The 68444-nt window shown below is 40.6% G+C and overlaps 2 protein-coding genes and 2 pseudogenes across 2 annotated transcripts; all 4 read left to right on the top strand.

Annotated features, from left to right (window-relative positions):
- The first annotated feature begins 11861 nt into the window (after nucleotides 1–11861).
- LOC139445246 (tripartite motif-containing protein 2-like) lies at nucleotides 11862–16742 on the top strand. The gene is made up of 3 exons (XM_071226387.1): nucleotides 11862–11912; nucleotides 13113–13404; nucleotides 14729–16742. The coding sequence occupies exons 1-3, from the start codon at nucleotides 11862–11864 to the stop codon at nucleotides 16360–16362; spliced, it is 1977 nt and encodes a 658-aa protein (XP_071082488.1). The 3' UTR covers nucleotides 16363–16742.
- A 16481-nt stretch (nucleotides 16743–33223) lies between these two features.
- LOC139445349 (tripartite motif-containing protein 2-like) lies at nucleotides 33224–50224 on the top strand (annotated as a pseudogene).
- LOC139445233 (uncharacterized) lies at nucleotides 37506–48075 on the top strand (annotated as a pseudogene).
- An 11656-nt stretch (nucleotides 50225–61880) lies between the features above and the next one.
- On the top strand, nucleotides 61881–67274 carry LOC139445536 (tripartite motif-containing protein 2-like). The gene is made up of 2 exons (XM_071226678.1): nucleotides 61881–62174; nucleotides 65638–67274. Exons 1-2 carry the CDS (start codon nucleotides 61883–61885, stop codon nucleotides 67272–67274), a joined length of 1929 nt encoding a protein of 642 aa, XP_071082779.1. The 5' UTR covers nucleotides 61881–61882.
- Nucleotides 67275–68444: the final 1170 nt, after the last annotated feature.

Genomic DNA, 68444 nt, shown 5'->3' with positions numbered 1-68444 from the left:
AAGTTACTAGCTTTTTGTGATATTTGCTTCAGTTGTAATTTCTGAATTGTAATTTCTCACTAAGGAATTTCATAATGTTCTTACAAAGAGTTTGTTCCATGAGTGAGAACAGTTGTATATTTTGTCGTTGTCATTAAGGGTTTTAGGAAGTAAAATGAAATGTATTGTAGTTTGTGTGAAACTGTGTACTCTTGAATATATTTACACTTTCTTGTTTATTGTTATAGTTATGCAAATTATTGTTCTCCAGTGAAAATTAAAAAGAAATGTACAAGGTTGGTGTTGTTTTGTATTGTTTGAGTATTTTTCAATACTATCTCAAATGGTCCTTCACACGTGCGATGTCTCCTTGATATTCAGGAAGTTGTAAAGTTTACACTGTTTGCCTTTTCAAAGCTGTAAGTCGACCCATGTGGACAATTCGGTTCAATTCCGGAGTATAACTCATAATCTTTTCAATATCAAACAAGGAAGGAACATGTGATGTTTCCTTTACAGAAATGATCGTTTCCAAGGCAACACTTCGGATATAAGTTCAAATGAGAGTATGGTATATTTCTCAGCTGTTCACAATATTTTACATCTAAAACGTGGCATAAAAATGAAGACAAGTTCTGAACTTTGCTATTTATGATATTTTATTTCCTATAGTTTTCGATTCCAAGGCAAAAACTTGTAACTCATAACGGTTCCATATTTTCAGAAAGCGTTGTACACCAGGCAACTGGTAGAGTGGTGCGTTTTGCTATTCGGGAAATTATAGAGTGTGCATTGTGTATACATGAAACTGTAGTGTGGTGCTGTGTATACATGAAACTGTAGTGTGGTGTTGTGTATACATGAAACTGTAGTGTGGTGCTGTGTATACATGAAACTGTAGTGTGGTGTTGTGTATGCATGAAACTGTAGTGTGGTGGTGTGTATGCATGAAACTACAGAGTGGTGTTGTGTATGCATGAAACTGTAGTGTGGTGTTGTGTATGCATGAAACTGTAGTGTGGTGTTGTGTATGCATGAAACTGTAGTGTGGTGTTGTGTATACACGAAACTGTAGTGTGGTGTTGTGTATACATGAAACTACAGAGTGGTGTTGTGTATGCATGAAACTGTAGTGTGGTGTTGTGTATGCATGAAACTGTAGTGTGGTGTTGTGTATACATGAAACTGTAGTGTGGTGTTGTGTATACACGAAACTGTAGTGTGGTGTTGTGTATACATGAAACTGTAGTGTGGTGTTGTGTATACATGAAACTGTAGTGTGGTGTTGTGTATGCATGAAACTGTAGTGTGGTGTTGTGTATACATGAAACTGTAGTGTGGTGTTGTGTATACATGAAACTGTAGTGTGGTGTTGTGTATGCATGAAACTGTAGTGTGGTGTTGTGTATGCATGAAACTGTAGTGTGGTGTTGTGTATGCATGAAACTGTAGTGTGGTGTTGTGTATGCATGAAACTGTAGTGTGGTGTTGTGTATACACGAAACTGTAGAGTGGTGTTGTGTATACACGAAACTGTAGTGTGGTGTTGTGTATACATGAAACTGTAGTGTGGTGTTGTGTATGCATGAAACTGTAGTGTGGTGTTGTGTATGCATGAAACTGTAGTGTGGTGTTGTGTATACACGAAACTGTAGTGTGGTGTTGTGTATACATGAAACTACAGAGTGGTGTTGTGTATGCATGAAACTGTAGTGTGGTGTTGTGTATGCATGAAACTGTAGTGTGGTGTTGTGTATACACGAAACTGTAGTGTGGTGTTGTGTATACACGAAACTGTAGTGTGGTGTTGTGTATACATGAAACTACAGAGTGGTGTTGTGTATGCATGAAACTGTAGTGTGGTGTTGTGTATACATGAAACTGTAGTGTGGTGTTGTGTATACATGAAACTACAGAGTGGTGTTGTGTATGCATGAAACTGTAGTGTGGTGTTGTGTATACATGAAACTGTAGTGTGGTGCTGTGTATACATGAAACTGTAGTGTGTTGTTGTGTATACATGAAACTGTAGTGTGGTGTTGTGTATACATGAAACTGTGGTGCTGTGTTGTGTATACACGAAACTGTAGTGTGGTGTTGTATATACATGAAACTGTAGTGCGGTGTTGTGTATACACGAAACTGTAGTGTGGTGTTGTGTATACATGAAACTGTAGTGCGGTGTTGTGTATACACGAAACTGTAGTGTGGTGTTGTGTATACACGAAACTGTAGTGTGGTGTTGTGTATGCATGAAACTGTAGTGTGGTGTTGTGTATACACGAAACTGTAGTGTGGTGTTGTGTATACATGAAACTGTAGTGTGGTGTTGTGTATACACGAAACTGTAGTGTGGTGTTGTGTATACATGAAACTGTAGTGTGGTGTTGTGTATGCATGAAACTGTAGTGTGGTGTTGTGTATACACGAAACTGTAGTGTGGTGTTGTGTATACATGAAACTGTAGTGTGGTGTTGTGTATACATGAAACTGTAGTGTTGTGTTGTGTATACATGAAACTGTAGTGTGGTGCTGTGTATACATGAAACTGTAGTGTGGTGTTGTGTATGCATGAAACTGTAGTGTGGTGCTGTGTATACATGAAACTGTAGTGCTGTGTTGTGTATACATGAAACTGTAGTGTTGTGTTGTGTATACATGAAACTGTAGTGTGGTGCTGTGTATACATGAAACTGTAGTGTGGTGTTGTGTATACATGAAACTGTGGTGTGGTGTTGTGTATACATGAAACTGTAGTGCTGTGTTGTGTATACATGAAACTGTAGTGTGGTGTTGTGTATACATGAAACTGTAGTGCTGTGTTGTGTATACATGAAACTGTAGTGTGGTGTTGTGTATACATGAAACTGTAGTGCTGTGTTGTGTATACATGAAACTATAGTGTGGTGTTGTGTATACATGAAACTGTAGTGCGGTGTTGTGTATACATGAAACTGTAGTGCTGTGTTGTGTATACACGAAACTGTAGTGCTGTGTTGTGTATACACGAAACTGTGGTGTGGTGTTGTGTATACATGAAACTGTAGTGCTGTGTTGTGTATACATGAAACTGTAGTGTGGTGCTGTGTATACATGAAACTGTAGTGCTGTGTTGTGTATACATGAAACTGTAGTGCTGTGTTGTGTATACACGAAACTGTGGTGTGGTGTTGTGTATACACGAAACTGTAGTGTGGTGTTGTGTATACACGAAACTGTAGTGTGGTGCTGTGTATACACGAAACTGTAGTGCTGTGTTGTGTATACACGAAACTGTAGTGTGGTGTTGTGTATACATGAAACTGTAGTGCTGTGTTGTGTATACATGAAACTGTAGTGTGATGCTGTGTATACATGAAACTGTAGTGTGGTGTTGTGTATACACGAAACTGTGGTGTGGTGTTGTGTATACACGAAACTGTAGTGCTGTGTTGTGAATACATGAATAGCTGCACCAGACATTCAGTGACGCTTGTGAATTGGTTGGTTTGTTGTTTAACACCGCACTCATCAATATTCCAGCTATATGACGGTGGACCAGACAATCTAGTGACTGATATCATGAGCATCAATCCACGCATTTGGCATCGATGACATGCATCAACTAAGTCAGTGAGCCTGACCATTCGATCCCGTTAGTCGCCTGTTACGACAAGCATAGTCACCTTTTACGGCAAGCATGGGTTGCTGAAGACCTTTTGTACCCCGGCTATTCACGGGTAGACTCTTGTGAAAATTATAATGATTCCAACAAGTGTAACAAGAGTGAGAATATTTACGATATTAGTTCAGATTTTGCTTGAGGATACTTGTTATACACATCCCATCACTGGTGATCACTAACTATTTAACAACGTACAACAAACTATATATTAATCACGTATCGAGGGCTGCAATTCGCTTTTAAAAATGTGAATATTAACGTTATATAATTTTTTAAGATCTTTCTGAAACGTTAGGTCATTGTAATAAAGTTGATGAAAGTTATCGATACAGTTTATGTTGCGTTGTCATGGGATCATTTCCTCATCTGTAACGCTACATACATCACGCCCGGAGAGTAAGGTTGGCTTATCATTATCGATATGCCGTATTCATTAAAGGGGTTTCAGGGGAACGCTTGACAATACCGCCAGAAAACAAAGTACTATTCACTTTCATACCATATACCATGTCCTCCACGTGGAATACACATGCATTCACGTTTTGTCTGTTTGTTTGTTTGTTTGTTGTTTAACGCCTCACTAGGCAATATTCCAGCTATATTTCTTCATATTCCTATGACCAATCTGTCATGCCATGACTAACTAACTCTAGTAATATGAAAGAATCGGATGTTGTTTTTTTTGTCTGCTTGTTGTTTAACGCAGCAATCAGCAATATACCAGCTTTATGTTGGCGGTCTTTCAATAATCGAGGCTGGAGCAGACAATCCAGGGACTGACATCATGAGCATCGAGCTACGCAATTGGGATACGATGACATGCATCAACCAAGTCAGCGAGCCTGACCACCCGATCCCGATAGTCGCCTCTTACGACAAGCATAGTCGCCACTTCGGCAAGCATGGGTTGCTGAAGACGTATTCTCTACCCGGATCTTCACGGATCTGCATTCACGTACGGAAAGGGAAATTTGTGAATGTACTATTTTCTTTCTAGCCACGAGGATGTTGTTTAGTCCACTGTCCAACGTGCACTTACCTTCAACGTTCCCTTGGACAAGAAATCACGTTGAATGAGGTTTCTCCGTGGATAGCCTTCATAATTCACGTCATGAAACATTTTTTCAACGGAAGTGACCCCTGATTGGTTACATTCGTTATCACGACACCACGTGACAGTGCTGGCGAACACCTGCGTGAAATATACAACACCTGAAATCTGATATGGCATGTCAACCGATCCTGAGGGGCATGTGGTGTTATCTACCCTGTGTGTAAGTCTATGTCCCAGATGAGGGGTTCCTATAGACAACGAATATATCTCATCGACATTCATTCAAACAGACCCGGAATACATGCCCGAAGTTTCACTGTGTTAAAAAAGGCTTTGAATCCGCCATTATGACAGATGGCAGACGACGTAAACGAAACGAGTTACTTCCCTTTACCCAATGCATTCGAATAAAGTTAATAACGGTTCATTTCAGCTCAACGATACTTATGCGAGATATGCTTAGTTACCTATGGTGTGTTCCGATTGATTTCTTAGCTGGGTACATGAGCGGGCAACACACATGGAAAATAATTGCCCGCTCCGTAACCAAACAGAAGCTAGTATTTTGATGTAAGGTGAGATACTTGTTTATGTAAGTATTCTACAACGACGGAGATAGCTTCAAAGATATATTGCCATAAATTAGTGTCTTGTGGGAACTGACCCTGAAATTGAGTGGCCGATAAAGATAAGAATCATACCTCCATGTCAGAATGATGAGATCTGATTGGTCCACGTGATCTTATATACACGGGAAATAATTACTCAGCGGGTTAATTAATCCCTTATACCCCGCAACGAGCAAGTCAGGCTGCATGTGGATTCCTTGGGGGTAGAATAAATCTTTTATATTCCCGAGTCAATGAAAGTCAAGTGACATAGCGCAGGTTAACCTCAGCTCAATCGAAAGCTGTTTTCTATCAATTTTGAATTTGTTTTAATTCTTTAACAATATCATATTAAAACATCATGAGGATAAGATAAATTCGTTGTAGCAGGATCAGTGGGGGTGCATGCCTCGGCTCGTGGTATAAAACCTAACACAGGACGCATAAAACCCTATGTACCCCTCGTGATCCTGCTACAGCTTATATAATTGACTGATATATGTATGTTGGAGATACCTCAGCAAAACCACACATATTTTCTGCTTTCTAAATATTTACTTTCAATACACAAGGCAGAATTCCAATCGGCTGAAAGATGCTGTACAGTGGTGCTTTTCTGTTGGTTTATGTGACATTAAAGCAACGAAATGTTCTCTGATATTTTTTTATCATCTCACAACATAAACGATCCCTGCCTATATCTAGCAATTGATACATGTATCGGCAAGCTCGACAAAGTTATTTTGTCATATGAAATAGCCTTTCCCTTATTGAAACATGTCGGTCACGGGTGGCCTCGTCGTTCTGACCTTCACATTTCACGATGGAGAGTTGCATCCCTTGGTACAGCCAAGGCAATATGATCGTGGGATCGATTCACCGAGTCGCTTAGTTACTATTAATCTTTGTTTGTTAGAACCATTCCCGTGCTCGTGGATTTCATCAAAGTGAAAACAAGTTCTAAGACACACCGTGATATAACTGAAATACTATATAGCGCGGTGTATAACCCAACTCACGCACTCTGTAGACGAGACATATACTCAGCACTGGACCTTCAATCAAATATTATTAAGTTTATCCACGACATACATACCCAGTATTTTTGATTATTGCAACTGCAGCTTCAATAATCATTCATGTATTTAAAGCAAAACTGACTGCGAACTTTGTCACGTGGTGCCTTCCAATAGAAACAGTTTAATTTCACTGTGACTGTGTGTGAGGCTAAAGAGGAAATGTTTCTCGGGCATCGGCGCGTCACTTTAAGTACTGCGCGTCAGTTTAATGCCAAATTAGAAAATATTTTCAAATTTCCCGCCACATATGAATCACATACTCTGTTGCCCATAGAATAACATGCTTGACAACAGACGTTGCATTAAAGTTAGCTGGCCTGTGTATGTGAAACAGAAGGCTTTCTGTTTGCTGCTCAGGACCAGACACTTCCCACTCGAAACCGTCAATGTGTGATTTTGCATCAAAATGTAAATATGAAATGTAGATTATATAATGAATTTAATGAGACTGTCCATTGTCGGTGGATGCCCAGCCTTGGCACAAACGCAGTATCTTAAGCGACATGATGGAGTTACTCGATCATTTTATTACCGTCTTCGCAATGCTTGTGGTTGTGACACTGGGGTCTATCCATGGTACGACCCAGAATATGAAGAGGGCGTGAACAAAGTGAACCATATACACATTCGTATAACATGTTTTTAACTTTTGATACCCAATTTTGTTTCCCAGAAGCATCATATCCTAACATGTTCTAGGGTATCTTGAAGATGGCATATCTAATAACTTGGCCCATAAGTAACTATAGATATAAACTGAAAGGCAAAAGAAACGATAAATAAAATAATGATAAAACTTAACAGATACTGGCAGTTACATGTTCTGTGGTCAATAAACTCATTTAACGTTCTACTGCTTCTTTTTGTTTCCTTAAAGTCCATTTAACAATTGAGTTTAAAATGGAGTGCTTTGCCCAAACGCAGCCTACAAATTAGTGCAATGGGACTCAGTTGCGGAAAAGTCTTGTCAAAAACATGATGCACGTGCATATCGTGGATGGTATGGGTATATATAAAAGACACCCAAAACTGTTAAGCTGGCTTTCGTTATTTCGATTGATCAGCCATGCCAAGATTATCAGGAAATGAGAGACAACAAGCCATCGGAAGACTGCAAGCAGGCCAGAGTGCAGAGGTCGTTGCAAATGCACTCAATGTCAACGTCAGAACGATATATCGTTTGCAACATCGCCACAACACCACCAACACCACCGACGACCGACCGTGTAGTGGTCGTCCTAGAGTCACTACTTCCAAACAAGATCGGTTCATGATACGCCAACATCCGCAGAACCGATTCCGAATGGCCACTGAAAGAGCTTGGCAAACCATTGGCAACCACCAGCGTGCCTTGAGTGATCGTACAGTCCGACGTCGCCTAACTGCCAACAATATCCCGTGCCACCGTCCTGCTCGTGTACCCATCCTGAGAGATCGTCACCGACAGCCCCGACTGCAATGTGCCAGGCAGCATCAAAATTGGCGTCAACAGCAATGGAGAAGAATCATCTTCACTGATGAAAGTCGCTACTGTGTTTCAACGGCGGATGGCACGGTCAGGGTCTGGCGAAGGAGGGGCGAACGTTATGCTGATGCTTGTGTTATTGAACGAGACCAGTGAGGCGGCCCAAGCATCATGCTTTGGGGTGGAATCGGACTGAACCAGAGAGTGGGACCTGTGGTCCTGCCGAATATTGGTCCAGGCAGGGGTAATGGCATCACAGCTGTCTGCTACATTGACCAAGTCCTCAGACCCCATATTGTGTCTTTTTTTGCCCGTCATCAAAACCACACCTTTCAGAAAGACAACGCCCGTTCACACACTGCCAGAGTCACCGGGGACTTCCTCCAGCATCACAACATCCAAATCATACCTTGGCCTGTCCTCAGTCCGGATTTGAATCCCATTGAACACTTGTGAGATGAGATCCAACGCCGACCAAGGCCGACAACTGCAGCAAAACTGCGTGTAGCGTTCCTGAGGATATGGGCCCATATCCCAATGGCCTTCATCAACAGGCTAGTCCACTCCATGTACAGGAGATGTGTGGCTGTAGTCAACGCCCGTGGTGGCCACACCAGGTACTGATTTTGAACCCCCCAGCTGTGATGTCTTCTGGTGCCTCCCCAAATTCACATTTCGCAAAAACATTCCCCAGACTGTTAATTTCATGTGGGTCAAACACTGACTTTCTCCGATGTCTTTACTTACATATATAAGCATTTGAAAATATAGATATTTATATGATACATCCACATGACGTTTCTTTTGCCTTTCAGTGTACATGGGAAACCTTCCGCATTCACCATATGCCCTTAAGTTTTCTGTGCTAGATTTTACACCCAAGAACTTTTTACATGCATATAATTGTACTTTTTCAATAACATCCAAATGTTCTAGGCCCCACATTTCTGATCCATACAATAGAATGGGGCTTATTTTTGTATCAAATATTTTAAAGTAAACATCATATGTAATATTGTCCAGAACCTTTTAATATGCATACACAAATTCTTTTGGCTTGCAATGAAATGTTATGTGCATTCCTTGACCAAGTTATTCTAAGTGGTAAGTATTCATAAAATGGAACAACTTCTACAGGCTTCCCTCTATAAAGCCATTTTTCTTTTCTGGATACTTACCACCATTTTTAAAAACTACAACTTTGATTTTATCCATATTTACAGTAAGTTTTGTCCCGTCACAATAACTCTCCAATACATGTGTTTTCTTTTGCAAGCCAGGTATTGTGCTCGTTTAATAGTTTCGGGATGTAGTTGTATTCTATCACTGCAATTATTTGGATTTGATATGCTAATTCATTTCTGAAAAGGAAAACAGGAAGGGACTTAATATACACCCTTGTCGGACACCCCTGCTACTTACAAAAGTATCCGATATAGCGCCATTGTTCCGGACACACACCTTCACATCTTTATATAGAGAACACAATAACTTTCCAATTCATCTACCAAAGTTGGATATCTTTTCAGCTTCTTTGATCCAAAGCTTGAATCCTTGAAATATCAAACTAATATGTCTACACCTTTCATCCGTGTTTCTGTTATGCCGATGAAGTCAAATGAGTTTAAATCATCGGTCAAGTCCTGATCAGTTAATTTAGAATTAAGTCCTGATACATTCCAGGAAACAAATGTTCTATTCTCAAATTTTACAATAATCGGCATCATCTGTCGTATCTACATGAGGCGTCCTGCAATCACGCTCGGTCTCGTCGCATCCCTAGTGGGTTGCTGTCCTGTCACAGGCCTTAGAGCGAGAACTCAGAAGTCGTGGTCCTGTGTGTGAACCTCCCCGTATATGTCCTTGTGAGGGTGATGTTCTGATGTTCTAGCTATCCCTTCTCTCCCGTCTGTGTCTCTGGAGTCTCTTGACTATCTCTCATCTAACTATCCTTCTTCACATCCTCCACAGATATCCCTCCTTTATAAAAGAACCCCTCTTATCTGGATTTTCACGACGTAACCTGCCTAGCTCTTGTCGATGGGAATATGTTAGGTCATTAGCCACACCATATCCCCTTTCTCTCAGGGTATCCCTACATCCAAGTGTTTGGATTTTATCATCCAAATGGGCAATTTTCACGATAAGTGGGCGGGATTTATTTGTTGTTTTGATCGATATCCTGTGTGCACGTTCTAAGTCTCTATCAGCAAGTTCCTCATATGCAGGATTCTGTTGTCTGGCTCTATTAAATATGTCTAGTATCTTTTCCTTGCACACTTTATAAGTTTCCTCTATTCCCTCTGGTACCCCATATACAATCAAATTATTAAGTCTGCTCTGTCTTTCCTGGTGCTCTACTCTAGACTCTAGGTCACTAATACTGTCAGACCAGTAATAAAGTTCATCTACTTTGTTGGATACTTCAACATCTAGTCTGAGAATAACCTGTTCTTCTCTTTTCACACTGACTTCTGACTTCTGTTCTTAGTTCACCTCTGCCTTGATTAAATGAAGTTCTTCTCTCAAAGATCGTATGTCTCTTGATAATCTGAAGTCCCCACTAGTATGTCTCGGGTTCGAATCTATGACACCGGCAACCAATAGCAGTGAAACAAACGGGTGTCTCCTAACTTCGTGGATACTGTCCAGTTTGTGGTATGTTAACAAGGTTGCTCTGACCTGTACATTCATACATATCTCACCTTTGAAACATGTTGGCGGCATAGAATCCAGTGTGGACATCGCTTGTTCCATAGATGATGCAGTGATCGATCCCGTGGTCCATGTTGTGATATGAACAGTTGTACACAACACAATCCTGTAAGCCATCGTTGTGTCCCCCGTTAAGGCAGACACAGAGATATGGGTGAAATCTGTCCACTTGCCTGTGAACCGATCAGAGCTCTCCATACTTCAACACTTTCCCCATAGTGCTGGATGTTCTTCTTGATGTATATCTACACCACTAAGTTGATTTTTTTCAAATTAATTTCCTCTCTGTATTGTACTCTCAAACATCAATGATCACTAGTTTATCTGTACCAGGGTTATTTATATTTAAAGTCCGCCGTTAACTGCCGGGCTAAAGAAAGTACACACACGTGTGAGGGTGGCTACAAATAAAAAAAACAAGGAACGGTTATTCCATGATGATGTATTTGATACGATAATCAAAGGCAATATCACATGCATCATATCAATGAGTAGGTGACGTGCACACGACGTCTCAAAGAACACGGGGCTCACAATTTCAAATCCATTTATCATAGTGTATACTTTCTTTTCCCATCGCCCATTACCATAGTCCATAACTTAATGGATTTAACACAACTTATAGTCTCAAAGACAAAATCATCGGACACGAGTTGAGAACAAATATAATTTGTTCCAGTTTATTCTAAGGGACGCAACTCTTCTTCTGTCGTTACGGGTTGTACCCCGACAGATTGTATTCCGTATGATACAACTATGATATATTGCCATGTATAACTACGGTGGCCCATAAGGGACATGGAGTCTGTTTTTCAATGTTTTGATATTTCACTTACTTTTATTGTAACCTTTTCCAAATTAACACAATTTGTGATACAAATATAATCATACTCCATGTCCCTTATGGGCCACCGTATATAACAGTTGTGCTTTTCATATGTTATCGCAAATATACTCTGGTTCACTAGATAAATGAGAAACTATGTATGTCCATTTTAGCACGATGTATTCTGAGTGGTCACAAACACATGTGTAAACTATTATAAGGTTGTCAACGGACGTCAATGGATCACGTGGTTTAAGTTATTTCACTTGACACGAGCCAGCAGCCAGGACGTGAGACGCCTTCAGAGAGAAGACGCGCCCATCGTAATATCGGTATGTCACGTAGTTAGATAACATTTCATCCACAAATATAGATTTTACATTCGCTAACAGTACATTGCTGCGTTACCTGTGTTATAATGTAAACCTGCAAGCACCTCGGTTTCAGCTGAACACAGAAAGCTTTATATCGATGCATGCGACAGGAGTCAACAATGATTACATCCATATATTTCTGTATCATGTAAGTTAGCAGCTGAATCTGAATCGCGGATTAATGATAATATTTATTGTTATAAACGTAAACTAACACCTGGAAGAGCTTCTGCGTCAAGCAAGATGTTGGTGTGATGTCCAAGTTTTGATCAGAGTTATGTCCCCTTGAACAACATCCACACAATGTCGCGTGTATAATATATCCTCATGTCTATGTGTATATAGGAGTGCGGTGGATCAATAGCAAGTACGTGTGTGCGTGAGTGAGGAAACAAACAATATTGAAATATTAGAAAATACATACATACAATAAATACATGTTGAGGAGTTAAGTGAAGTCAGTTTGATGTTCATGTTTTCACGTGGATTTTACCAAATAAATACATTCCATTCAAAATAATCTAAACACTGCCAGAGTTGCCAGTGACCTTGAAAGACAAAGAATCAACCGCCACTTGATATCTTACAATATTCAGATCCATGCAACTCCCATTTTGTTGGGGAACCTACATTCCTTAACTTAACCTGTGATGTTTTTGTCAATGTCAGAATATAAATAATACACATTCAGCAATGTTCAAGCCTGGCGATCTGTAAATAGTCATGTCTCGGCCCGGAATGAGCAGTAATTCAGACAGAAAGAGCGATACAAAGCTGTGTTCACGCCATCCAATCCTCGATATAGTTGCTTCTTACCAAGCACAGAATCATAGTGGTTAATTATGTTGTAGAACCTCCATAGACAGAATACAAAATGAAAGATCTATAAATGTTTATGGAAGTTCATATGAGAATGTATCTTATTAAATATGATAGTGAAATAAAGAGTCACTGTGCTATAACGAAATATTGAACTTATCCTCCACTGACCCTACTATGACAAAGAGTGTGATACTATTGATATTTCACTAACATAAATAATGCCTTTGTGTTTGTGGAAATTGGTCCATAACAGAAACGACAGTTGATCATGTTTTCAAAACATGGTATTCATTCATCATGTTCACTGCGCAGGGTAGAGTATGACAACAAGAGTTACCCACCTTTACCCACAGACAGCAGCACAGATATACAATGCAGTGGGTCGTCTCCTTTTCTCTCCATGTCTCACTGCTTGTAAAGATGTTACGTCTCTGGACGTCGGGGTTAATGCGATCATGTACATGTTTTATGATTATGTCTACAACACATGCATCTTTACTTCATTTAGCTGTTCACTTTGCTTAAGATGGCGACCGCTAAGAAGCTAACAGAGAACCACCTCACCTGCGTCATCTGTTCTGAGGTGTTCACAGACCCAGCCACACTTCAGTGTCATCATACATTCTGTAAGTCCTGTCTGCTGAAATACACCTACACACAGCCGGAAGCAGTACAAGCCAAGTCCATCCCATGTCCCTCATGTAGACAACTGACGAGGGTGACCAACCCTGACAGTCCAGTAGAGAAGTGGGTCAGTCAGCTGAAACCAAGCCATGTCGTACAGGGGCTGATGGACGACTTTGGACCCGGCACAAGGGGTAATCAGCTTATTATTGTACTGCCTGACTAATATACCTTGGTTTGAGATATATAAACACACTCACACGCGGACATAAACGAGCATTCGCTCATAGAATGGCTTATTATGACTTCATGTCAATAGATTTAATGCAGGGTAAGTATCTCACAAAGACAAACAAATTACCGATGAAATCTAATGTAACTCAAACATATAGTGCCATAACTAAGTATAATTACATACAATGTATTCACCTACTCCTTGGTACTCCTCACTCCTTGTAAATGTTGTTTACAAGCTAGTAAATAATCGTTATGATTTTTATATGTGGAGTTGATCTTAGTTGCGCGTATTTCAGAAGCACAATTAGTTTTTGTCAAGAATTTTCTGGGACAATTTATTTTTTTCAATAAAATCCAAGGTGTTGAGGTGGATAATTATTTCAAAGTGTTCAAAACAAATACCAAGACAAAAGAGCACATTCTTTGTCTAATGGATATTAGATCGGTTCTGTGGAATACCAGAATGTCGGCATTGTCGTCCTAACAAAAACAAGCAAAAGTGTCAAAATTATCAAAAGCGCGACAATGCCACATAGACCATTTGTCGTCGCGCTTTGAATACTCTTTTACCAAAGGGCAACAATGCAACAACCCGACATTTTTCAAGGTCAAAGAATGTCGCATCGTAGCCCCATCAAAAATATGTAAAAAAGGTGTTAATTGAAATAATCCCATGCGCCGGAAAGGTTATACTTCTTTTCAAACTCTGGTGGTCTTTTGTTAGCTCCATTGGTTCTAAAGCCAAAGGAGCAATGGCTGTGTGGGTTGTTCTCGAACCTAAAACAGAAGTTAGCTCATATATCGTTATTGTCTGTGTCGGATTTCATAAACCAAACGTGTTATAACAGCAAGAAAAAACACTTTGCGTTTCTATTTAATATAAATCTGGTCTCTGACATCTTTTCAAATCGATGAGGACACACGGTTGGCCCTGTCATTAAAACGGTGCAATTTGCAGAGCTGACCCTCCACTGTGACAAAGCACCTCTAACGTTAACATTTATAAACATCTTATTGTTGACTCTCCTGTCATTTTGGACTCCCAACTCCCAACGCTATACACACGTTCTGGTTATGATAAACAGTAGCTCAGATACTGACCAGGGATTCCTAAAGCAATAATATCTAATTACAACTTGTGTTATGTGATATATTCACCTACATAATGGGCGTGTACCTCTATGACAAAAGTAACGTGTTTAATGTTATTGTATCTTTAGATAATATCCGATTCTCATCATGTTTTATGACAAATGAAATCAAGAACATTTGCCTTTTCAGCTGTGGAGGAACATGTGTGCATCGTTTGTACAAAACAAGGAAAGACAACTCCCGCCACTTCTTGGTGCTCTGTCTGCGATGTTGTGTACTGTGAAGGATGTCTCCAGTTGCACAACATGATGCCAGGGTTGTGTGACCATGAAGTCGCTCACTTGTCTGATCACACCAAGACAAAAGTCAAGCGTCGCTTCATGTGTCAAGTCCACAGCGGCGAAAAGGTGAAGTTGTTCTGTAAGGACTGCAAGCAGGCAATATGCACGATATGCAGCAGTATAAAACACAGGGCATGTAAGGATGTTGATACAATAGAGAGTATGACCCCTCTTGTGAAGGAACAACTGACAAGCAAAATAGAGAAACTCAGAATCAACATGACAGCTACTAATAATAACATAACCTGGAGAAAATCTACAATTCAAGATGTAAAGAGTAATTCACAAACCCTCCAAGATCAAGTCATGAAGACACGGGAAACAGTGATCTGTGCTATTTTAAGAAAAGAGAAGCAACTCCTTCATGACATCGACAAAGCTACTGATGAACAATTACATGAGTTACAAGCAGATCTACAATCCCAGGAGATCGAGCTACAGATGTACCAGCAGCAGTATGAGTTCACAGCCAATGCTGTGACGTCCGACTGCGAGATGGACATGTATGCCGTCTATGAGTCGATGGGTGAGGCGTCTACACACAACAGAGACACGGACAACAGGCCAGCAGCAGGAAGGGTTGTATTCACACACGACCTGGACAAGCTGAGTAAAGCAGTTGATGAGCTACAGCTGGGGGAGGTTGAAGTCGCCCATGATGTGAGTGACCCCGGGTCTTACCCTGTTCTACATCACACCATTGATTGCAAGGAAGATGGGGACGGGAAGGATCCTTCGTTGCGTGACGTCACAGTGTTGACTGTTGATGGCATCAAAGTAACGGTAGTTGCAGATTACAATAACAAGATACTCAAAACATATTACACATCAAACTTCAAATCCTTTCATAATCAGCTCCTGCTTTCTAATTATCCTTGGCAAATAGCCAAGTTATGTGAGATTCAGATAGCTGTCAGTGTTCCAAGCAGAATGGAAATAGTTACAGTGAATGTTACCCCAGATCCTGTATTACTGTCAACTATCAAAACAAGCAAGCAGTACTACGCTCTAGCTTCTCTGAGTCCTTCACAGCTGGCGGCAGGTACAGATGAACAGTCTCACTGTGTGGACATATTGGACATGACAGGGAGGATACTGAGGTCTATCAACACGGGGGTGATAGGGAATCAAGACCACATCCACGTCACCAGGAACAACAACTTGATAGTCAGTGAAAGAGACGTAAAATCCCTTGTATCTGTGACCAGTGAAGGAGACGCTGTTTTCACCTACACTCCCACAGGAGACAGAGCTCTGACATATCCTTGGGGTATCACAACAACCAGCACAGGAGATATCCTGCTTGTAGACTATGGCTCCCACAAGGTGATTCAGCTGACACAATCGGGGCAGTTTGTCAGAGATGTCCTCACACGCCAGGATGGTCTGGAACATCCTGTTGGTGTCTGTCTTGATGGTGACGGTCTGCTGTATGTTACGTCTGCAAGATATGTAAAAGTATTCAAATTCTGCCGGCGCTGAATTTTAAAATAGAGATAATTTTTATCTCCATGCACAGTTAAAGATATACAAAATTGACAACCGACAATGTCCAGATCGGCTCTTGTAAACGTAATCCCCATGTCAGTGATTAAACAGAGGACGATCTTTCACGTGGAGAAATGTGACCTGGTTTGTAAAGGAAATTTGTTAAAGGAACGCATAGTGACAGGGTTCGTCCCGATTATGTTTCTAGGTTTGTCAGCACCATACCCGTGCTCCTTGGTTTCACCAATAGGGGGATACCGTCTGAGACCTGCATCACTTCGGCTTTCCTTCCACATTAAGCTGACATGCCGTGATATAACTGGAATACTGTTCAAAGCAGCATAAAACCCAACTCACTCACTCACAGTGACAGAACTAAATGAGAAACCTGTTCACATAGTTGGGTATGGTTCAAGCCTTTAGACATCAGTTAATCAACCGAGCTCGTCAAGGCTTCAACGTGTGCTGAACAAATATATACCACAAGGAGCGTTCAGCTGTTTGTGGAGGCTATAACAGTGCATGGATGCTTTGAGAATTGGTTTAGATGTGTCCTCATTGGTATCAGTTATTTGTACTGATGTATAGTATTTCTGATTGGTTGAAGTAACAGTAAATATCCCTATAACATTACACAACTCTATCTGGATACAAATAAGGATATAATACATGTTTTGACGTTTGAATAGTTTAAATGAGGAAGATGTCTTTTTGTGATCTCGTCCGCTTCCAGAAACACCAGACGGAGATTTGAACTCTGACAACAAGTCTAACACACGTCCTTGTGTTGCATTTCAAACTTTCACTAGTTCATTAAAACGAGGGTTGACTGTAAAGTTCAAAGCCTTAGTGGGATATCTCAATCGGATTGAAACAAACTTTTGCCACCAACAAGTACAATCATTTAATGAATCACAGACGTAAGATCTGCAACTGTAGTGTTATTATTTTCTTTGTACCAGACCATCTTGTGAACCTACACATTGAAATCACCAGCAATGGACAAAACTGGCTATATGACAGTCATCGAGTACCTGCAACTGAAAAGGCTAAATCCAACACAGATACATGCTGACATGGTCTCCACTTTAGGGGATGATGCCCCTCCCTTTTCCACTGTAAAGAAGTGGGTTGCAGAATTCAAACGTGGCAGAGACAACCTTGATGACCCGCGTCCAGGAAGGCCTTCAACAGCAACCATTCCGGAAAAAATTACCCAGGTACATCACATTGAGATGGCTGATCGACGATTGACCACTCGACATATTGCCAGTGTTGTGGGCATCTCTCATGAGAGGGTTGAGCACATTATCACCAACGAGTTGGGGATGACAAAAGTTTCTGCAAGATGGGTGCCAAACCTCTTGACAGCGGATCAGACACGTGTCAGATTGCTGACGTCCCGTGACAATTTATGCCGTTTTGAAGCAGATCCCGATGATGTTTTGGTCCGATTTGTAACCATGGATGAGACCTGGATTCATCATTTTCAACCAGAAACCAAAATTCAGTCTACATAATGAAAGCATCCGGAATCACCAGCCCCCCTAAAAGCCAAGTCGGTTCCTTCCGCTGGCTTCAGTCTCTTTGGGATTCCAGGGGTATTCTGCTGATTCTTCTTGAAAAAGGCCAGCCTATCAATGGAAGTGTTATGCTGTTCTATGGAGACAGATGCATGCAGCTATCAAAGCCAAGCGACGGGAAATGCTCACTAAAGGAGTCCTGTTCCACCAAGACAATGCTCCTGTTCACAAATCGGTATATCAGCGATTCATGATTGTGGTTTCCAACCCATTGACCATCCACCTTATTCACCCGATTTGGCCCCGTCGGACTTCCACCTGTTTCCCAAGAACTAGCCGGTCGCCCTTTCCCCAGTAATGATGACGTCATTTCTGCTGAGAATGACTTGTTTAGGGTGGCTGAAGAAGATTTCTGCTTGACCGGCATCCAGGCCTTGCAGCATCGCTGGCATAAGTGTGTAAACCTGGAAGAGGACTATGTGGAGAAATAAATGAAAACCATAGACTTGGTACGGGTCTTTCACAGTTAGGCTTAGAACTTTTCAGCCAGCCCTCGTATTTGTTACATGCCCTTTAAAAACCTCTATGCGTTATCACTGTGTGTAATTTCTGGAGCATCATTCATAAACTTTTCAATATCCAATTTAAACTTTGTATACACGTCAGACAAGGGTGGAACAGGTGGTGTTTGCTTTACAGGAATTTGTAGACAATTTATATGAACACATGTACATATGAGAGTAGGGTTCCTTTTTCAGCTGTTCACAATGGTTCACATCTGAAACATGGCATAAAAATCAAGACAAGTTCTGAACTTTGCTATTTATGATATTTTTATTTCTTATAATTTTCGATTCACTGGCAAAAATTAGGACTTCGTTCAGATGTAGTTTTAAAGCATAACTCAAAAACGATTCAATATTTTCACGAAGAGCTGCTTGTACATGAGGCAACTGCTGGAATGGCGCCTTTTGTTATTAAGGAAACTACAGAGTGGTGTTGTGTATGTAGGAAACTACAGAGTGGTGTTGTGTATATAGGAAACTACAGAGTGGTGTTGTGTATGTGGGAAACAACAGAGTGGTGTTGTGTATATAGGAAACTACAGAGTGGTGTTGTGCACACATAAAACTATTAATGACATTTTGTATATACGTGAAACTATATTGTGACATTTTGTATATACGTGAAACTATATAGTGACATTTTGTATATACGTTAAACTATATAGTGACATTTTGTATATACGTGAAACTATATAGTGACATTTTGTATATACATGAAACTATATAATGACATTTTGTATATACGTGAAACTATATAGTGACATTTTGTATATACATGAAACTATATAGTGACATTTTGTATATACGTAAAACTATATTGTGTCATTTTGTATATAACTGAAACTATATAGTGACATTTTGTATATACGTGAAACAATATAGTGACATTTTGTATATATGTGAAACTATATTGTGACATTTTGTATATACGTGAAACTATATAGTGACATTTTGTATATACTTGAAACTATATAGTGACATTTTGTATATACATGAAACTATATAGTGACATTTTGTATGTATGTGAAACTATATAGTGACATTTTGTATATTCTTGAAACTATATAGTGACATTTTGTATATACGTGAAACTATATAGTGACATGTTATATATACGTGAAACTATATAGTGACATGTTGTATATACGTGAAACTATATAGTGACATTTTGTATATACGTGAAACTATATAGTGACATGTTGTATATATGTGAAACTATATAGTGACATGTTGTATATACGTGAAACTATATAGTGACATTTTGTATATACGTGAAACTATATAGTGACATTTTGTATATACGTGAAACTATATAGTGACATGTTGTATATACGTGAAACTATATAGTGACATGTTGTATATACGTGAAACAATATAGTGACATTTTGTATAAACGTGAAACTATATTGTGACATTTTGTATATGCGTGAAACTATATAGTGACATTTTGTATATAACTGAAACTATATTGTATCATTTTGTATATACTTGAAACTATATAGTGACATTTTGTATATACATGAAACTATATAGTGACATTTTGTATATACGTGAAACTATATAGCAACATTTTGTATGTACGTGAAACTATATAGTGACATTTTCTATATACTTGAAACTATATAGAGACATTTTGTATGTACGTGAAACTATATAGTGACATGTTATATATACGTGAAACTATATAGTGACATTTTGTATATACGTGAAACTATATAGTGACATTTTGTATATACGTGAAACTATATAGTGACATGTTGTATATATGTGAAACTATATTGTATCATTTTGTATATACTTGAAACTATATAGTGACATTTTGTATATACATGAAACTATATAGTGACATTTTGTATATACGTGAAACTATATAGCAACATTTTGTATGTACGTGAAACTATATAGTGACATTTTCTATATACTTGAAACTATATAGAGACATTTTGTATGTACGTGAAACTATATAGTGACATGTTATATATACGTGAAACTATATAGTGACATGTTGTATATACGTGAAACTATATAGTGACATTTTGTATATACGTGAAACTATATAGTGACATGTTGTATATATGTGAAACTATATAGTGACATATTGTATATACGTGAAACTATATATTGACATTTTGTATATACGTGAAACTATATAGTGACATGTTGTATATACGTGAAACTATATAGTGACATGTTGTATATACGTGAAACTATATAGTGACATTTTGTATATACGTGAAACTATATAGTGACATGTTGTATATATGTGAAACTATATCGTGACATGTTGTATATACGTGAAACTACATAGTGACATTTTGTATATACTTGAAACTATATAGTGACATGTTGTATATATGTGAAACTATATAGTGACATGTTGTATATACGTGAAACTATATAGTGACATGTTGTATATACGTGAAACTGTATAGTGACATGTTGTATATATGTGAAACTATATTGTGACATTTTGTATATACGTGAAACTATATAGTGACATGTTGTATATACGTGAAACTATATTGTGACATTTTGTATATACGTGAAGCTATATAGTGACATTTTGTATATACGTGAAACTATATAGTGACATTTTGTATATACGTGAAACTATATAGCGACATTTTGTATGTACGTGAAACTATATAGTGACATTTTGTATATACGTGAAACTATATAGTGACATTTTGTATGTACGTGAAACTATATAGTGACATTTTGTATATACGTGAAACTATATAGCAACATTTTGTATGTACGTGAAACTATATAGTGACATTTTGTATATACGTGAAACTATATAGTGACATTTTGTATATACGTGAAACTATATAGTGACATTTTGTATGTATGTGAAACTATATAGTGACATGTTGTATATACGTGAAACTATATAGCGACATTTTGTATATACGTGAAACTATATAGTGACATTTTGTATATACGTGAAACTATATAGTGACATGTTGTATATATGTGAAACTATATAGTGACATATTGTATATACGTGAAACTATATATTGACATTTTGTATATACGTGAAACTATATAGTGACATGTTGTATATACGTGAAACTATATAGTGACATGTTGTATATACGTGAAACTATATAGTGACATTTTGTATATACGTGAAACTATATAGTGACATTTTGTATATACGTGAAACTATATAGTGACATGTTGTATATACGTGAAACTATATAGTGACATGTTGTATATACGTGAAACAATATAGTGACATTTTGTATAAACGTGAAACTATATTGTGACATTTTGTATATGCGTGAAACTATATAGTGACATTTTGTATATAACTGAAACTATATTGTATCATTTTGTATATACTTGAAACTATATAGTGACATTTTGTATATACATGAAACTATATAGTGACATTTTGTATATACGTGAAACTATATAGCAACATTTTGTATGTACGTGAAACTATATAGTGACATTTTCTATATACTTGAAACTATATAGAGACATTTTGTATGTACGTGAAACTATATAGTGACATGTTATATATACGTGAAACTATATAGTGACATTTTGTATATACGTGAAACTATATAGTGACATTTTGTATATACGTGAAACTATATAGTGACATGTTGTATATATGTGAAACTATATTGTATCATTTTGTATATACTTGAAACTATATAGTGACATTTTGTATATACATGAAACTATATAGTGACATTTTGTATATACGTGAAACTATGTAGCAACATTTTGTATGTACGTGAAACTATATAGTGACATTTTCTATATACTTGAAACTATATAGAGACATTTTGTATGTACGTGAAACTATATAGTGACATGTTATATATACGTGAAACTATATAGTGACATGTTGTATATACGTGAAACTATATAGTGACATTTTGTATATACGTGAAACTATATAGTGACATGTTGTATATATGTGAAACTATATAGTGACATATTGTATATACGTGAAACTATATATTGACATTTTGTATATACGTGAAACTATATAGTGACATGTTGTATATACGTGAAACTATATAGTGACATGTTGTATATACGTGAAACTATATAGTGACATTTTGTATATACGTGAAACTATATAGTGACATGTTGTATATATGTGAAACTATATCGTGACATGTTGTATATACGTGAAACTACATAGTGACATTTTGTATATACTTGAAACTATATAGTGACATGTTGTATATATGTGAAACTATATAGTGACATGTTGTATATACGTGAAACTATATAGTGACATGTTGTATATACGTGAAACTGTATAGTGACATGTTGTATATATGTGAAACTATATTGTGACATTTTGTATATACGTGAAACTATATAGTGACATGTTGTATATACGTGAAACTATATTGTGACATTTTGTATATACGTGAAGCTATATAGTGACATTTTGTATATACGTGAAACTATATAGTGACATTTTGTATATACGTGAAACTATATAGCGACATTTTGTATGTACGTGAAACTATATAGTGACATTTTGTATATACGTGAAACTATATAGTGACATTTTGTATGTACGTGAAACTATATAGTGACATTTTGTATATACGTGAAACTATATAGCAACATTTTGTATGTACGTGAAACTATATAGTGACATTTTGTATATACGTGAAACTATATAGTGACATTTTGTATATACGTGAAACTATATAGTGACATTTTGTATGTATGTGAAACTATATAGTGACATGTTGTATATACGTGAAACTATATAGCGACATTTTGTATATACGTGAAACTATATAGTGACATGTTGTATATACGTGAAACTATATAGTGACATGTTGTATATATGTGAAACTATATAGTGACATATTGTATATACGTGAAACTATATATTGACATTTTGTATATACGTGAAACTATATAGTGACATGTTGTATATACGTGAAACTATATAGTGACATGTTGTATATACGTGAAACTATATAGTGACATTTTGTATATACGTGAAACTATATAGTGACATGTTGTATATATGTGAAACTATATCGTGACATGTTGTATATACGTGAAACTACATAGTGACATTTTGTATATACTTGAAACTATATAGTGACATGTTGTATATATGTGAAACTATATAGTGACATGTTGTATATACGTGAAACTATATAGTGACATGTTGTATATACGTGAAACTGTATAGTGACATGTTGTATATATGTGAAACTATATTGTGACATTTTGTATATACGTGAAACTATATAGTGACATGTTGTATATACGTGAAACTATATTGTGACATTTTGTATATACGTGAAGCTATATAGTGACATTTTGTATATACGTGAAACTATATAGTGACATTTTGTATATACGTGAAACTATATAGCGACATTTTGTATGTACGTGAAACTATATAGTGACATTTTGTATATACGTGAAACTATATAGTGACATTTTGTATGTACGTGAAACTATATAGTGACATTTTGTATATACGTGAAACTATATAGCAACATTTTGTATGTACGTGAAACTATATAGTGACATTTTGTATATACGTGAAACTATATAGTGACATTTTGTATATACGTGAAACTATATAGTGACATTTTGTATGTATGTGAAACTATATAGTGACATGTTGTATATACGTGAAACTATATAGCGACATTTTGTATATACGTGAAACTATATAGTGACATTTTGTATATATGTGAAACTATATAGCGACATTTTGTATATACGTGAAACTATATAGTGACATGTTGTATATACGTGAAACTATATAGTGACATTTTGTATATACGTGAAACTATATAGTGACATTTTGTATGTACGTGAAGCTACATATGCCTTTTATCTATACACGAAGCCATTGTGTCCTTTTGTGAGTGAAATTTTACTCATTCACTGCACCTTTACTTCCCACTGACTTATTACAGCGTAGTCCAAAATGAAGGCACTGATTCGGTTTGTCACTGCGTTCCAATCATTTAACATCCTCATAATAACACTGATGCCTGGGTGCGGCTGGATTTGGATGATCAGCTTCACTGCTATCTTGGTTTTTTTTTTTTATTTATTTAATTAATATATTCCAATATTTTGTCTATGATTAGTGAAAACGTTAAATGGTGATGTTTTTTACATATATTACTCATATATTACTCAACTTTAAAACCTACACATACCTGAACGGTCTCTGTCTCTGACACACGGTACATGTCACGCCTTCTGCTACAGCCTGGTGTCAGTTGTGAAGAATAAATTGCTTATTAAAGTTTAATTCCATGTTGTTGTTTTTATCGATGAAACTGAGAACACGTGTTTGAGGCCAAGATTTAAGCGTTGTTTTTTTCTGCAAATATTTTATCACAACAGGTTTGGCCATTGTCCAAAGGTCACAGACCCCTATATATTTCCCAGCAAAACAATCTGCTCAAATGACTAAAGGTTTTGTAGATATATCCCTCTGACATCATGTTATATCCACAACAAAATATTTCACTTTTACCCAAGTTCTTCTTAGTGTGGTAAGGTGGCACGGGTGGCCCAGTCGACTGGGGCGCCGTGATTCGCTATGCAGAGTTACGTCCCTTGGGCACGCCAGAACCATATAATTGTGGGTTCGAATCCCGGTTTGCCCCGATTATGTTTCTAAGTTTGTGAGCACCATACCCGTGCTCGTGGGTTTCACCGAAGTGGTAAACGTCTGAGACCTGCATCACTTTCGGGCTTTAAGTTTTTAAAGCATTCATACATAGAAGAGGGCACAATACAAGGACGATACAAATCACGATAAACCTGAATTTAATAAGCTTTTTTTTTTAAATGGCCGAATTTCACAATAGCTCAACGGTCATTTTTGGGGATTGGAATTAAGTGTTAAACCCAAATGTAGATCTTGAAAACTACAAACATGTAAATAATCCAAAAGCAAGAAAATTATTAATGGATAAAACACAAGAACTAGATCTTCTGGATGTTTGGAGACAACTAAATAAAGATGCAGAAAAATGTATGTGGTGGAAAAAATATCCCCGCCAACAAGCAAGGTTAGACTTCTTTATAACCTCACAAGATTTATTAGATATGACAATAGATTCATCAATTTTGCCAGAATACAAATCGGATCACTCCGTTATTTCCCTTAAACTAACAAATGCTGGAAATAAAGATAGGGTAAAGGATATTGGAAATTAATACCTCTCTTTTATATTAAAAACATTATATTGATCATGTCAAAAATACAATTGCAGAGACTAAAAATGAATACAAAGGCAAATCTTCTATTAATGATAACATTGTTGATGACGAAGATTTGAAATTATCAATAAACGATTCTCTCTTCCAAGAAACATTGTTAATGAAAATAAGAGGAAAATCTATTTCTGTCTCTGCATTTCTAAAAAAATAAAATAAAAAACGTGAAAAACTTGAAAATAATATTTTTGAGATAGAGGATAGTATTTCTAAAACATCAATGAAAATAAATTAAACGAATTAAGCCAATTAAGAAATAAATTTGAAAAAATTAAAGAAGAAGAAATTCAAGGAATTAATATAAGAAATAGAATTAATTGGTATGAGGAAGGTGAAAAACCAACAAAATATTTTTTGTAAATTAGAAAATAGAGTTTATTCTTCCAAAACAATATATTCAATTTTAAATGATGATGGAGATATAATAACTAACTGTAAACAAATACTTGAAGAACAAAAACAATTCTACCATTCACTATATTCAATATCATCTGAGGTTGAACATAATGACTTAAGAGACCTTGAAAATATAATCACTTGATATTGATTGAATTGATAATAAAATGTTTGATGAACCTGAATTACCCTTACAAAAAAAAGAAATAGCAGAAGTAGTCCATAAAATGAAAAGTAATAAATCCACAAGTATAGATGGGTTCTCAGTTGAATTTTGATTTTTTTTCTGGACAGATATCTCTTTGGGTTTATAGATTTATAAAGGATACCTTTGAGAATAATTGAGGTTCTATGTCAGGCAGTAGTATTAAATATTGTCCACACAAAAAGTTAGATTGGTACAATGGTAATTTTGATGTACTAGATATGACCCTAATTTGGGTAATTAATACCCGTAAGAGACTAGAAAATATAAAACTATTACTAGCAAACTGGAGAAGAAAAAACAACAACCTTCAAACGAACCACCTACCTTCAACCAGTTGTGCGGTCTAATGACTAGAGTGTCTGACAACTGATCAAGAGGTTGGTGGCCTGATTCCCGTCATCCATAATGAACACGTTTTATTTCTTGTCTTTGGTTTTAGAACATTGGAAGTTTGAAACACTAAGTCCAAACTACATGCTTCTCTACTTATTAGATCTTACCCGGAAAAAGTAAAACCTCAAAAGATGAGGTCTTACTAAACACAAGTACAACCTCCTTAGTGGTTATTGCGAAAAGACACGTCACATTCAAAACAATGGCCAATTTCCGTGACATATTCGTTTGTAACTCCGCATCTCTTTTGTTTTCAATAATAAAAACTTTAAAAACATAAATGTCCCATCTCCCTCTTCTCCTTTGGCAACCATGTGAACGGGGAACATTAAAAATTAATAGTGTAATATGTGTCTTTGGTGAGGAGAGGTAACATTTGATTGCATGAAGTCTGGTGAGTTTGTGTTCCTCAACGTACATGTATACAAAGGTACGTTTATGCAGCAGCGATGTCTATCTTTCCGTAAATATCACATCAAATCAACAGGATCGAATGTCTAAATGATTTGTTTGTTTGTTTGTTGTTTAACGCTGCGCTCAGCAATATTCCAGCCATATGACGGCGGCCTGTAAATACTCGAGTCAGGACCAGACAATCATTATCATCGATCCACGCAGTTTTCGATAATTGGGATACAATGTCATGCATCTACATTGTCAGCGAGCCTGATCACCCGATTCCGTTTGTCCCCTCCTACGACAAGCATAGTCACAAGCATGAGTTACTGAAGACCTATTCTACCCCGGATCTTCACGGGTAATGTCTAAATGAACTTGTAGTAAGCGTGCTGCCCGCCGTCCGTCCTCCGTCAGTTCTATAACTGTCAAATTCTTCTGACCGGCAGAAGGAAATGAACTTCAAAAAGCTGCCCCGACCTCCCTTACGTAACTTAATCTCAAACATTACAGTTACGATTAGATGGAGATTTTTTCATTCCAGTTAAATTTAAAATGCATTTATCTCTTTATAATCTGGTAAAAATCATAGTACATGTGTTAAATGAGTGAGTTAATTTGATTTAGCGGCTCTTCGAAAACGGATACGGCGCTGACAAACCAAGGAAGATGATCAAGGCGAACCGGGATTCGAAACCTCAATCATTTCCTGGTACGCCTAAAGGCGCAACTATGCTCCTGTCGATACGGATTGTACCACAATAGATTGTATTCGATGTGATACAAATATGATATATTGACATGTATAACAGTTGTGCTTTTCATATGATGTTGTGGGGCGGTCGGGTAGCCTAGTGGTTAGAGCGTTCGCTCGTCACGCCGAAGAACCGGGCTCGATTCCTGACATGGGTACAATGTGTGAAGCCCATTTCTGGTGTCCCCCGCCGTGATATTGCTGGACGGGAAACTTCAAATTGGACGTTTTTTAATTAGTAGTGCGTAATGCCACCTCGATTTGTCAAACATTTATTCACTCGACGAGGCGTACTGTGTATGAGTCTTCCAATAGCGATTTGAGGGCGTCTGTTCCACTCCTCTTGCAGCGCCTTGCCAAGTTCAGCCAACGTGGTCGGTGGCCTATGGCGTTGACACACACGTCTCCCTGTCATGTCCCAGTCGCGTTCAATGAAGGAAAGATCTGGACTCTATGCTGGCTATGGCATTCAATAGATGTTGCTGGAGATGAGCATGGACGATTCGTGCACGGGGAGCGCGGGGGTTGTTCAGTAATTCAGTATGTTGTCCCGATAGTACTGTCCAGTGCCATTCTTTGTACAAAATGGAGTGTTGTTCGTTCAGTCATACTGATGCCAAGCCACACTGCAACCGATCCATCACCAAATCTATCATGAGGTCTCAGGTTGATTTCTAATCGTCTGTCCCGTAACTCGCACTCCAGTAACCTGATGAATGTTTGCAGCTATAGGATTCGCCGTTTGACCTCTCTTTCGTTGAGCCTTGTTTCTGGTCAGTCGATCTTGTACTCATGTCGTTGACCTGGAACGCCATGAACAGGGTCGATCGTCAACAATTTGGGTTTGTTGTACCTGTTCCATATTCTGCTAATCACAGACCGTGACACATGGAACGTATTGGCCACTGCAAGCTGACCGCTAGTTTCCAGCATGCCAATAGCCCGTAGTTCCATAGTTCCATAGTCTGCTAATCAGAAACCGTGACACATGGAACATATTGGCCATTGCAAACTGACCGCTAGTTTCCAGCACGCCAATAGCCCGTAGTTTCATAGTTCCATAGTCTGCTAATCACAGACCGTGACACATGGAACGTATTGGCCACTGCAAACTGACCGCTAGTTTCCAGCACGTCAATAACCCGTCGGCGATCCGCGTTTTGCAGACGCCGTATCGCGCGTTCGTACACAAACAATGAATGAAGTAAATCACAATTGTATGATAAGCAGAATCATTGAGATTGGCAGAAATAATGGTCCACGGAGATTAATCGGCCTTCCTTGAAAGTGTCAAAATCAGGAATGACACCCTATGCACGCATGGGTGCCACTGAGCGTAGCGTGTGCAAACTATAGAATGTGTTTGATGTTAAATTGTGCAGACATAAACGTTCTTCTTTGAGTGGCATTTCGAAGTTGGAATGGTAACTGAGACAAAATTGTTATGGATGAGCAACTTCTTTATTACAATTGGGCGACGTTTCGGTGTATCATTTGCTTGATAACGGTGTTAGAATCTACACCGAAACGTCTCCCAATTGTAATAAAGAAGTTGCTCATCCATAACAATTTTGTCTTAGATAAACGTTCTTGTATAGGACGTTTGTCGTCAGCACTAACCTTTGTTCAAATACTTGGTATTAACATTTATGTTTCATGATCCCCTATGTTTAAGAGCATGTATACTGTGTATAATTCGTGCATCATTTCGAATTTGAGTTGGGCGGTGGGGCAGACTAGTAGTTAAAGCGTTCGCTCGTCACGTCGAAGACCCGGGTTCGATTTTCCAAACTCTTCCATAGACTTAAGATAGTCACAGCGCTAAGATAGCTTTGTGCAAGTGGGCCAAGGTGTCCCCCCCCCCCCCCTCAACTCCATAGAAACACCACATCGGAATGTTGCAAGAGCGCTTCTTTAACTTCTTGGGAGAATAGTTCTAACATTATGTTCAGCCCCGTATTGTTATTTAAAGGCACAGTAACTCCACATCGGAATGTTGCAAGAGCGCTTCTTTAACTTCTTGACAGAATAGTTCTAACATTATGTTCAGCCCCGTATTGTTATTTAAAGGTACCGTAATGCCTAAGTATATTTCGTCCATTCCCTCGTTTACTGTCTGTAACACTTCTCTCCTCCAGTTAGGTATAAAATTGTCATACATTATTCTTTGTTTGGCAGACCCAAAATGGTGACGACAATATGAACTGAGGGGGAAGCGAAAGCAGACCGAGTTTGTGTTTCATGCAATTGAAAATTGAAAGAACTGTTAAATTTAATTATGCCTGTCAACCATCACTCATTCCTGCAACAGTTTATAAAAAGTTATCAGCGGCTGTCTAATTTAATGTAAAAATAAATTGGTTCAATGAAGACTGGGATCCCAACCACATGACCCCCACCAGGTTTGAAATGTTGTCTCTTCGAGCCGAAAAATCAAATATATTCATTTTCAAAGATAAGATGTTTAATATACCAATCAGCACTTGTGTATTGTGCGATGTCTTTTGTACATTTGTAAACGTTTTAAATCAATTTATATTTAAAAAATAAAACCATGTAGAGGTATTCATTGTGTGCTGACAAAGCGCCAGTAGAAAGTTTGGGATATGATAACGCTAAGTTAGTATATTTTCCACTGAAAAGCAAACATATGAAAAAAAACTCTGTGTGTGTGTGTGTGTGTGTGTTTGTGTGTGTGTGTGTGTGTGTGCGTGCGTGTATGTTTGAGTGTGTGTGTGTGTTTGTGTGTGTGTGTGCGTGCGTGTATGTTTGAGTGTGTGTGTATATGTGCGTGTGTGTGCGTGTGTGCGTGTATGTGTGCGTGTGAGTCTGTATGCGTCTATGTGTATGTGTGCGTGTGCGTGCGTGTATGTGTGTGTGTGCGTGTGTGTACGTGTGTGTGTGTGCGCGTGTGTGTCCGTGCGTGTGTGTACGTACGTGTATGTTTGCGTGTGTGTGTATGTGTGCGTGTATTTGTGCGTGCGTGCGTGTGTGCGTGCGTGTATGTGTGCGTGTACGTGTGTATGCGTGTATGTGTATTTGTGCGTGTGTTTCCGTGTATGCGTGCGTGTGTGTACGTGTGTGTGTGCGTGTGCGCGTGTGTGTACGTGCGTGTATGTGTATATGTGCGTGTGTGTATGTGTGCGTGCGTGCGTGTGTGCGTGCGTGTATGTGTGCGTGTATGTGTGCGTGCGTGCGTGTGCGTGTATGTGTGCGTGTGTGTGTGTGCGTGTATGTTTGCGTGTGTGCATGCGTGTGCGTGCGTGTATATGGGCGTGTGTGCGTGTATGTGTGCGTGTGCGTGTGTATGTGTGTATGTGCATGTGTGCGTATATGTGTACGTGTGTGTGCGCGTGTGTGTGCCTGTGTGTGCGTGCGAGTGCGTGTGTGTGCGTGTCTGTGCCTGCCTACCGCTAAGATTGCTTTGTGAAACAAGGACTATGATCATATAACCGTGTTTTGTTATGGAATCATTGTTACTAATGTGTAGATGACCTTACAAGCAATGTTTACACGCCCTGACCTTGTGGACGTGTGCCTTCCAGGTGTGGGTGTCTGGATCCTGTAACTCGGCCTCAGAAAAGTGTTCTGTAGGATTCTGATGTCTGGCTCTATTAAAAATGTCTAGTATCTTTTCCTTGCACACTTTATAAGTTTCCTCTATTCCCTCTGGAACCCCAAATACAATCAAATTATTACGTCTGCTCTGTCTTTCCTGATGTTCTACTCTAGACTCTAGCTCACTTATACTGTCAGATCAGTAATAAAGTTCATCTACTTTGTTGGATACTTCAACATCTAGTCTGAGAATAACCTGTTCTTCTCTTTTCACACTGACTTCTGACTTCTGTTCTTAGTTCACCTCTGCCTTGATTAAATGAAGTTCTTCTCTCAAAGATCGTATGTCTCTTGATAATCTGAAGTCCCCACTAGTATGTCTCGGGTTCGAATCTATGACACCGGCAACCAATAGCAGTGAAACAAACGGGTGTCTCCTAACTTCGTGGTATGTGGTATGTTAACAAGGTTGCTCTGTCCTGTACATTCATACATATCTCACCTTTGAAACACGTTGGCGGCACAGAATGCAGGGTAGACATCGCTTGTTCCATAGATGATGCAGTGATCGATCCCGTGGTCCATGTTGTGATAAGAACAGTTGTACACAACACAATCCTGTACGCCATTGTTGTGTCCCCCGTTAAGGCAGACACAGAGGTGTAGGTGAAATATGTCCACTTGCCTTTGGACTTTAGGGTGCACAAACGTGCCGATCAGAGCTCTCCATACTTCAACACTTTCCCCATAGTGCTGGGTGTTCTTCTTGATGTACAGTCAAGTCTCGTTAATCCGACATCGTTGGTTGCACATGATTGTGTCAGATTAACGAATATGTCGGATTAACGAAATTAAGTGATTTGTGATCGAAAATCGGAAGTCTTCACGAATGATAATAACCGTGTGTACCTTGTAATAAAATCATTAAACGAATATATATCTATATCACAAAGTTGATTTTTTTTCAAATTAATTTCCTCTCTGTATTGTACTCTCAAACATCAATGATCACTAGTTTATCTGTACCAGGGTTATTTATATTTAAAGTCCGCCGTTAACGTCGGGCTAAAGAAAGTACACACACGTGTGAGGGAGGCTACAAATAAAACAAACAAGGAACGGTTATTCATTGATGATGTATTTGATACGATAATCAAAGGCAATATCACACGCATCATATCAATGAGTATCTCACAGGTGACGTGCACACGACGTCTCAAGGAACACGGGGCTCACAATTTCAAATCCATTTATCAAGTGTATACTTTCTTTTCCCATTGCCCATCGTCCATAGTCCATAACTTAATGGATTTAACACAACTTATAGTCACAAAGACAAAATCATCGGACACGAGTTGTGAACTAACACAATTTGTTCCAGTTTATCCTAAGGGACGCAACTCTTGTCCTATCGTTACGGGTTGTACCACGACAGATTGTATTCCGTATGATATAAATACGATATATATGTATAACTGTATGTATAACTACGGTGGCCCATAAGGGACATGGAGTCTGTTTTTCAATGTTTTGATATTTCACTTACTTTTATCGTAACCTTTTGCAAATTAACACAATTTGTGATACAACTGAAATCATACTCCATGTCCCTTATGGGCCACCGTAGACAACAGTTGTGCTTTTCATATGATGCCGCAAATATACTCTGGTTCACTAGATAATATGAGAAACTATGTATGTCAATTTTAGCACGATTTATTCTGAGTGGTCACAAACACACGTATAAACTATTATTGGTTTTGCTTTAATAACCAAACCATAGAGTCGTAAATAGTTGCTTTGATACATGTATATACCTGCCGTCAGCGGATCACGTGAGACTAAGTTATGTCACGTGACACGAGCCAGCAACCAGGAAGTGAGACGCCTTCAGAGAGAAGACGCGCCCATCGTAATATCGGTATGTCACGTAGTTACATAACATTTCACACACAAATACAGATTTTACATTCGCTATCAGTGCATTGCTGCGTTACCTGTGTTATAATGTAAACCATCTATGCGACAGGAGTCAACAATGATTACATACATATATTTCTGTATCACGTCAGTTAGCAGCTGAATCTACATCGCGGATTAAGGATAAGATTTACTGTTATCAAATTTACTGTTATCTACATAAACTAACACCAGCTAGGGAGACAAGGTTTTGCCTACATTTATCTGAGGTCATAGTGACCCGTTAAAACGAAAGTAGAAATGAGGTCAAGGTCAAGGTCCCCTTGAATAACATCCACAACATCCACACAATGTCGCGTGTATAATATATCCTCATGTCTATGTGTGTACAGGAGTGCGGTGGATCTGTAGCAAGTACGTGTGTGAGTGAGTAAGCGAGGGAGTGAGTGAGGAAACAAACAATATTGAAATAGTAGAAAAAAACATACATACGATACATACATGCGGAATTGACCAGTGTTTGTGACACATGTTGAGGAGTTAGGTGAAGTCAGATTGATGATCATGTTTTCACGTGGATTTTACCAAATAAATACATTCCATACAAAATAATCCAAACACTGCCAGAGTGGCCAGTGACCTTGAAAGACAAAGAATCAACCGCCACTTGATATCTTACAATATTCAGATCCGTGCGGGGACACAGGTGGCCCAGTCGTCAAATGCGCCACGAATCGCTGTGGTCCCTTGGGCACGCCAGAAACCTATGATTGTGGGTTCGAATCCCAGTTCGCTCCGATTATGTTTCTAGGTTTGTCAGCACTATACCCGTGCTCGTGGGTTTCACCAAAGTGGTAAACGTCTGAGACCTGCATCACTTCGGGCTTTCCTCTCACATTAAGCTGACACGCCGCCATATAACTGGAATACTGTTAAAAGCGGCGTTAATCCCAACTCACTCACTCACTCAGATCCATGCAACTCACTTTTTTTTGGGAAACCTTCATTCCTTAACTTAACCTGTGATGTTTTTGTCAATGTCAGGATATGAATAATCCACATTTAGCAATGTTCAAGCCTGGCGATCTGTAAATAGTCATGTCTCGGCCTAGAATGAGCAATAATTCCGACACAAAGGGTTACACAAAGCTGACCAGGTCAAAGGTTGTGTGTTCACGTCATCCAATCCTCGATTTAGTTGCTTCTTACGAAGCACAGAATCATAGTGGTTAAATATGTTGTAGAACCTCCGTAGACAGAATACAAAATGAAAGATCTATCAAATGTTTATGGAAGTTCATATGAAAATGTATCTTATTAAATATGATAGTGAAATAAAGAGTCACTGTGCTATAACGAAATATTGAACTTATCCTCAACTGACCCTACTATGACAAAGAGTGTGATACTATTGATATTTCACTAACATAAAAAAATGCCATTGTGTTTGTGGAAATTGGTCCATAACAGAAACGACAGTTGATCAGGTTTTCAAAACATGGTATTCATTCCTCATGTTCATTGCGCAGGGTAGAGTATGACAACAAGAGTTACCCCCCTTTACCCACAGCAGCAGCACATATATACAATGCAGTGGGTCGTCTCCTTTTCTCTCCCGTCTCACTGCTTGTAAAGATGCGCCATCTTTGGACGTTGGGGTTGATGCGATCATGTACATGTTTTATGATTATATCAACAACACATCCATCTATACTTCATTTAGCTGTCCGATTTGCTTCAGATGGCGACCGCTAAGAAGCTAACAGAAAACCACCTCACCTGTGTCATCTGTTCTGAGGTGTTCACAGACCCAGCCACACTTCAGTGTCATCATACATTCTGTAAGTCTTGTCTGATGAAATACACCTACACACAGCCGGAAGCAGTACAAGCCAAGTCCATACCATGTCCCTCCTGTAGACAACTGACAAGTGTGACCAACCCTGACAGTCCAGTAGAGGAGTGGGTCAGTCAGCTGAAACCAAGCCACGTAATACAGGGGCTGATGGACGACTTTGGTCCCGGCACAAAGGGTAATCAGCTTATTATTGTACTGCCTGACTAATATACCTTGGTTTGAGATATATAAACAGACTCGTGCCCGGACGTAAACGAGAATTCACTCATAGAATGGCTTATTATGACTTCAGGTCCATAGATTTAATGCAGGATAAGTATCTCACAAAGACAAACAAATTACAGCCTGACCTACCGATGAAATCTAATGTAACTCAAACATATAGTGCCATAACTAAGTAAAATTACATACAATGTATTCACCTACTCCTTGGTACTCGTCACTCCTTGTAAATGTTGTTTACAAACTAGTAAATAATTGTTATGATTTTTATCTGTGGAGTTGATCTTAGTTGCGCATATATCAGAAGCACAATAAGGTTTTGTCAAGATTTTCTAGGACAATTTATTTTTTTCAATAAAATCCAAGGTGTTGAGGCGGATAATTATTTCAAAGTGTGCAAAACAAATACCAAGGTAAAAGAGCACATTCTTGGTCTAATTGATATTAGATGGGTTTTGTTGAATACCAGAATGTTAGCATTGTCGTCCTAACAAAAACAAGCAAAAGTGTCAAAATTACCAAAACAGGACATTGCCACATCGCCACATTTTGCCCATTTGTCGTCGCACATTGAAAACTGTTTTACCAAAGGGTGACAATGCAACAACGCGACATTTTTCAATGTCCATCAAAAATATGTAAAAAAGGTGTTAATTGAATTAATCCCATGCGCCGAAAAAGTTGTACTTCTTTCTACACTCTGGTGGTCTTTTGTTGGCTCCATTGGTTCTAAAAGCAAAAGAGCAATGGCTATGTGGGTTGTTTCTCGAAACTAAAACAGAAGTTAACTCATATATCGTTATTGTCTGTGTCGGATTTCATAAACCAAACGTGTTATAACAGAAAGAAAAAAACACTTTGCGTTTCTATTTAATATAAATCTGGTCTCTGACATCTTTTCAAATCGATGACCCTCCACTGTGAAAAAGCACCTCTAACGTTAACATTTATAAACATCTTATTGTTGACTCTCCTGTCATTTTGGACTCCCAACTTAAATGGCGCTATACACCCGTTCTGGTTATGATAAACACTAGCTCAGATACTGACCAGGGATTCCTACAGCAATAGTATCTTATTACAACCTGTGTTATGTGATATATTCACCTACATAATGGGCGTGTACATTTATGACAAAAGTAACGTGTTATTATATCCCAAGATAATGTCCGATTCTTATCATGTTTTATGACAAATGAAATAAAGAACACTTGTCTTTTTAGCTGTGGAGGAACATGTGTGCAGCGTTTGTACAAAACAAGGAAAGACAACTCCTGCCACTTCTTGGTGCTCTGTCTGCGATGTTGTGTTCTGTGAAGGATGTCTCCAGTTGCACAACGTGATGCCAGGGTTGTGTGACCATGAAGTAGCTCACTTGTCTGATCACACCAAAACAAAGGTCAAGCGTCGCTTCATGTGTCAAGTCCACAGAGACAAACGGATAGAGTTGTTCTGTAAGGACTGCAAGAAGGCAATATGCACGATATGCTGCAGTATAAAACACAGGGCATGTAAGGATGTTGATACAATAGAGAGTATGACCCCTCTTGTGAAGGAACAACTGACAAGCAAAATAGAGAAACTCGGAATCAACATTGCAGCTGCGAATAATATCCTAACCCAGAGAAAATCTACAATTCAAGATGTGAAAAGTAATTCACAAACCCTCAAAGATCAAGTCATGAAGACACGCGATACAGTGATGCGAGCTATTTTAAGAAAAGAGAAGAAACTCCTTGGTGACATCGACAAAGCTACTGATGAACAATTACATGAGTTACAAGCAGATATACAATCCCAGGAGATCGAGCTACAGATGTACCAGCAGCAGTATGAGTTCACAGCCAATGCTGTGACGTCCAACTGTGAGGTGGACATGTTTGCCATCTATGAGTCGATGGGTGACACGTCTACAGACAACAGAGACACGGACAACAGACCAGCAGCAGGAAGGGTTGTATTCACACACGACCTGGACAAGCTGAGTAAAGCAGTTGATGAGCTACAGCTGGGGCAGGTTCAAGTCGTCCATGATGTGAGTGACCTCGAGACTTCCCCTGTTCTACATCACACCACTAACTACAAGTCTATGCTAAGAGATCTGGATAGAACTCCAAACGAAGAACTTGATAAGATCAAGAAATGGCTTAATGATACAAGGAAGGGGACTGTGGGCAGGGACAGGGAAGGCTCTGACAGCACTGATGAGTTGTTGAGAGAGGGCAGGAACGGACACCAAACGTCGCCTCCATCTGGTGCTTCTAATGGTCCGAGTTCAGATGTTTATAAACCATATCGTCTGAGGCATGATCCTACAAGATTGGCACAAAAAGTCCCTCAAGACCAGTTGTCTTACAGGTTTGAACTGCCAGGTGGAATTAAAGTTCAAGTTTCCTATGGTAAAATTGTGAAATGTAAGCTTGAAGGAATAGTCAGTGAAGCTAATGGAGAACTCCGGAACTTCGCTGGTGTAGCTGGGGCTATAGAGCGAGCTTGTGGACATGAATTAAGACGTGAGTGTGAGAGGTACGTGCGCCTTCATGGGCCCCTCCAGGTCAGTGAAGTGATGCATACATCCCCAGGTGACTTGATTGGCCCTCGTTACATTCTACATACAGTGGGGCCGGTATATGTTGAAGCCATGGATAACAAGTGTGCATATCAGCTGACACGTACATTTCTTCATTGCCTGGACCATGCTAAGGAGAGGCTGTATATCAACTCAATTGCATTTCCCTTCATTAGAACAGGTAAGATGAACATATATGTTTACTTTACTGTGTTTTCTGTTTTGCTTTCTCCTGTTGAATGTCACTGTGTCCTGTTTTCTCCTGTCAAATGTTGCAGTATCCTGAGTTCTCCTGCCAAAGGGCAAATATTGTACTGCTCTGAATTCTGCCAAAGAGCAAACTATTATTTTCCTTTCTCCTGAGAGAGAGGTGACTGAAAGTGCCCTGCTTTCTCCTGTCAAAAAACTGACAATGTTGTCTTGCTTTCTTATGTTTGGTACAATAATGTCCTGCTTTCTCCTGTCAAATATTGTATTGCCTTGTTTCTCCTGTCACAGAGATGACTCTTTAAACTTTTGTCCTGCTTTCTCATATCAGAGACTGTATTGTCCAGCATGGTCAGTCCAACTCCATCATTCATTGTTCTCCATATACATGGTTTTCTGGTTTCTCTTCTTCATGATGTCTTTGTGGGCATAGGTGGCCCAGTCGTCTAAGGTGCCACGATTCGCTGTGCAGAGTCGCGTCCCTTGGGCACGCCAGAAACCTATGATTGTGTGTTCGAATCTGGGTTCGCCCCGATTATGTTTCCAGGTTTGTAGGCACCATACCCGTGCTCGTGGGTTTCACCGAAGTGGTAAACGTCTGAGACCTGCATCACTTCGGGCTTTCCTCCCACATTAAGCTGACACGCCGTGATATAACTGGAATACTGTGAAAAGCGGCGTTAAACCCAACTCACTCACTCACTCACTCACTCATGATGTATTTTCTCTGTTGACAGGTGTGTTTGGTGTCCCTATTGACATCTGCATTCAGTCTTTCCTGGATGCTGTCGTGTTGTTCTCTGCACACCAGACATACACCACCCTGAGGGAGATCCACCTGCTGGACACTGATGTGGAGATGGTGCAGACAGCCATTGTCATGCTGCAGCAACACCTGGAGAGGGATTTGAGTGAGCTACAGGCTGCTGCCACATACAGGCTGCAGAACAAGGGCAAGCAGTCTGAGAGGTACACCTTGGTTGCTCAAAAAAAGGGTTATTGTTGAAGGCTCAAGAAATGTTATTTCCCTTATGAGTGAGTGAGTGAGTTTGGTTTTACGCCGCTTTTAGCAATATTCCAGCAATATCACGGCGGGGGACACCAGAAATGGGCTTCACACATTGTACCCATGTCGGGAATCGAACCCGGGTCTTCGGCGTGACGAGCGAACGCTTTAACCACTAGGCTACCCGACCGCCCCTATTTCCCTTATGATTGAACTAGTAAAATGTATGATGTGTAACCTTATGAGAAAATCATTTAAGTACTGAATTATTCAGGGGTGAGAATCTTCCGTGGATCAGCGAATTTCTGCAAATTCTTGTGACCACAAATTTGTTAAACACTACCCATAAAAATTCCAAATTATGGACCATGCTCCATTGAAAAGAAGTTTCAGCTAAAAAGGCAAATATAAATTCCCATCTCTGATTGTTCAAACAGGATTCTGTGAATAGGATAGAGGACAGGTACCTGGTGTCTAATTGTTGAATTGGTCAGTAAGTCTAACTTACCATTTCAATGATTAGACATTAGGTTCTGAGTGCTCTAACCTATTTAAACCATCAAGATAAATTAAGGGGTGGAAAGAAGTTCCATCATTGAGAAGTACATCTTCCTGAGGCAAGAGCGTCCACTTGCCTATTTTTCAAATCTAGTTTCCACCCTTGTCACATCAATCCCACTTTCTTGTGCTAAATATGATTGGACTATAGCACATATCGATAATCCAATCTGAGAACATTTCATAAAGCCAACATCCAGGTTCCAAAAACATAGCCCGCTGCTATATAGTTTGTCAAATTTGCGCAGAAATTATTTCAACAATTAAGGAAAGAAAGTATTTTCTAAGCATGTCCAAGTTTTAAATTAATTCGCCCAAATACTGTGCTTGTAAGTGGTACGATGATTAGAACATTAAACACATTAAACATGACAGGTACACATTTGTATGAAAGTGATTTACCGCTGCCTGTCTTTGTTGACACAAATATTTCTTTCTTTCCCAAGTTTTAAACCCCCTTTGTGAAGAGATACAGTGAAGCAAAGCTGATAGGATTTATAGAATAACCCACGAGGTACGAGTGATTACGGAAAATATGTCACGAGTGAAATTAATGTTTTAAGTTCCGAGCTATAGTGCTTCCATTGCACATGGAGATGGTATCAGCTGTTTAGTAAGGTTTCAAATATTGTAAGACATGGCGAAAATGTATCTATTTTCTCAACAGCTATCACAATACGTCACAATGTCCTAGCATGTGTGATGAGTGATGGGTTTCTCAAGCGGAGTTTTTTTTTACCCATATTCATAGTAAAGACAAGTTTCAAGAAAAAAACAATCAACTGTCGCCGATCAAGAATCAGCTGTTTTGTATCAATCCGCGTGTGAAAAAAAACACCGTCCACTCACTCCACACACTGTGCAAATATCAAAAAGTTATTACACTGCATATTTGAGCCCATATGGGTAATAAATCATATTATTACCCATATGGGCTCAAATATGCAGTGTAATAACTTTTTGATATTTGCACAGTGTGCAATTAGTGATTCTCGAAGCTGATTGGTCAGTGGAACAAAGATCAATTTTCATTGGACAACGGAACTTTTTTTTCTCATCCCATTCATTCACAAATCCAAGCCTTTCCCTTCAGATGTTTTACGTGCTACAATCTCACTGATTCGAGATTTTTAAGACAAGACACATAGTTTCATATTAACAACATGGGAATTTCACATTATCATTGTTTTCATTTATTTCACATGATTTTTCATTTCACAGTAAAAACCAAAACTACGTCCCCGTTTGTAAACAAACATGGCTGGCCATTTGAGACCTGTCAAAGTAAATGACCTCGTTAAAGCGGACGGTGATCTGACTGACATGAAAAGTTATTCGTATAATTCAACCTCTGAACACATTTAATGTCTTTGTTGTCAAAACTGCATATGGCCAGATTGAAGTTCCAAGATTCAGATTGTGATGTTGCCAGAAACTGTTTCTAGGGCGCCAAGATCATCACCACCAAGTGGTTTGCGTCTGTGTTAGAGGGCTTGCTGTTTGATGAATTTTACGACCACCCGAATCCAAAAACCGGACTTTGTATAGACAGGTTTCCCTTTGTGAACGATGATGACATCGATAACTGCCAATGAAAATGAAAACACAATGAAAAAGTCTAAACTTGACAAGTTGACATGAACTTAGTTCACAAATGTATAAAGGTAAGAAAAACACGAAAAATATGACTACTCACACTTTCAACGATGGCATGAGAATAAAAACAAATTCATTTTGCAACGACATTTAGACTTTCCGAAAGACATCATAAAGATACACTATTGCGTACAATACGTTTACGTTTTTCGTAACCGCGACGTATGCAAAGTACGGCGCTGAGCGGTATGCAGGCTGACTGACGTCTGCTGACAATATGACTATGAGGGTTAATGACACAGGAAAGGTGCAACTAAACATTATTATTTGCAAATTTATCATTTCGGCATGCACATCAGACAGTTGAGAATTCGAACTATCTACTTAGAAGGAGATCAAGGGTAGCATAGAGTGTTACCTTAGCGACATGATTACCAGCATCTGGTTGCAAAATCGATTCACTTTGCTGAACTCAGAGGTTTTGAAATAAAAAAAAAAAAATTAAAAATACAAGGAAAAGAAAACTTACCCCAACGAGCTGATCCTATGTCCGATATTGAACTAAATGAACTCCGTGGATGCGGACAGTTTAGCACCAAGTCTCCAGATACCGTGTTTGACTATCAACAGGTATTCGACCATTATGAATCACATCAAAATATCAACAAACTACCGTCATCTGACTGTGTCATTCCGCGTTTGACAAATCCTCCTGAAATCCCACATGCACATGTTTCCCATCAGTGACACTTGTCTCAAAGCACACACGATGTTCATTAAACTTGTTGTCCGGATTAAACTGTAACGCCGGTTCTCTTGTCATTCCTGGTTTCGGCTGTCTCATATCTGGGTCAAGTCGGGTCATTCATTCCGACACTGTGACAGCAATCGTACTTTTCTTAGCTTCTTTTCGTAACATTTCTCTAACAAACAAGACTTCTGTACATTCCGTCTATGTAGTTGTTATAGATTTTGGCATTTTTGTCAAATGACACATAAAAAAATTGACAGGTTTTCCGTGTTTCCTCTTCTCAATGTGAAATGCATGTATCTGCCGATGCACGACGGGGGCTGTCTGTCAGTGACGAGATCTTGTCAAAACAAGCTTTGATTAAAAAACCTGATGAACCTTTTTGGAAACCTGTCTTCTTTATCAATGCTAGATAGTGTACGCTGTGTAAATCGGACAGAAATATAACTGCAATAATGTGATCTCTACAATTTTTTAACAGAACTATATTATTCACGCGTAACAACACGTTAATTGAGTAATGCGGTTGGAATGAGTGGACAGTGTTTTTTCACACGCGGATTGATACAAAACAGCTGATTCTTGATCGGCGACAGTTGATCGTTTTTTTCTTGAAACATGTCTTTAATATGAATATGGGTAATAAATAGAATAACCCACTCGGTACGAGTGATTACGGAAAATATGTCACTCGTGAAATTAATGTTTTAAGTTCCTCGACATATTTTCCGTAATCACTCGTACTTCGTGGTTTATTCTATAATTAACATTACAAGGCTTACAACTAGTGATCAACGCGAGGTAGCACCACGAAGAGAAAAGTGAGCTTGATGTGGCAAGAAAGAAACAAGGTTTTGGTACAGGCAAGTGGACACACTTGCCTTGGGAAGATGTGCCAAGTGGTGTCCAGTTAGTTTATGCACGGTCAAAAACAAAGGTGACATGGCTTAAGTGTGATTTTTTTGTATCAAGTAATGAAAAGTTCATATTGTAAGTGCCGTTTTAGTCCATCAGTGACATCTTTTGTTGACAGGGCCTCAAGGTCAGACAGTAGGGATGTAGTCGGTAGCAGCGTGAAACGATCATTTTCACTAACCAAAAACTCATGACAAAGGAACTCAGTGGAGGAGGAGGAGGACAGATGGAGCACGTCTAGCTATGGAGGAACGAAAAGTCTGAGAGGGGAGGACATGGGTACAACAAGATCTAGAGCAGAACAGCCAGGCATTCAACACAGGCAAAGGTCAGGATCACTTGATGTGACTCAAAAGAATAAATCCACAACAGGAGCAAGACCCAAGACCACATCATCTGCAGGAGGTACGGCCTCAGGTAAGAAGCCTGGTGCAGGAACTTCCAAATCCGACTATGGTGGAAGGACTTTGCCCAACTTTAAACAAGGCATGGATGTAAAACTGAAATCACGAACTGGGACCAGTTCTGGTGGAAGCAGCAGTCCAAGAAACAAACCCATGATGGGAAAGGATGTGGAAGTCAGAGGGAAGAGTATTGTTGAGTGTGAAGTCTTCAGACAAGGACATTATGGTGATGATGATAATAAGTTCCAGGGCTTGCCAACAAATTTTGGCCGAACAGGACCTGTTGGCGCTGCCAAGGCAACAGATCCGGATGACACATGCTGCATCTGTATGGACACAATCACTGTCCCCAAGAAACTGGAATGTGGCCACACCTTCTGTGCAGACTGTATCGGACGGGCGTTCAAGGTGAAGCCAGCCTGTCCTGAATGTGGGAAGCTGTATGGTATTGTGAAGGGGAACCAGCCCAAAGGTGGGAAGATGGCTCATAAAAACACCACGATACGCTTCCAGGATATGAAGATGCTAAAGGAGTGATTGCCATCACTTATGAATTTCCAGGAGGCCACCAACAGGTAGGTCTGGTGTTCAGAAAACTCAGGCATTTTTATACTGAAATACTCCCTGTTTAATTTGTTTGCTAGAATCTATGTTCCGCTGTCATTGCCTTCGCAATTGGTTATCTTATCTATGAGTTAGTGAGTGAGGTTTTACGCCGCTTTTAGCAATATTCCAGCAATATCATGGCGGGCAACAGCTCAAATAGGCTTCACACATTGTACCCATGCTGGTAATTGAACCCAGGTCTTCGGCTTACGAGTGAACGTTTTAACCACTGGGCTACCCGACCGCCCCCACTTAGCTATGACACATGTGAGAGACTTCATGCCTGTGTACCTCTTGGATAATGTTTTGATATATGATGGGGTGAAAAGGTCAAGGTCCCACAGTATTTATGATTGAAATTTGACACAACTTAGTATACACAATGTCATAATGGAATTTGTCAAAACTTTAGATTCATTATCAGGGCTGGAAGTTGTGAGTGATTTGGTCGCATTTGCGAGTGAAGTTTGAGAAATGCAACAAAATATTTTAAAACAATATCTCTTGGCGATTACGGAAAATCACTTAGCAGATAGCCGCTGTTATCGGGAAATGGGGGAAGACAGATATTATTTTAAATTCTTTTTTTTTCCTATGGTAGCTTGAAGCTTTGGACTTTCTGTTTCAAAGTTGTCCTCATAGTTTCCCAGACCGGAAATGATGTTACTCATCTTCCTGAGGTGAGGGAATTAACTGACTATAAACGTCCAGTTTCCACCCTTGCTGAACTAGGCTGGAACTTCTGAGCTCGAATGTAGGAACACCACTGGATATTACGAATTATGTCCCTTCTATGTGCCAATCATACTCCACCTCTCATATCACTTTGGACTTAGCATGGACTCATCATGCTCATTAGTCCAGCTAAAATATAACTCCATAATTACAGTCTAGTTCGGCAAGGGTGGAAACAGGACTTTTACAGTCCGCTAACTCCCTTGCCTCAGGAAGATGGATGTTACTAAAACGGAAGTGTTTATATCTTTGATATTAAGTTCTATGTCTATCAAAATGCACATCTGCAGACCTGTGTAGATTCTGGGTTAGAATTAAGTCTTCAGCAACCCATGCTTGTCGTAAAAGGTGACTAACAGGATCGGGTGGTCAGACTCGCTGACTTTGTTGATACATGTCATCAATTGCGTGGATCGATGCTCATGATGTCAATCACTGGATTGTCCAGTCCAGACTCGATTATTTTACAGACCGCCGTCATATATAGCTGGAATATTGATGAGTGCAAACAAACAAAGCATATCTGCATCATATTTTGTTCACACATTTTATGTTTTTAGTCCTCGGTATTTATGCAGAAAATATTTATTATCAATGTTTACAACATTTTTCGTTGAGTGGCTGGCTTTGTGACTTTTTAGACTACACATCCAGGTGAGCTCTAGTGCCTTGACAATATTTTATGTCACTGCAGGCCGATCACCCAGTTCCTGGCAGGAGGTACTCCGGCATTCATAGAACAGCCTACCTACCGTACAATGATGAAGGATGGGAGGTACTGAGGCTGCTGTACAAGGCGTTCGATGCTGGTGTCACCTTCACCATCGGAGACTCTCGAATTACAGGCCACAGTGGCGTCATCACCTGGGACGACATTCATCATAAGACGAGTATGACAGGAGGGTCTTCAAAGTAAGTCCTAACTAATGATTCCTTTAAAGATTTTTGTTCACAATTCAGGGCTTCATTGGGAAGGGTTTGTCATGATTAGTGAGTGAGTGAGTTTTACACTGCTTTTAGCAATATTCCAGCAATTTCACGACAGGGGACACCAGAAATGGACTTCACACATTGTACCCATGTCGGGAATCAAACCCGGGTCTTCGGCGGGATGAGCGAACGCTTTAACCACCTGACCAACCCTTGTCATGATTAACTTGATAAAGATCAAAATGGGAAAAAAAGGCTGTGTTACCATGAGAATGTTGAGGTAATCACACGGGAAGTCTATTTTCTGGGGGTACTTTGGTGATTTGCAAAGTGTAGTATAACTGATCATGTGTTTGAGGCATGCTGGGGTAGCCCAGTGGTCAAAGCATTCGCTTGTCAGGCTGAAGACCGGGTTTGATTCCCCACATGGGCACAGTGTGTGAAGCCTATTTCTGGTGTCCCCCGCCGTGATATTGCTGGAATATTGCTAAAAGTGGTGTAAAACCATACTCACTCACTCAATCTATCCACTGAGGCACGGTGGCATGTATATACATGAGGGTGGGAGTAGGGGTGACTATTGAGGCATTTTTTACTATTGCGATAGTTAAAACAACTATAGCGATACTATTGCGATAGTGGCCCTACTATTGCGATACTATTGCGATGATATTGCGATAGTTTTCACTTGCAATTAAAGCAGGCTTTAGCAGCATATTTCAGCATTTTGACTGACACCATCAAAATAATTATAACTTTCTGATACTATTTGTAAAAAAAACAAGAAATGAGAAGAAAACAAGTTCAAACTGACCTCTCAAAAACATGTTAATACAAAATTTCACTTCATGTAACTGGTAAAGTCTTAGGTTACTGCAGTGTTTTAGTACCAATGCGAATGAATGTGATTGAATGACTTGTATTTGACTATACAAACTGTCAAACTCTTTAATTGTCACATTGACATTCACTGAATGACTAAATGCAAATCAACATATCAATTAGGAAACAAAGTTGACAAAAACTGACATGTGGCGTCCGCCATCTTGTCAATGTTGCCGAACGACGAGTATCTAAGGGACGTAACTCTAAATCAAGCAGACAAAGTAGTGCAATCCAAACGAAAGCACGACAGAGGTTAGATGATCATAGGAGTTGTTTCTGGGTTTTTTAAGAAAGTAAGTGTACCAAACAAATTATGTATCGAAACTATCGATAGTCAGACAAACTATCGCCAATAGTATCGATTGTTTCAAGTTGCAATCGATAGTGTACTATCGTGAGACGAGCAATCGCAATCAATCGATAGTTCGATGTATCGTTACATCACTAGGTGGGAGGTCATAATTAAGAATAATGGAAAGTCCATCAATATTGCGCCAGTTTCCATTCACCTAGTGTGCCCTAATGCCACTGCAGTGTTATTACCCAGGTCTTGGATTAGCGTGCACTCAAACTACATTCTCAGCCCCCTGGGGGGGACAGTACAACCAAGCTGCCTAATGAGGTGCTAGATTGGTTAACAGTCACATCACCATCTCATCGTGTACCCATTCACTGCAGGTGAACAGAGGTATATTTTTTTACATTTAACATGTGCTTCAGTGTATAAATGGGCTTAATACATCGTATCCTTGTGGGGAATCGAATCCGGGTCTTCGGCTTGACCCAATTTCCTGACTCCCCGGGCTCACATTCTCCGTCAAGACCGAGGGGGCAGTTTATATCCTACTTATGAACCGTCTAAATGCAAGAAATACCAGGAAAAATAAGAAAACATTGACATATCTTATAGTGAAACATTACAGTGTAGCAGGGTATTAAAGGAATTCGCTCTAAGCGTGCGTGAGAAAAAACACGCGGAGCCTGGACTAACTGGAGTCATGACAGGATAATCTGAACAAATTCTCATCACCTGCCCCACTAGCTCAGTGGGCAAACAGTGGTTTACAAAACCTGACGCGATATGTGAGGTTGCAGGTTCTATTCACCTCATGGAATTTTCATGTTTAAAACAAATTTCTGACTTTTAACCAATCATCAAACACAATTGTGTTCACATCAAGAGGCAAGTTTATAAAACGTTAAATTTCACAGAATGCCTGCTTACCCGGGCATACTTAAGCTGGAATGCCCGCTTACCCGGGCATTCTGAGGGAATAACTCCTTCACAGGTTAACCCCAGAAAAGTCAAACCTGTATTTATAACCGAGTGACATAGTTAGAGGTTTGTAAGTTGGTGTTGCAGCTCTAAGGTGCATCTGTTCCAGGTACGGCTACCCTGACCCGGACTACCTGAAGAGAGTGAAGGAGGAGCTAGCCCTGAAGGGGATCACAGCCTCCCCCGAGAGGTCAACACTGACCACAGGTCATCGTGGCTGAAACAAGACAAAACTGCTTCCAGGTCTTGCTTCTGTGACCTAATGACGACCCTTGAACTGTACATTTCACAACCGATATTCTGAGTGTCTCAGGTCAGATACAAGCTGAGATCAAGAGGTGCCTAATGCTAGATTAGAAAATTAAAGAGCACCAAACCAGTTTGAAAATAGATTGCAAATAATGTACAATTGCATTAAAATGGTGTGTTTTTTAGGGCTGGCAAAAAAGATCAATAATCAGAATTATCATTGAAGGGAAAAAATATTAATGATTATCGATATGAAAATTGATAAAATCAACAAAAACTATTTGGATGAAAAGAAGATTATATTTACCAAAACAGACTTGTTATTGTCAATAATGTCAATTGCTGAAGATGGAAAGTAACTGTTTTGTTCATCTCAAATGTCCACAAAGTAATCCCTGCATAAATGTGCCACCACTCACCAGTAGGGTGACATATGTTGATTTCTTTCAGACTCTTTTTTGCGTATTTGCTTAAAGGTACTTATATTTATCGATTATTGATCAATATTTAGTTAACAATTATCGATCTCTATGATCTGTATCGATAGCCAGCCCGAATGCTTTTACATACAATCAGATTTAGTTGAACTAACTCCAGTTCAAGTGTGTGTATCTTCATAGTTATCATGTTGTTGTCATGAATGACAAAACAAGGCAACTTGGTAGGAATTTACGCTGAGAGAAGACAATTGTTTGCCCCTGCCTCTAGGACATGGATTTGGAGTCGCCGTGTTTTGCTCGTTGTGTTTGTTAATATCGTGACTTTTGTTGGACTGTTGTAATGTGACTAAGACCAGTAGACATGTGGAACAGAGCTCATATACTGTCAAGGATACATTTTGGTTATGATATTTTATGTGTGGAGTCTTGTTACAGTCCTGGGTCCCGATCCACAAATTGATCTTAGGGCTACGACTGTCTTAAGTCTGTGTTAAAGTATGAGAGTTACGTTTGTCTTAGCCCTAATACCATTGTAAGTCTATGTTAAAGTATGAGAGTTACGATGACGATGGTCTTCACGCAATGGTCGCTCTGTGCAAGTGGGCCCAGGTAGTAGTTAACAGTTTCTTGAATTTAAAGACAATAGACGACCAAATGAGTCCAAGAATTCTTTGTTCACTGTGGCTGTTGTCATGTGGTTGTCAGATTAATGCCTTCATACTGGACCACCCTACTTGCTCAGTGTGTGAAAAATACTAGCTGTCCCTAGACTTATCCCATGTATCGTATTGTATCCATCTGCTGTGCTGTAGGGATGGCTGATGAGGAGGAGGACTGTGATACTGCATGGAAGATGGGGACGGGGAGGATCCTTGGTTGTGTGACGTCACAGTTTTGACTGTTGATGGCGCGAAAGTGATGGTAGTTGCAGATTACAATAACAATAAACTCCAAACATATTAGACATCAAACTTCAAATCCTTTGATAATCAGCTTCTGCTTTCTAACTATCCTTGGCAAATAGCCAAGTTAAGTGAGAGTCAGATAGCTGTCAGTGTTCCAGACAGTAAGGAAATAGTTACAGTGAATGTTACCCCAGATCCTGTATTACTGTCAACTATCAAAACAAGAAAGCGGTACTACGTCCTGGCCTCTCTGAGTCCTTCATAGCTGGCGGCAGGTACATGGAGACAGTCTCACTCTGTGGACATACTGGACATGACAGGGAGGAGACTTAGGTCTATCAACACGGGGGTGATAGGGAATCCAGACTTCATCCACGCCACCAGAAACAAAAACTTGATAGTCAGTGAAGAAGCAGTAAAATACCTTGTATGTGTGACCAGTGAAGGGGACGCTGTTTTCACCTACACTCCAACAGGAGTCAGAGCTCTGACAAATCCTCGGGGTATCACAACAACCAGCACAGGAGATATCCTGCTTGTAGACTATGGCTCCCGCAAGGTGATTCAGCTGACACAATCGGGGCAGTTTGTCAGAGATGTCCTCACACGCCAGGATGGTCTTATATGTCCTCGTGGTGTATGTCTTGATGCTGACGGCCTGCTGTATGTTACTTCCAGAAGAAATGTAGAAGTGTTCAAATTCTGCAGACGCTGAATATGGTAATAGAGATAACTTTGATCTCCATACACAGTTGAATCTTTCAAAAGTTGACTCCTGCTTTCTTCCTTTACACACGTAGTTCACACTGTCATTGATTAAATACAGGACGACCTAGCACCAGTAGTAGTCTGACCTGATAGAAGTACTTCTCAAGTAGACCTAGCACCAGTAGTAGTCTGACCTGATAGAAGTACTTCTCAAGTAGACCTAGCACCAGTTGTAGTCTGACCTGATAGAAGTACTTCTCAAGTAGACCTAGCACCAGTAGTAGTCTGACCTGATAGAAGTACTTCTCAAGTAGACCTAGCACCAGTAGTAGTCTGACCTGATAGAAGTACTTCTCAAGTAGACCTAGCACCAGTAGTAGTCTGACCTGATAGAAGTACTTCTCAAGTAGACCTAGCACCAGTAGTAGTCTGACCTGATAGAAGTACTTCTCAAGTAGACATGCACCAGTAGTAGTCTGACCTGATAGAAGTACTTCTCAAGTAGACCTAGCACCAGTAGTAGTCTGACCTGATAGAAGTACTTCTCAAGTAGACCTAGCACCAGTTGTAGTCTGACCTGATAGAAGTACTTCTCAAGTAGACCTAGCACCAGTAGTAGTCTGACCTGATAGAAGTACTTCTCAAGTAGACCTAGCACCAGTAGTAGTCTGACCTGATAGAAGTACTTCTCAAGTAGACCTAGCACCAGTAGTAGTCTGACCTGATAGAAGTACTTCTCAAGTACATTTGTGAAAGGAACGCACAATGACAGCACTGAATGAGGACAACGCTACACGAGAGATCACGTGACCTAGACAGTATTGTTGTTATATGTTGTTTATAGAACAGTAATGTTGTGTTGTGTAGTGTACTATATATCTGACGTGTGTTGTCATGGAGTAACCTGTTCACATAATTGCGCATGCTATCCGTCTTTAGATTATCAGTTCGACAACCCATCTCCTAATGTTTTAAAGGGCGCTTAACTCTTATAAAACACCAATAGCATTCACTGATCTACAGCGGATATAATAATGTGTGGATGCTGTGAGAACTGGTTGAGTTCAGTAAATGTACTAATTTGTATCTGTTATTTCCACAATCTGGGGTATTGAGTAGAGTATGATAGTAACAAGATTCAACTCAATTCTCACAATACACTCTCTATCAGTCATATCCCAGACACATGGGAGATAAGGAAATCTTTGCCGTAGCGATGTTCAAGGAAAACACTGCTGTGCACCCATGCAGGTGAATTTGTATTCATGGTTTACAAAGGACAGGGTGTGGTTTGACAGGTGATCAAAGGGACACAACTCTGTGCAGAAATATGTCATTCGTCACCACTCGCCCCTTTCCGTAACCTGCAAGAAGACTCATCCATATCTCGATGAATGTTCATTCGTGACCAACTCGTGTTATTCCGGGACAAGCCGAATAGCGACTCGTGTCCCCCTCATGGCCATTTAAGCGCAAACGGGCATACATAAACAATTGTCAACTCGTTGCGTAATGGTTCACATATATTTCTCCATAGATTATATATATTTCAAATGCAATTTAAAGCACATTGGGACATGCGAAGTTATACAGTTTGATTGAACACCTTTAACTGTGTCTTGGGTATAATTTTAGATGCAAGACATATGTAAAATCAAAAATTATTTCTGAGGGATTCTTTGACGAAGAACTTGAAATCATACGCGCATTCTGATTGGTTTGTCGTATTTTCGCACATAACATTCATCGATAGGGGGACGAGTCTTCTTGCAGGTTACGGAAAGGGGCGAGTGATGACGAATGGATGAATGTTATGTTAGTGAGTGAGTGAGTGAATGAGTGACGGGGGCTACATTACTGTAGCCATTAATGAGTGAGGGGCCTTCATTACTGTAGTCATTAGTGAGTGAGGGGGGCTACATTACTGAAGTCATAAGTGAGTGAGTGAGTGAGGGGGGCTACATTACTGTGGCCATTAGTGAGGGAGTGAGTGAGGGGGGGCTACATTACTGAAGCCAATAGTGAGGGAGTGAGTGAGGGGGGCTACATTACTGTAGTCATTAGTGAGGGGGCCTACATTACTGTAGTCATTAGTGAGGGGGGCTACATTACTGTGGCCATTAGTGAGGGAGGAAGTGAGGGGGGCTACATTACTGTAGTCATTAGTGAGGGAGTGAGTGAGTGAGGGGGGCTACATTACTGTAGTCATTAGTGACGGAGTGAGTGAGTGAGGGGGGCTACATTACTGTAGTCATTAGTGAGGGAGTGAGTGAGTGAGGGGGGCTACATTACTGTAGTCATTAGTGAGGGAGTGAGTGAGTGAGGGGGGCTGAATTACTGTAGTCATTAGTGACGGAGTGAGTGAGGGGGGCTACATTACTGTAGTCATTAGTGAGGGAGTGAGTGAGGGGGGCTACATTACTGTAGTCATTAGTGAGGGAGTGAGTGAGTGAGGGGGGCTACATTACTGTAGTCATTAGTGAGTGAGTGAGTGAGTGAGGGGGCTACATTACTGTTGCCATTAGTGAGTGAGGGGGGACTACATTACTGTAGTCATTAGTGAGGGAGTGAGTGAGTTAGGGGGGCTACATTACTGTAGTCATTAGTGAGTGAGGGGGGCTACATTACTGAAGTCATTAGTGAGTGAGTGAGTGAGGGGGGCTACATTACTGTGGCCATTAGTGAGGGAGTGAGTGAGGGGGGGCTACATTACTGAAGCCAATAGTGAGGGAGTGAGTGAGGGGGGCTACATTACTGTAGTCATTAGTGAGGGGGCCTACATTACTGTAGTCATTAGTGAGGGGGGCTACATTACTGTGGCCATTAGTGAGGGAGGAAGTGAGGGGGGCTACATTACTGTAGTCATTAGTGAGGGAGTGAGTGAGTGAGGGGGGCTACATTACTGTAGTCATTAGTGAGGGAGTGAGTGAGTGAGTGAGTGAGTGAGGGGGGCTACATTACTGTAGTCATTAGTGAGGGAGTGAGTGAGGGGGGGCTACATTACTGTAGTCATTAGTGAGGGAGTGAGTGAGGGGGGCTACATTACTGTAGTCATAAGTGAGGGGGGCTACATTACTGTAGTCATTAGTGAGTGAGTGAGTGAGGGGGGCTACATTACTGTAGTCATTAGTGAGGGAGTGAGTGAGGGGGGCTACATTATTGAAGCCATTAGTGAGGGAGTGAGTGAGGGGGGCTACATTACTGTAGTCATTAGTGAGTGAGTGAGTGAGTGAGGGGGGCTACATTACTGTAGTCATTAGTGAGGGAGTGAGTGAGTGAGGGGGGCTACATTACTGTAGTCATTAGTGAGTGAGTGAGTGAGGGGGGCTACATTACTGTAGTCATTAGTGAGTGAGTGAGTGAGGGGGGCTACATTACTGTAGTCATTAGTGAGTGAGTGAGTGAGGGGGGCTACATTACTGTAGTCATTAGTGAGTGAGTGAGTGAGGGGGGCTACATTACTGTAGTCATTAGTGAGTGAGTGAGTGAGGGGGGCTACATTACTGTAGTCATTAGTGAGTGAGTGAGTGAGGGGGGCTACATTACTGTAGTCATTAGTGAGGGAGTGAGTGAGGGGGGCTACATTACTGTAGTCATTAGTGAGTGAGTGAGTGAGGGGGCCTACATTACTGTAGTCATTAGTGAGTGAGTGAGTGAGGGGGGCTACATTACTGTAGCCATTAGTGAGTGAGTGAGTGAGGGGGCCTACATTACTGAAGCCATTAGTGAGGGAGTGAGTGAGTGAGGGGGGCTACATTACTGTAGTCATTAGTGAGTGAGTGAGTGAGGGGGGCTACATTACTGTAGTCATTAGTGAGGGAGTGAGTGAGGGGGGCTACATTACTGTAGTCATTAGTGAGTGAGTGAGTGAGGGGGGCTACATTACTGTAGTCATTAGTGAGGGAGTGAGTGAGTTAGGGGGGCTACATTACTGTAGTCATTAGTGAGGGAGTGAGTGAGTGAGGGGACTACATTACTGTAGCCATTAGTGAGTGAGGGGGGGCTACATTACTGTAGCCAATCACTAGACCTTCACTGTAATTGGCTTCTCTCCTGTATTAGTGAGTGAGTGTTAGTGTTACCATTGTCGACTCCTTCTTGTTACGTCCAGGCCAATCACTAGACCTTCACTGTAATTGGCATCTCTCCTGTATTAGTGAGTGAGTGAGTGAGTATTACCATTGTCGGCTCCTTCTTGTCACGTCCAGGCCAATCACTAGACCTTCGCTGTAATTGGCATCTCTCCTGTATTAGTGAGTGGGTGTAAGTGTAACCATTGTCGGCTCCTTCTTGTTACGTCCAGGCCAATCACTAGACCTTCACTGTAATTGGCTTCTCTCCTGTATTAGTGAGTGAGTGAGTGTTACCATTGTCGGCCCCTTCTTGTCACGTCCAGGCCAATCACTAGACCTTCGCTGTAATTGGCATCTCTCCTGTATTAGTGAGTGAGTGTTAGTGTTACCATTGTCGGCTCCTTCTTGTTACGTCCAGGCCAATCACTAGACCTTCACTGTAATTGGCTTCTCTCCTGTATTAGTGAGTGAGTGTTAGTGTTACCATTGTCGACTCCTTCTTGTTACGTCCAGGCCAATCACTACACCTTCACTGTAATTGGCTTCTCTCCTGTATTAGTGAGTGAGTGTTAGTGTTACCATTGTCGGCTCCTTCTTGTTACGTCCAGGCCAATCACTAGACCTTCACTGTAATTGGCACCTCTCCTGTATTAGTGAGTGAGTGTTAGTGTTACCATTGTCGGCTCCTTCTTGTCACGTCCAAGCCAATCACTAGACCTTCGCTGTAATTGGCTTCTCTCCTGTATTAGTGAGTGAGTGTTAGTGTTACCATTGTCGACTCCTTCTTGTTACGTCCAAGCCAATCACTAGACCTTCACTGTAATTGGCTTCTCTCCTGTATTAGTGAGTGAGTGTTAGTGTTACGATTGTCGACTCCTTCTTGTTACGTCCAGGCCAATCACTAGACCTTCACTGTAATTGGCTTCTCTCCTGTATTAGTGAGTGAGTGTTAGTGTTACGATTGTCGACTCCTTCTTGTTACGTCCAGGCCAATCACTAGACCTTCACTGTAATTGGCTTCTCTCCTGTATTAGTGAGTGAGTGTTAGTGTTACGATTGTCGACTCCTTCTTGTTACGTCCAGGCCAATCACTAGACCTTTACTATAATTGGCTTCTCTCCTGTATTAGTGAGTGAGTGTTAGTGTTACCATTGTCGGCTCCTTCTTGTTACGTCCAGGCCAATCACTAGACCTTCACTGTAATTGGCACCTCTCCTGTATTAGTGAGTGAGTGTTAGTGTTAACATTGTCGGCTCCTTCTTGTTACCTCCAGGTCAAGCACTAGACCTTCACTGTAATTGGCTTCTCTCCTGTAAACATCATTGGCGTCGTCATTATGTTGTTATTTGTGTACATTTATCCCACCTTGTGTGAACGTATCGTCATGTATATATATTAACTCCATGTAGTTACTCAGCATTCACCTGATGAAGGGACAAGAAGCTCTGAAACGTCGTCACAAAGAATAATGTTATCCATAAAAAGTCTCCTGTGTTCGTATTCTTTCAACTTTAAACAACTTCAAAACTTCCCCGAAATCCTGGGCTCCTTTAGTGCTGCACTTATTGAAGTAGCCACATGGCAGATTGGATATGTACATAGGCCTCAAGTATGTAATGCCACTTAGACCAATACCTGCATTGTTTCTTGTACAGTAAACTACGGTTATAACGAACCCAAAGGGACCACCAGTTTTAGTTCGTTATAACCGTAGTTCGTTATAAGCATATATACAGCAAATGTACGGGACCCAAAAAACAGTTCGTTATATCCGCCGGTTCGTTATAAGCGTGTTCGTTATAAACGTAGTTTACTGTATGTTGATTTTCTACCAGCTTACACTGGCAGTATCATGGGTCAACCAATCTTCTGTACCAAGTTTAAAAATGCAAAAAGTCTAACCAAAGTTAGATTTAAACACTAGCCCACACATGGCTAATGTATATGAATATCTGACCAATAACCAGAAAGCCGTTTCCCTTTGGTTTCAACTAAGCCCCTATGTATATATTTCTGTATACGACCCCAGTGTATTATTCAAGTCTCAATGTACCATGTGACCGGATGTGGACAGAGTGACTCGTGCAACATACATCTGTCATTCACAGACAAACAGTCTGTACATCAATGTTTACACCCAAGGAAACTCTCGTCTCATCACTCGTCACTTGTAAAACATTGCTTCAGAAACACCGAATTATCCTAGCTGGTTTGAAGAACAAAGCAGTGCAATATCTTCAGCTTCTGAATCCTGCATTGTCTCTACACACCTACCTCAGCACTAAGAGGCTAAGTACACGTGACGTCACAGACATGTAAAATTCATTTCAGGAGAAAATGTATACCCGTTATCGTACTTGGTCCGAATTAATAACAGTTATATTTTCACTCTATGAACTAAGTGGGGTACATGGAATGTTTTAGTCTGACTTGGGTGTTGGTATATTGTGGCACAAATAGGGTGTTGCCCTTTCTTTAGCTGTAATACGGAAAACACAACACGGACATGCTCATATGCAAAATGACTTGATAGCATTATCCATTATACAACTATAATTTTGTTGAGGATGATGATTTGATGATATAACAAAACATCCAACAAATAAAGTGTGTTTGGACTTTCTGGTCTGTTTAACGCCGACTCAGAATATTCCAGCTATATGAGGGTGGTTTGTAATTAATCGAGTCTGGACCAGACAGTCCAGTGATTGACATCATGAACATCTTTCTACTCAACTGGGATAAGATGTCATGCGGACCTTGTGACTGTAACATGAACACGTGCAGTTAATAATACAACCAGTGTGTGATAAGCAACATAACGCCTTGTCTTATGACATTTTTATTGCTGTTGTAAATCATACTTTACAGGAAAGGGGAGTGAGTGACGTATTGACAGGTCATACTTTCAGAAAGGGAGGAGCTAGTTGGGTGTTTGAAATAGGGTTTACCAGGCGGCAGATCCAAGATGTTAGATTCAGGAGGAGTAATGTATATCGTCGTTATATTCAAAGGTGTAGCACACGCAAGCTGTTGGCAATGGAAGCATGTGGAGCTTCTCTACCGAAGGATAAGATTCCTGTTAATATTCGGTGTTCCAGTTTTATAGATGGGCTTCTTTCCTATGGTATGTTATCATATTACCATGGGTATGTTATCATATTCCAATGGGTATGAAAGAGGCGACTAAGGGGATCGGGTGGTCAGGCTCGCTGACTTGGTTCGTTGTCGTTGAATAAGCCCTGGGATGTTGAGAGATTTCAATATTTGTTCGTGAACCTTGTTGCCGCAGTACATTAACAGGCGCTTTGGTCTCACACAATGTGTGATACAGCTGTGTGTTTATTAAACCGATGATCTCTTCAACGGGTGATCTGGCAAGTAATAAAGATCAGTACGCACTCCTGAGGTCAACCTTTGCGAGGAAACTGCCTGGGGTGATCAACTTTTAGTGTCCCTCAAGTCCGCAAGACATCATCTGCAACACAGAAATCAACTTAGCCAGAGCTCCTGCACATTCTTCCACTGAACTGTACACAATCAGTCTCTATGTTGGCTATAAACCCTCACGTTATACCGCACTTTCGTTAGGCAACACACTGCCGAACTGAAGGTTTGAAATATCTTAGGGCTCTTTGCTGCAGCAAAAGGTAGCTTTTTATGCTATAAGTATAGGCAGTACAGCACAAATCTGATCATGGTTACTTTTGTGCAGTCGTATTGATCTGAACCACCCTTGAAATCAACCTTTGCGAGGAAACTACCTTGGTGATCCACTTTTTACCGTCCCTTAAGTCCAGTATGCGCACTCACACTTTACCATGTAATAATTCATATCTTTTCCCGCGGAAACTATCATCGTGGATAAGTTGTATCTTTCTGTCAGTCTTCGGGATAGCAACAAACACACTAGCAACTCTAGGTTTAGATGTGGCAATCCCATCATTCCCTAACATTAATTCTTCCTTTATCTGCAGTTGTGTTTGCTTCCGGTTTAAACATGCCGACCTATGATTCTTAGTTTCTCTGTAGTCCTGTCATAGACCAGTATACCTCCCCATACATATTTCTATGCAAGGCGACTTACATCTAGGATGTCATTCAGACAGTCAAGTATTCCAGATATATCCCCTCCTCTGTCAGTAATCATCTTTCAAGACGCCTATAGTGGCGTATGTCCACATCTCTAATGTGGAGTTATCACCGTCCCCTTTTGAACTACCAAGGTCAAGTTTGTACCATCCCCGGAATCGAGAAACTTCGCCTCCAGGTCTTGTGCTAACGATTCTATCCACTCATAATTTTCAGCTTTCTAACGTTTGCCTTACCTTGGACAGCACAAGTCTTTTCTTTGATGGGCAATTTGGGCAGCGATTTCCTCGGGAGGCTACTGGCTACAAATCACCATTAATCGCACTCTTCCTCAACGCATCCATGATTTCAGGCATCTTTGTCCCTGCCGCCTTCTCTCTGATTTTGTTTCAGCTCCCCTGACATCCTAGAGTCCTTTTCATATTCCGCGGCCATATTACTTGTAACATGGATATTGTTTGTTTGTTTGTTGTTTAACGCCGCACTCGGCAATAATCCAGCTATATGACGGCGGTCTGTAAATAAGCGTCACACATTATACCCATGTTGGGAATCTTTGACGTGACGAGCGAACGCTTTTATCTCTTATATCTCTTTTATCCAGTGATTGACATTATGAGCACCAATCTACGCAATTGGGATGCGATGACATGCATCAACCAAGTCACCGAGCCTGACCACCCGATCCCGTTAGTCGCGAGCATGGGTTTCTGAACACCTATTCTAACAAAACCCGGATATTGAGTGAGCATGGTTTTACACTGCTTTTTGTAATATTCCATCAATATCACGGCGGGGGACACCAGAAATGATTTTTGTTTGTTTGTTGTATAACGCCGCACTCAGCAATAATCCAGCTGTATGACGGCGGTCTGTAAATAAGCGTCACACATTATACCCATGTTGGGAATCTTTGGCGTGACGAGCGAACGCTTTTATCACTTGACTATACCCCACCGCCCTAAAACGGAAAAACCTCCGAAGGGTCATGAGCGGCAACCAAGTTCAATTTGCAATATTATGGTCTAAGGGGGACAGCTCCTACCTGTGTTACAATACATTCTCTCGAAAACTACACCTTGTAGAAGTTCACGTTTGATTATAATAACAAAAGAGATTGCACACATTATTTCAGATAAATGCCTAATGGTCAAACTGAGATAGAATCTCTTGCATCCTGGAGTGTTGGCAGGATTGTACAGATCTGAAGAGAGTCGCACAAAGTTGCTTCTAATGTGATACAAGGACATACCTGCACAAACCAGATCACGTGATCTACCTAACGCGACAGGCGACGAGCGGGGTGTAGTTATTCTAGGTATTCTAGGAACCGAGAAGAGAGGCGACTTCAGAGAAGAGAGCTCCACGTTGTAATAGAGGTAAGTCACATATTTAGACGCCATTGCACATACACACGTATAGATTTTATATTATGTGACAGTTCATGATTGTGTTGCCTATGTTTTACTCTAAACACGCAAGGGCAGAGGTTTGACTTTAACACAGAAAGTAGACTTGACATTGACATATCCAGCAAGTGTCCACCATGATTACATCCATAAATAGTCTGGAAGGTAATTTAAGGTACGGACGTTTACTACAATTTCTGAAAAACTATCGGACCTACTGCAGTCAAAGTTGGTAAGAGATTATTAAACAGTCATACATAACTGGATATTACATTTTAAGAAAATCGGTGCATGAATAAAAAATCTGTCTATTTAGCTATCACTATATTTTATCAACAATCAGACCTGTTCGTCACGGGTGGAACGAGCATTCATTGAAACAGCTATCTGCATAATGCTACCCCTGCGTCACAGGGCCATATGACACAGTTGAACCAATCAGCTCAACTCGAAAGGGTGCACGGGAACCACGCACGTTGAGACGCCCAACGCTAACACTGTGTGGAACAGGTCTGGTTGTTGATGAAATATTGTAGCAGGTGTATATATTTGTATTTTAGCTTTGTTTGTAAATAAAACTATTTCAAGTTTTATTTCTGTTGAACTATATTCAACAGAGGTGTGTTTGTTTTTATCCCATCATTCTAAGTCCAACCCTCAGTGATCAATCACAACCCAAGCTCTACTACATTCTTTGCCCAGCCCTCTACTGATCAATGACATCCCAAGCGACCCTGTGATTGGCCACATTCAAACTTTACCTTCTTTCTCTGACTAACTCCATATTGCCACCTTCACTATGCACTGCACTGGGAGTGTTCATAGATCACCACAAAAGGGTGTCTATCCTGATTATAAATAAACATAATCCTCACACCCCGTAGCCGTCTTGGTGTAGTCTGTTTAAAATAATGGATAAAGCCAAGAAAACCCGGTCACAATATAGTGATAGCTAAATAAGACAGATTTGTTTTTCATGCACCGATTGTCTTTAAATGTAATATCCAGTTATGGCGATGTACACGATTTGATCAGAGTTATGTCCCATGACAGGATATGCCTGTACGATTTTGTCTGTTGTGTGTTTGATGTGTGTGTATTTGAGTGTGCGTGGGTGCGTGCGTGTGCGTGTGTGTGGACAATCCGTATCCGGTCATGAAAACAGTCACTCCACTTCATGAAAAGTATATAGAATATTAAACAGCTCCCATGTAATACCAATTTTATGAAACTCGTGAATAGTTGTGGTATCTGACGAGGGAAAGCGAGTCAGACACCACAACTATTCACGAGTTTCATAAAATTGGTTTTACACGGGGCGAATTTAGTATTTTATTTATTACTTGCCATTTATAACGTTTTTAGAATTATACTGTCGAGTGTGAATGGGATGACACTTACACGATCCACGGCATAATACAATTGAGTTTAACAGAATAATACTTCAAACACGTCAAAAGTTGAAACGTATGAATTTAAAACCATACAACGGTCCATCTTTAGAATTCAGGCGTCCGTTCCACAAAATTATCGTAGCGTTAAGGTTATCGCAACTCACATACTTAACTTAGACCAACGACTGTCGTTGCGCTACAGTACGATCGCCTTGTGGAACGGGGCCTTGCACCTCAAAGTTTACAATCACGTCACAATAACCGATGACGTAATTTCATCGAGTGTGCATAAGCTCCTCTAAGTGATGTTTCATCTCCACACGCAATGTCGTTGAATAAGCCAAGGGATGTGGACAGCTTTCAATATTTTTCGTGAAACGTGTTCCGAGAGTACATAAGCACGCGTTTTGGTATTACACAATGTGCAATACAGCAGTATGTTTATTAAACCTATGATCTCTTCACGGGCAAGTAATAAACATATTGATTACTTAGGGGGCGAACGTGAAATGGTATCATGATACTGCGTGGTATTTGAGGTTTAGGGCGACTTACGTAAAACATAATTAACAAGAGTCGTGATGTTCCACAGATATACATGCAATGGGGCGCCGAGTTGTAACCTAAACTCCTGTCTCGCTGTCTTGTAATGATGTCACGTCTTGGGACGTTGGGGATGATGCATTCATGTACATGTTGTATGATTCTGTCTATAACATGTGCATATATACTTCACTAAACTATCGGTTTGGCTTCACATGGCGACCGCTAAGAAGCCGACAGAGAACCACCTCACCTGTGTCATCTGTACAGAGGTGTTCACAGACCCAGCCACACTTCAGTGTCATCATACATTCTGTAAGTCCTGTCTGCTGAAATACACCAGCACACAGCCGGAAGCAGTACAAGCCAAGTCCATACCATGTCCCTCCTGTAGACAACAGACGAATGTGACCAACCCTGACAGTCCAGTAGAGGAGTGGGTCAGTCAGCTGAAACCAAGCCACGTCATACAGGGGCTGATGGACGACTTTGGACCCGGCACAAAGGGTAATCAGCTTAGTATTGTACTGCCTGACTAATATACCTTTTTAAAGTGTTTTTAAACAGCCACACATGTGTGCATTGACGAGCATTCACTAATAGAATTGTTGATTTTGACTTCATGTTAATCGATTTTGATGCAGGATAAATATTTCTTTCCTGCAAAGGCAAATAAATTACATTCTGTTTGCGTCAAAGAGCTTCCGGTGAACTCAAATACCTATTACCATAATGTTATGAAATCGACATGAATTTTATGTCCTACCCCTACCACGTCGTCATTCCTTTTTGTTATATTATTGTCAGTTATTAATACAAGCTGTATGACATGCTAGCATATAAATGTCACAATTTGTGACTGCTTATCCTGATTGGGGGTTGCAATATATGTCACAGCTAAGACGGGTTGTGTTAACAGAACTGTGAGGTTGATCTATGTCGCCCTCCACTGTGACATGCCACAGCTAGGACAGGATGTGTTGACAGAACAGTGGGGTTGATCTTAGACGCCCTCCACTGTGACATGCCACAGCCAGCACAGGGATATGTTGACAGAAGTGTGGGGTTGATCTTTGTCGCCCTCCACTGTGACATGCCACAGCTAGCACAGGGATATTTTGACAGAAGTGTTGGGTTGATCTTAGTCGCCCTCCAGTGTAACATGCCACAGCTAGCACAGGGATGTGTTGACAGAACTGTGGGGTTGATCTTAGACGCCCTCCATTGTGACATGCCACAGCTAGCACAGGGATATGTTGACAGAACTGTGGGGTTGATCTTAGACGCCCTCCACTGTGACATGCCACAGCTAGCACAGGGATGTGTTGACAGAACTGTGGGGTTGATCTTAGTCGCCCTTCATTGTGACATGCCACAGCTAGGACAGGTTGTGTTGACTGAACTGTGGGGTTGATCTTAGTCGCCCTCCACTGTGACATGCCACAGTTAGCACAGGGATGTGTTGACAGAACTGTGGGGTTGATCTTAGTCGCCCTGTACTGCGACATGCCACAGTTAGCACAGGGATGTGTTGACAGAACTGTGGGGTTGATGTTAGTCCCGCTCCACTGTGACATGCCACAGCTAGGACAGGTTGTGTTGACAGAACTGTGGGGTTGATCTTAGTCGCCCTCCACTGTGACATGCCACAGTTAGCACAGGGATGTGTTGACAGAACTGTGGGGTTGATCTTAGTCGCCCTGTACTGCGACATGCCACAGTTAGCACAGGGATGTGTTGACAGAACTGTGGGGTTGATGTTAGTCCCGCTCCACTGTGACATGCCACAGCTAGGACAGGTTGTGTTGACAGAACTGTGGGGTTGATCTTAGTCGCCCTTCATTGTGACATGCCACAGCTAGGACGGATTGTGTTGACAGAACTGTGGGGTTGATCTTAGTCGCCCTTCATTGTGACATGCCACAGCTAGCACAGGGATGTATTGACAGAACTGTGGGGTTGATCTTAGTCGCCCTTCATTGTGACATGCCACAGCTAGCACAGGGATGTGTTGACAGAACTGTGGGGTTGATCTTAGTCGCCCTTCATTGTGACATGCCACAGCTAGGACGGGTTGTGTTGACAGAACTGTGGGGTTGATCTTAGACGCCCTCCACTGTGACATGCCACAGTTAGCACAGGGATGTGTTGACAGAACTGTGGGGTTGATCTTAGTCGCCCTGTACTGCGACATGCCACAGTTAGCACAGGGATGTGTTGACAGAACTGTGGGGTTGATGTTAGTCCCGCTCCACTGTGACATGCCACAGCTAGGACAGGTTGTGTTGACAGAACTGTGGGGTTGATCTTAGTCGCCCTTCATTGTGACATGCCACAGCTAGGACGGATTGTGTTGACAGAACTGTGGGGTTGATCTTAGTCGCCCTTCATTGTGACATGCCACAGCTAGCACAGGGATGTATTGACAGAACTGTGGGGTTGATCTTAGTCGCCCTTCATTGTGACATGCCACAGCTAGCACAGGGATGTGTTGACAGAACTGTGGGGTTGATCTTAGTCGCCCTTCATTGTGACATGCCACAGCTAGGACGGGTTGTGTTGACAGAACTGTGGGGTTGATCTTAGACGCCCTCCACTGTGACATGCCACAGTTAGCACAGGGATGTGTTGACAGAACTGTGGGGTTGATCTTAGTCGCCCTGTACTGCGACATGCCACAGTTAGCACAGGGATGTGTTGACATAACTGTGGGGTTGATGTTAGTCCCGCTCCACTGTGACATGCCACAGCTAGGACAGGTTGTGTTGACAGAACTGTGGGGTTGATCTTAGTAGCCCTCCACTGAAACATGCCACAGCTAGCACAGGGATGTGTTGACAGAACTGTGGGGTTGATCTTAGTCGCCCTTTATTGTGACCTTCCACAGCTTGCACAGGGATGTGTTGACAGAACTGTGGGGTTGATCTTAGTCGCCCTTCATTGTGACCTTCCACAGCTAGCACAGGGATGTGTTGAAAGAACTGTGGGGTTGATCTTAGTCGCCCTTCATTGTGACATGCCACAGCTAGGACGGGTTGTGTTGACAGAACTGTGGGGTTGATCTTAGTCGCCCTCCACTGTGACCTTCCACAGCTAGCACAGGGATGTGTTGACAGAACTGTGGGGTTGGTCTTAGTCGTCCTCCACTGAAACATGCCACAGTTAGCACAGGGATGTGTTGACAGAATTGTGGGGTTGATCTTAGTCGCCTTCCACTGTGACATGCCACAGCTAGCACAGGGATGTGTTGACTGAACTGTGGGGTTGATCTTAGTCGCCCCCCACTGTGACATGCCACAGCTAGGTCGGGTTGTGTTGACAGAGCTTTGGGGTTGATCTGTGATGCCCCCCCCCCCCCCCCCTCCCCCCAGTGACATGCCGCAGCTAGCACAGGGATGTGTAGACAGAACTGTGGGGTTGATCTTAGTCGCCTTCCACTGTGACATGCCGCAGCTAGCACAGGGGTGTGTTGACAGAACTGTGGGGTTGATCTTTAGTTGCCCTCCACTGTGACATGCCACAGCTAGCACAGGGGTGTGTTGACAGAACTGTGGGGTTGATCTTTAGTTGCAGGTACATCTTACAGGTTGTGCCATGGCCCAACATTGTAACAAAGCATGTTAAATGAAAACGTGTATGTTAAGTTCTCTCTCAGTTCAGTCTCCCATCTATAAAGACGCTGTAACCCCCGAGGGGTTTTAATATGCATCTGTTATTGTATATAATCTAGTCAGCAAATAATGATCTTGTGATTATGATTACCTGTAGGTCATGATTGACTAGGAAGTGCTACATTGTGAGACAGCATCATTGTTTCATTACAACCTGTGTCATATGATATGGTCATCTCCAGAAAGGGCGTGGCCGTTTATGACAAAACTAATGTGTTATATGTTATTATTTCTTTAGATAGTGTCCGATTCTTATCATGTTTTATGACCAATGAAATCAAGAACATTTGCCTTTTCAGCTGTGGAGGAACATGTGTGCAGCGTTTGTACAAAACAAGGAAAGACAACTCCCGCCACTTCTTGGTGCTCTGTCTGCGATGTTGTGTACTGTGAAGGATGTCTCCAGTTGCACAACGTGATGCCAGGGTTGTGTGACCATGAAGTAGCTCACTTGTCTGATCACACCAAGACAAAGGTCAAGCATCGCTTCATGTGTCAAGTCCACAGAGACAAACCGACAGAGTTGTTCTGTAAGGACTGCAAGCAGGCAATATGCACGATATGTTGCAGTATAAAACACCGGGCATGTAAGGATGTTGATACAATTGAGAGTATGACCCCTCTTGTGAAGGAACAACTGACAAGCAAAATAGAGCGGCTCAGAATCAACATGGCAGCTAGGAATAATAACATAACCCGGAGAAAATCTACAATTCAAGATGTGAAGAGTAATTCACAAACCTTCAAAGATCAAGTCATGAAGACACGGGATACAGTGATGCGTGCTATTATAAGAAAAGAGAAGCAACTCCTTCATGACATCGACAAAGCTACTGATGAACAATTACATGAGTTACAAGCAGATATTCAATCCCAGGAGATCGATCTACAGATGTACCAGCAGCAGTATGATTTCACAGCCAATGCTGTGACGTCCAACTGTGAGATGGACATGTATGCCGTCTATGAGTCGATGGGTGAGACTTTTACAGAAAACAGAGACACGGACAACAGACCAGCAGCAGGAAGGGTTGTATTGACACACGACCTGGACAAGCTGAGTCAAGCAGTTGATGAGCTACAGCTGGGGGAGGTTCAAGTCGTCCATGGAGTGAGTCACCCTGGGTCTTTTCCTGTTCTACATCACACCATTGACTGCAAGGAAGATGTGGACGGGGAGGATCCTTACTTGTATGACGTCACAGTGTTGACTGGTGATAGTTCAGCTAAAATGATGGTAGTTGCAGATTATGATAACAAGAGACTCCTAACATATTACACACCAAACTTCAAATCATTTCACTATCAGCTCAAGTGTTCTAATGGTCCTTGGCAAATAGCCAAGTTAAGTGAGAGTCAGATTGCTGTCAGTGTTCCAGACAGTAAGGAAATAGTTACAGTGAATGTTACCCCATTTCCTGAATTACTGTCAATTATCAAAACAAGCAAGCAGTACTACGCTCTAGCCTCTCTGAGTCCTTCCCAGCTGGCGACAGGTACATATAAACAGTCTCACTCTGTGGACATACTGGACATGACAGGGAGGATACTTAGGTCTATCAACACGGGGGTGATAGGGAGTCCAGACTTCATCCATGTCACCAGAAACAACAACTTGATAGTCAGTGAAAGAGACGGAAAATCCCTTGTATGTGTGACCAGTGAAGGAGACGCTGTTTTCACCTACACTCCCACAGGAGACAGAGCTCTGTCATATCCTCTAGGTATCACAACAACCAGCACAGGAGATATCCTGCTTGTAGGCTATGACTCCCACAAGGTGATTCAGCTGACAGAGTCGGGACAGTTTGTCAGAGCTGTCCTCACACAACAGGATGGTCTTATATGTCCTCGTGGTGTCTGTCTTGATGCTGACGGCCTGCTGTATGTTACGTCTGGGAGATATGTAAAAGTATTCAAATTCTGCCCACGCTGAATATGGCAACAGAGATAATTTTGATCTCCATACACAGTTGAATGTTTCAAAAGTTGACTCCTGCTGTAGGTCCAGATCGGATCCAGTTCTTCACTTACACACGTAGTCCATCATGTCATTGGTTAACTACAGGGCGACCAAACAGTAGTAGAAGTCTGACCTGATAGAAGTACTTCTCAAGTAGACCTAGCACCAGTAGAAGTCTGACCTGATTGAAGTACTTTTCAAGTAGACCTAGCACCAGTAGTAGTCTGACCTGATAGAAGTACTTTTCAAGTAGACCTAGCACCAGTAGAAGTCTGACCTGATAGAAGTACTTTTCAAGTAGACCTAGCACCAGTAGTAGTCTTACCTGATAGAAGTACTTCTCAAGTAGACCTAGCACCAGTAGAAGTCTGACCTGATAGAAGTACTTCTCAAGTAGACCTAGCACCAGTAGAAGTCTGACCTGATAGAAGTACTTCTCAAGTAGACCTAGGACCAGTAGTAGTCTGACCTGATTGAAGTACTTTTCAAGTAGACCTAGCACCAGTAGTAGTCTGACCTGATAGAAGTACTTTTCAAGTAGACCTAGCACCAGTAGAAGTCTGACCTGATAGAAGTACTTCTCAAGTAGACCTAGGACCAGTAGTAGTCTGACCTGATTGAAGTACTTTTCAAGTAGACCTAGCACCAGTAGAAGTCTGACCTGATAGAAGTACTTTTCAAGTAGACCTAGCACCAGTAGTAGTCTTACCTGATAGAAGTACTTCTCAAGTAGACCTAGCACCAGTAGAAGTCTGACCTGATAGAAGTACTTCTCAAGTAGACCTAGCACCAGTAGAAGTCTGACCTGATAGAAGTACTTCTCAAGTAGACCTAGGACCAGTAGTAGTCTGACCTGATTGAAGTACTTTTCAAGTAGACCTAGCACCAGTAGTAGTCTGACCTGATAGAAGTACTTTTCAAGTAGACCTAGCACCAGTAGAAGTCTGACCTGATAGAAGTACTTTTCAAGTAGACCTAGCACCAGTAGAAGTCTGACCTAATAGAAGTACTTTTCAAGTAGACCTAGCACCAGTAGAAGTCTGACCTGATAGAAGTACTTTTCAAGTAGACCTAGCACCAGTAGTAGTCTGACCTGATAGAAGTACTTTTCAAGTAGACCTAGCACCAGTAGAAGTCTGACCT

The sequence above is a fragment of the Haliotis cracherodii genome, unplaced genomic scaffold (assembly GCF_022045235.1).
Source record: "Haliotis cracherodii isolate W230 unplaced genomic scaffold, xgHalCrac1.p SCAF_6, whole genome shotgun sequence".
Lineage (NCBI taxonomy): Eukaryota > Metazoa > Mollusca > Gastropoda > Lepetellida > Haliotidae > Haliotis > Haliotis cracherodii.
The sequence above is the reverse complement of the archived record's forward strand: the minus strand, read 5'-3'. Positions and strand labels throughout refer to the sequence as shown.

What these genes read in the sequence shown, in the direction of transcription:
- LOC139445536 (XM_071226678.1), top strand. Translation starts at nt 61,883, where the DNA reads ATGGCGACCGCTAAGAAGCCGACAGAGAACCACCTCACCTGTGTCATC. An exon ending in CTTTGGACCCGGCACAAAGG is followed by an intron (nt 62,175 to 65,637) that starts GTAATCAGCTTA and finishes TTGCCTTTTCAG; the next exon opens with CTGTGGAGGAACATGTGTGC.
- LOC139445246 (XM_071226387.1), top strand. Translation starts at nt 11,862, where the DNA reads ATGCATGCGACAGGAGTCAACAATGATTACATCCATATATTTCTGTAT. An exon ending in TCCATATATTTCTGTATCAT is followed by an intron (nt 11,913 to 13,112) that starts GTAAGTTAGCAG and finishes ACTTTGCTTAAG; the next exon opens with ATGGCGACCGCTAAGAAGCT. An exon ending in CTTTGGACCCGGCACAAGGG is followed by an intron (nt 13,405 to 14,728) that starts GTAATCAGCTTA and finishes TTGCCTTTTCAG; the next exon opens with CTGTGGAGGAACATGTGTGC.